The 72,089-nt window shown below is 32.1% G+C and overlaps 2 protein-coding genes across 9 annotated transcripts in view; both read left to right on the top strand.

Annotated features, from left to right (window-relative positions):
* Positions 1–5,797, top strand: part of LOC105144115 (uncharacterized) — a 17,963-nt gene extending 12,166 nt beyond the window's left edge. For 2 of the 3 annotated variants that reach the window (XM_087409724.1, XM_087409733.1), the window contains exons 4-5: positions 909–1,074; positions 1,390–5,797. In XM_087409724.1, coding sequence (XP_087265850.1) covers positions 909–1,074; positions 1,390–1,468 — 245 coding nt within the window. In that variant the 3' untranslated portion in view covers positions 1,469–5,797. Of the gene's footprint in view, positions 1–908; positions 1,153–1,389 lie in introns of those variants that run through there. The other variant, XM_011052812.2, reaches the window with a different exon arrangement.
* Positions 5,798–21,209: 15,412 nt separating this feature from the next.
* KCNQ (KCNQ potassium channel) lies at positions 21,210–67,480 on the top strand. 6 transcript variants are annotated; one of them, XM_087409695.1, is made up of 14 exons: positions 21,210–24,490; positions 27,818–28,403; positions 37,215–37,305; positions 38,802–38,928; positions 40,266–40,441; positions 40,677–40,817; positions 41,903–42,013; positions 42,437–42,643; positions 44,943–44,963; positions 46,932–47,158; positions 50,253–50,363; positions 54,248–54,404; positions 56,409–56,531; positions 58,846–67,480. In XM_087409695.1, the coding sequence occupies exons 1-14, from the start codon at positions 24,178–24,180 to the stop codon at positions 58,945–58,947; spliced, it is 2,493 nt and encodes an 830-aa protein (XP_087265821.1). In that variant the 5' UTR covers positions 21,210–24,177; the 3' UTR covers positions 58,948–67,480. The 6 variants fall into 6 exon arrangements, with proteins under 6 accessions (XP_087265821.1, XP_087265819.1, XP_087265834.1 ...); XM_087409693.1 differs by having other exon boundaries at positions 46,917–47,158; XM_087409707.1 differs by having other exon boundaries at positions 21,211–24,490; positions 27,851–28,403; positions 46,917–47,158.
* Positions 67,481–72,089: the final 4,609 nt, after the last annotated feature.

Below are 72,089 nucleotides of genomic sequence, written 5' to 3'. Positions count from 1 at the left end.
AAAGCAATTCTGATCAGATGAATCAAAATTCCATTGCAGTTATCGTAAATTGAATTTCTGATCAGTTCGACTAAAATATTTTATAGATTTAACTATAAAAGTGTCTGATTTGTATCTTTCTGATTGAATCTATTAGAATTCCAATTAACGCAACAAAATTGTTTTCCAGTGATATACTGTCAGTGATATACTGTCTTCATGAGTTTTATAAATATTTGATTTTAGTGAAATGGTAATTAAGCATTAAACTGACTGAGATTAATGGATAGAAAACTTGATGCCAATTCTATATAACGAAATGAAATATTTTTTTATATTTGATAAATTGCGCAATGTGTATATATATGATGGCAACATTAATTACAACTTTTTGGTGGCCTGTTAGTTATATTTCTTAATATTGACTATCGAACCGCTCCGCGTGACGGTTTTTGTGACGTCATATCCTGTAACCGGAAATCTTTCAGCAGGGAGCTTTCGGTTACAGTCAGTATATACCAAGGATTGATGAAGGAAAACGTGAAACCAGAGTGCACCAAAAATAGACCTATAAAAGATGAGAGAAATGATACATTAATGCGTTGTATTTCAAATATGTTTTCGGTATAAACATTTAGTTATATACAATAAAATTATAATATATGTATTTATTGTGACAAATTTCTATCTTTTGTTAAAATTATAATTTATGTTTATTATATAGCAAATCATAACTTTTATAATAATTCAATCGAGAAGAACATTTTTGTCTTTTTAATTGTTATCAAATACACACAATAATTGTTCTTTGAAGGAAATCAAATTGCACAGTAAATATTATATAATATAATTGATATAATTACGGTTTGTATCGATTTGTTTACAATTTTCACAAATTTAATAAAAATGTAAAACTGACAAATCCTCAGGTGTCGATCCAAGGTTATTGCTGGGAACTGGTGGTGATCGCGCTTGGGAGGGCCGCTACCACGTCAAGGAACATCGACGTGCTGGAAAAGCCACCTTTCAAGGTCAAGTTTACAACTTCTTAGAGCGTCCCACTGGCTGGAAGTGCTTCCTGTACCACTTCTCTGTGTAAGTGCAATGTTTTGTACCTGCATGCAATTTAGTTTTTTTAAAATTTAATAATATAGTTTTTAATATTGGGCAAAATATTACACTATCATCATTAAATGTAATTTTGTAAGGATTATGTGAGGAAAATTGACTAAACGAAATTCTTATAAATGCGTTCTTGTCGAGAAACGTTTTCATATTCCATTTATTTTTATTTTTTTATCTCCCAATGATTATTGTGTCTTCATTCAATATCCTGCAGCTATAATACAAGTAATATAAAATGAAATAAAGAGTTTAAAATGTGTATATTTCATTTTTTCGCATTATCAGCTGTTTCTCACGCTCAATATATCAAAGGAAGATTAACGTATTGGATGGTACTACAGTATTAATCTTTATTGTCACTTAATAAATATTATTAATATAATGCTTCAAGAAAGATTAATAGCTGTTCTAAAATTGCTCCTTTTTTTTTTAATATTTGATATATAAACAGCGTTATATAATATGCGCAACTTAGAAATTAATCTAAGATAAAGTGGATGCTTTTAATTTATAGTCTTCGTCATAATCAGTCACAATAAAAATAATTAAAAAGATTTTCCCTTATAAGATGGATAAGTCAAACCAATAAAAGTTGTAAAAAATTGTACATTTATAAATAAATCAAACGAACCAAGGGAATTTTTCAAGAAAATTTATATCTGCTTTTACAGTATTTTTTTTTTAAATGTTCTTACTGTATAACTTAAATTCACGAAGGCGAAGAAGAAGTAAAAGAAGTTATGACATCGTAATTCGAAATTGGCTTCAATAATAAATCCATACTTACTCGAGCAATATGTTTTCGGATCACGGTTTACGGTAGGTGCTATAGCGAGGAAAGCACAATTGTTTATTAGAAATTTATATGACGAACGAAATATCTCTGTCCGTATGTGAAGCGCTTTATGCTTCCCCAGAGTATTCTTCGGTATACGCCGATAAATAATAAAGCTTTATTGCCATGTGGATGCAATTACCTGTTGGAATTTATCGTAAAAAGTTGAGAGAATTAAATTAACGCAATATATTTTTTATTACACTTTAAATTTAAATAGTATAATAAATATTTTTTTTTATTAATAGCATTTTTTAAGTTATATTTATTACAAGTATATGTACAAAATCATACAAAAAAATGCAATATTATTTAATTTTACTGTGATATACATGTTGCAGTTAATAGTTGTGATATTTACTGATTATATATTTTTCTTACTAGACATTCTTACTAGACAATTGAAAAGAACATATATTTTTCATTAATTAATTTCATGATTTTTAACGAATATTGTATTTTTATTAAGATAAACTTCGTAAGATAAAGATACGCATAATGATGAAGAAAAATACATAAAAAACATAGTATTTTTTTCCATTTTTACTTTCAAGATATCTACAGATTGTTCATACGTAGATGATCGTATAATTCGCATAGCTTATGTTTGATGCGCATAGATGGCGGACCCCATACTGATATTCTCTACTACGTCTGATCAATATTCATTTTTCATCTTTTATCTAAAGCAGGGATCTGCATTAAAGTATATAATTTTTTGATGTTTTATTCTTCAATTTTCAAGTGTATTCTATTCTTAATTCATTTAAGAATTACATTCATCTTAAAATTATAGCTGATTTTTTTTAGCGAAAAATATATTATATTGAGTACAAATTGATTAATTTTTTTATACTATATTATTCAAGCTAAAACTTATCAAATCTTAATCTTATAGGAACTGCTTTTTTCTTTCAAAGGAGAGAGTAACGTTTCATAATTTACTAATGATTTATCCAATATTTTACTGTCAAGTATATTCCTGATGACAAGATGTTCAAAAGATATGCGTTATTAGGATAATAACTACTCTCTCTCTTGTTTTTATATTTCATTTGTGACGGTATATCGAAGGATAGAAAAAGAAGGAATAAATGTTATATCTGGATTATTTTACGACATTATCATCGAGTAAAAGAAAATATGCTAGGGTTGTTGTGCCAGGTGATATTCTCCCATCAATCCTCGACACTAAGTAATACATTGGAGTGCGTAGAACTCCAGAGAGAGGGATAATACATAGTTGAATCCGTACATGTACCTCTGTCAGGTTAAAAAAGCATGTACACTACATTGAAAGAAATTGACCGCTTTATATACAGGATGTTTAATAAATAACGATAAATCTGTCGCATAGGGGTAGAGCGAATTAAACTGAAAAGTTCTCATTTTGCAATTTTCGCAATAATTAACAAGATATCAATTACGAAAAATTATCAAATATTGGTTTTCAATAATTTTTTACTCGAGTACTATCGAGTTTACAGAAAAACAGCAAGAGACAAAAATTATTTATCTTTTTTCATAGAGCTCTAAGAATTTTTTCAGAATTTTTTATCAACTTTTTAGTACTGCATTTTCTTATATTGGCAACTATTTTTAACAACATGAAAAAATGCAGTACTAAAAAATTCTGAAAAATTCTCAGAGCTCTATGAGAAGAAAATAAACAATTTTTATCACTTGCTGTATTTCTATAAAATTTATAGTACTTGAGTAAAAAATTATTGAAAACTAATATTCGGCGATTTTTAGTAATTAATATCTTGTTAAAACTATTGTGAAAATTGTAGAGGACTTTTCGACTTACAAGTAAACCTACGGAAAACATAGATGAAATAAGTTGAAAATTTTAAACCGATCTATGTTGACGATTTCGACTACGTGTCGTATCTACAGTTTTTTCAACTTTGTTGAAAAAACGTAAACATCAGACACTCATATCTACAATATATGTATGTGTTAGTGAAAAAGGAAAACGCTTGTGTGCCCACTGTGTCTACTCATGATCGTACACGAAGAAAACTTTTGAAGAAAACTTTTCATACTTTTGACATAAAATTTAATTTCGACCCCAAAATCTCCCTAACCCATTTTACCTTTTGAAATTTTTAACTTATTTCACCTAATATGTTAAATCTATCCTTACCTTTAATGGGTAGTTTTCAGAGTAGATTCCTTCATAATGGACCTTTGGCGATAAAAAAAAATACATGTCAAATATTTTTCAAAGTTCTATAAATATGCAAAGTTTTATTAAAATCGATGAGTGACACTTCCGTTTACTTGTCAGGTTAGTTCACTCTATCTCTGTGTGAGAGTTTTATTATTATTTATCAAACAACCTGTATACATACATAAGTGAAAATTAATATCACCCATTACGCTCGCATATTTACAAAGAGATCATATTATATGCGAATTTTTATCATCTTTTTATATTCTAAAATAAAATAAAATAAGGTAGTTGAATTATTTACATGTATTAATTGTGTAAACACAAAAAAATACCTTATTTTAAATATTGCGAAGAAATGTAAATGCTGACTAATTATACTTACCGAACGATATTAGTACTTTTATCTATAATTAGAGATCGCTATTTTTCGGGACATTATCACGTACGAAGGGGAAGGTTAATGTGTTCTTTTGATATATTTTCGGGTATTTACATTAACGTTATTAATACAACGATATTCTTTGTCTTTATCTTTACATCATAATAAACTATAAAGATATATAAATTATCATAATTAATAAATCACGATAATTTGTATATAATTTGTATATAATTTGTATATAAAAAAAAATGTATTTTTTTAAATATATCAAATTTAAATATTGCTGTATTTGGTTATTACGGCCTCCAAATTAAAATTCTATAAGTTATTAATATATTTAAAGTCACCAATGTGCAATTAAAATTAATTAAAGATAATCGTTGAATAGGGTCAAAACGTTTAATTAATTGTTATGTACAATAAATTATAATCGCAATGATTTTTAGCGTAGGCCCTCAAAGGCTTTTTATTTTTATTTAATTAAAAACGGATTCGGCGAAATTATTATTATAGTAAAAAATAAAATTTTTATAATATTTAGCATGCCTGATTATTTTATTGATGCAAGATTTCTATTTAAAGAATCTTGACAATGCATATTCTACGAAGCTGACATTTTATCTAAATTTTAAATATTTTTTTTTTTCTGAATTTTAATTTAATTTTTTTTATTTTCTTGATTTAAATTTAATATTTGGTTCTTTTATTTTGATTTTTTCATCTAATATTAAAAAGTTTATAAATTTATCACAATATTAATAAAATTTTTATTTTGTATAATTAAATTTGGAAAATATGAAATTTATGTAACATATAATTATTCGTAGTATTACTCTTACTGATGTAAATTTATTCAAATGATTTCAAATATCTTAAATTGTCATAGGTCTTTTTTACTTATTATAAAATTCTTTTTACATCAATCAGGATGCAATGATAAATATTTTATTATACATATAGAAATTTTTTTATTTACACGCACTTTAAAATAAAGCTATCGCGTTTGTGTATTCCGTAGCAACTCAATTATTGATATAACGAAGCCTACGTCATACTCGCACCACGTGCTGCATATTGAGCAAAAAGGGAACAACTTTGTGAGAAAAATAGGATTGTATATGTGCATATAAAACTGTAACGAGTTAGTTAGTTTCGATATTACTGTTATAATTTTAAGTTATATACATATATGATTAAAATAATAATAAGACATAAATGATCGTAAAGTATAATGTAATATCTTTTTCAAATCGAGTAAGTTTTACGTTACATAAGAAACGACCGAAAAAAATAAAAATTTCTTTTACCATATCCTTGTTATTGAACATGTGACGCCGAAGTAAGAAACGGTGCTGTATAATTTTGTGCCATCCTTCTTTTATGATATCTATTTCCGATTCATGAAACGCAATACGGCAATTGCAATAATTTAACCTAAACATTCTAACAATCATATTTCCCTTTCTCTCTTTTTTTCTTTCTCTTTTTTTTTATTTATTTGTTCATTTTTTTATATTTACATCTTTATTTATTTACATCTTAAAAATGAAATTAGAGTGATTTCCTCGTAATATTCTGTCGTTCATTTATAATGAGTTACGAGTTATTCGCAGTGTGTTTTTAATGCTTAGAGGGGAATGGGAGGTTATCATTATTCTGCAATAAAAAAAAAAGCTTTTATGAGATATCGAATGCGCAGTTGAGGAATGACATAGATTTATGATCACGGGTACTTCAGCAGTATTAAAGATGAGAGCGGAACAAGATCGTTGACGAACTGTTCTAGGGATACACGATGGAAAGAGTGTCTAACGATCAATACCAATTTTTCTCTAGCTTTTATAATTTCGCATATAATATTTAGATAGATGCAAAATTTATATGACAATGAATCACATATTTGAAATAATTTTGTAAATATTCTTATATTTTTGAATCTTATTAATGGTATATTTTTATATATATAAATAAAAGAGCAAAAAAGTCACACTGGATGTCGTTAGCGAAATATTATCATATATTTAAAAATTCCTCAAGTTGACATAAATAAACATAAACGGTTCGGCCAAGATTTGACCATCTTCAATATGTAAAATAATTAAATAAGTAAAATAATAAAGTCAACAAAATTAGTTACATAAATATAATAAATGCAGAACGTAAAATAACTGATTTTCCAACAAGAGTTGAGCCAATGTCGATCAATTAATTCATCAAGTTAATCCTCATGTATTGGTCTAATTAAGATTGCCGTATATCACAAAATTATTAAGTTTTGATACGAAATACCATGAATAAAATTAGATTAAATAAAATTAAATAGCATACCTATGATATCAGACAAAGATGTGCGAAAATAATGAAGTCACAACAATTTTGTGATAAAATAAGTTATATATTATAATTAAACGCAAATTGTAAAATAACAGATTTTTAGCTCATTGTCGATCCTTTATTACATCAAGCTAATCCTCATATTTTTGGTCTAATTATGATTGTCATATGTCACAAATTACCAAGTTCTAACAGGAAATATGATGAATAAGATTAGATTAAAAAATTCAATTAAATAAAATAGAATGGTAGTGCGAACATATCTATGATATCGAGCAAAGTTGTGCGAATTCAATGACGAAGAGAGAAAATATTTTTGTGTAAAAACTTTAATGTCTGTCTGTGTCATAAGTTGTAGTTGTATTTATACTTATGAAGAAGACGGAGAAAAAAGAGTAAAAGAGACGAATTGTCTAAGCGGGGATGGTGGCACAAAATCGGTAAGTAACCGTGTCGCTTTGTTTGTTAATATCGAACGTTTGTTTTTTGATGTGAATCATTTCAGAGATCGATTTTTTAAAAAAGTACGGTTCAGAATCAAGAATCACAATGTTGTCCCAATTCATAATATGATTATTGTCTAATTGGTGCCGTGACACCACTGAACTTGATTCTGTAAGCTTTTTTATATCAGCTTTATGTTCTTTTAAGCGGATCTTAAGTTTTCTTTGTGTTTGACTTACATTTGAGGCCTTGTAATTAAAGTAATTTATTTTATATACTAATTTCGAATTCTTTTCTTTCTTGTTCAGTGCGTCTTTATCAGTTTTAATAAATCTATTTAAATAATTGTTCGGTTGGTAAGCAATTTTAAAGTCAAATTTGTTAGAAACGTTATTTTAAATTTTTCCGAAACACCACTAAAATAAGGAATTGTGAAAAATTTTTTTATATCGTCAAAAGAATTGTTTTTTTGTCGTCATTATTTTTATCCGCTGAAAATCTATGAGACAGCGTTTTGCTCCGATTGTTCATTGTGGCAAAAATCAAGTCAATAGGATATCGATTATTTAGAAATATTTGTATGTTTTTTTTTTAAATTTAGGATGAAATAAGAAAATTATCCGGTCAAACTGTCCTTTGATTACATCTTTCTTGTGCTCGATAGAATGATTCGAATTAAAATTAAGATATCTTCCAAAATCTTGATAGATTTTTTGAAGATATCAAAAATTATTTTTCTCTCCTTTATCATTAATCTCACATCCAGGAAACTAATACCATTTTTATCATAATATTCTACAGTGAACTTGATCTTTTCGTGGTAAGCATTTACAAAGTATTGAATCAATTTTATCTTGATGCTGTAGTACATTGTCATCCACGTAATGATAACAAAACGATATGAAATCAGGAATTGTAGCAAAAATATCATTTTCTAAATCCTGTAAAACTATGTTCGCTAATATAGATGATAACAGTGATCCCATGGGCATACCGAAAATTTGCTTAAATATTTTATTATCAAACACAAAGAAGGTTGAATTTAATATAATTTTAATCGCTTTTATGAGTTCAATTTTAGATATTTCGGTGTTGTTGCTAAAGCTCCATTTTTGTTCTTGCTTTTAATAGCCTGAAGGGATATTAGTGTACATGGAAACGACATCAAAAGAAATACAGGGTGGGCCATCTATTGGTACGTTTTTAAAAATGCGATCAAATGAGCATACATTGATATTTTTTATTAATTTTTTTTTTGTTGTGAAGCTAAAAGTATCCGCGTCAAGAATGAAAAACGATTTCGTTCATGTGGCTCCCTCTACTGGCCTTACAGTATGCCATTCGGTCACCCCAATTATTAATGACATTTTGGACTACCTCGGCGCCAATTTCATTCAAAACAGTCGTAATATAATGTCATCCACTAACATCCCATTCTCACGAACTTTCCTCACCAATTTGCGTATAGCTCCTTCGGTGGGTGCTCTATCACGACCCATATTTCTTTTCAAAATTCGTACAGTTTCGGCGACACAGCACTGACTTTGAAAATAAGTTTTTAAAATTTCAAAACGCTCTTCAAGAGAAAACATGTTGTTTCGTGCCGCGGACGGTATGACTAATAAACTGTCAAAATTTCGGGTCTGTAGCTCGTTCGGTGTTGCCATACGACGAAATTCAAAAACGTACCAATAGATGGCCCACCCTGTAATTTTATAATTAGGTTCAAGTATTAAACTATTTAATTTTTTCACCGAATCATAATTATTTTTAATATAACTAAAGTTTTTCTTGTTACTTTTCTCTATTATGTTTTTTAAAAAGGTTGCCAGAGGATAAAATGGATTATTTATGCAACTTACAATTAGCCTTAAAAGATTACCATCCTTGTGAACTTTTGGCAGTCCGTAGAATCTTGGTGAATCACCGTCAGATACATACAATTTTTTATACGTAGCCTGATCTATGTATTTCCTATTTTCCCACTTTTTTAATAGTGTGCGAATTTATGTTGTAATTGTATTTATAGGATTCTTATTATAAATTGTGTATGTATTGTGTTATCGTCAGACAAAATTTCGTGCATTCTGATCTTATATTCGTTTAAATCTCAAGTATTTCCTTTATCTGCACATGTAATTAAGATTTCAGTATATTCTAAAATGAAACGTTTTGTGATATCTATACTTTCTTTTAATGGAATCTCTTCTTTTAATGTTATTATTATTATTGTTTTTAATGTGATGTTTGTGATTTAATGTCTTCAAAATTGTAATTGACTCGTTTCGAATTAATGTACGTGATTTTTCATCTAGTTCCAAAATATTGTTTTCAATATGTTTAATGAATTCAATCGTCATTTTTTCTTTATTACAATGTTCTGTCTCCTCGTCATTAAATTTCGCACAACTTTATTCGATATCATAGGTACGTTTGAACTATTAGGTGTTGGAATTAATTCGTAGCGTTTTACAAGTGATGGGAAGTACTTTCATTAATGTATTTTTTAATGCTCATGTGAAATAAATAACATTCTTTCATTAAAAACGCTACGAATTAATTCCAACACCTAATACTATTCTATTTTATTTAATTGAATTTTTTAATCTAATCTTATTCATCATGTTTCCTGTTAGAATTTGATAATTTTGTAACATATGGCAACCGTAATTAGACCAAAGATACAAGGATTAGCTTGTAATAAAGGATGTAATAAAGGATCGACATTGGGCTAAAAATCTGTTATTTTACGATTTGCGTTTAATTATATAACTTATTTTATCATATTGAATCAAAATTATTGTGACTTTATTATTTTCGCACATCTTTGTTTGATATCATAGGTATTTAATTTTATTTAATCTAATCTTATTCAAAACTTTGTTAATTTTGTGATACACGGCGATCTTAATTAGACCAAATACATGAGAATTAACTTGACGAATTAATTGATCGACATTGGTTCAACTCTTGTTCGAAAATCGGTTATTTTACGTTCTGCGTTTATTTATATAACTAATTTTGTTGACTTTATTATTTTACTTATTTAATTATTTTACATATTCTGAAGATGGCTACATCTTGGCTGAAATGTTTATGTTTATTTATGCCAACTTGAGGAATTTTTAAATATATGACTGTCACTAACGATATCCAGCGTGGCTTTTTTGCTCTTTATATATTGTATATTTAAGCCATGTTTACAAATTTAATAACTTGTTGGGAAGCATGACAGTGAAGATCTAATAAACGAGTTTCTGCGCTTTGTGATCGCTCGAGATAACGAACAAACCTATACACTGTAATCTTCTGTGCACGAATTCCGCATTGCAGTGGACGTATTGTTATATTTAGTCGGCGTAAAATCGACGAATATCATTAATTGCCACGACCTTTCTCAATTGTTCTATTTTTCAGTAACTTGATTAGATATATTCCACTTCATGAAAATAGCTAGACACACTTCGGAAAGCTGATTCTGGTTATTATTAGATTGATAGAACATTCAACCAAATTTGATTAGGAAACGAACAAAGGTCGCTTTCTTAAAACGAAATTAATAATAAGTGGTGAAAAATTAGACAGAAATTCCTTTGATTATATAGCAAAAACGGATCATCTTTGTGCAATTCTTTTCTTTCGAAATAAAATGTCATTACTTCAATTTTAGTCCTTAAATAGTTTGTAACACAATTGTCAAATGAAGCTGAAAATAAAATTATATAGTTTTGAGAGGTAATTTTTCTCAATTAAAGTTTAATACACTATTGAATTTGCTTCAATCTTTTCATGTAGAATTCTTTAATGTTTTAAAAATGACAATTCAATAACTTTATCTAGAGAAAAATGTCTTATATCGATCCAATGAATTACATCAAATGAATAGAATTCGAAAAATTTAAAATTTGAGTAACACTTTAAGTCATCATGAATGTTTAATGTCGTCGATTTACGTGTTTCAATATGTTCAGCTACTTCTTTGCACGACATTCTACAGGCAAAACTTAAAAGAAAAAAAAACATGATCTGATTGAAAATTCGATAAACTCTTCTATTATCTCACAAGAAATATTTATGCAAATCTCTAATTGGAACGTAGTATGAAATTTTATCGACTTCCCTGGAAGAACAGAAATACTTTATTTGCTATTGAAAAATATTTTGCTATTTGCTATTGTAAAAACTATTACAATATGAGAAAAATATAATTTGTTGATGTTTGTTGGTGCGGAACACTTAAGCCGCCACTTAAGTGTCATTGTCTATCACTATGAATGCACGATATGTTTATCGCTATAAATACAATAATTAGAGGCGAAGAAGTTGCCCCGATCAATGTATTGAGTTACTACAGCTCTGCCAGTGGGAAACATGCGATTTGATTTTTAAATTCTTATATCTAGCGAATGCACAATTTCAATCACAATTTCCAACCTCTTCGTTTTTCGTGTCTATATCACTTCATCGACACGTAGAAACAAATGTGCCGAAAATAACTACTCTACTTTTAAGTCTAACTTTATAGAAACTTAGTGAAACTTCGATTTCACTTCATCTTACTTTATCAAATTATCTTACTTTACTTATTTAAGTGATACTGTGATCCTAACAGAAATACAAAGTTAAGAAGAAAAAAATTTTCTGGATGCCATTTGGCATCAATTTGATTTTTTGTGAGATAGTTACACAATAGCGAAAGTGTATAAAACTCTTTTTAAACGTTGATAAAATCTACATGTATATATGTATGTATGTACATACTTCAAAATTTCTAAGGAATCAAAAAGATTAAAATGCAGAATTTGAAGATATGCATGCTGGAGCATGGTACTGAAAAGGAATTCAATGGTACTGAAAGGGAAGTAGTAAAAAGATGCAGACAGGTTGTCGATAGCAGACAAATTCGTCTGGCGCCCCGTCTGGTGGCCAAAGAAATAAAGTATAAAATTAGCTTTTTCATCATCTTTACGCGCTTCATTTTACGTATTTCACGATGATGAAAAGTGCTTGTCTATCTCGCAACGGGGTGCACTATGAGAAGATACATACCGGTATGAAGAAGAGGAGAGGAGAAGGAAGAAAGAACAAGCAGCGGAAAACATACAGCGAGAGAACTGTCGTGACACCGTCGTCACGCCAAGGCTTGGTGACCCGCAAACAGCGGGACACTCCATTCCACAAAGGCCGTCCGTCAAGCATCAATAATGTAGAAGGGTCGTAGCGTGGCCTTGCAATGAGGTATCGACTCGCTCGCAAATATCGATTCCGCGTGACCCGACAGTTCAAGATGCTGCCGCGTACGCTATACAAAGTCATTTTCATCGTCGCACACGCATATAAGCGCTATGTCGCTGTCATTCTACCAAATGAGCCGTAATCCGTTTCCATAATTGCAAATTTTGTCATAATTGTACGAGGAAGATGCTACTGTTAATTTTATCATAAATTCCACAGCACGAACAATTTTTATACTATTCGATTCTAAACTGAAAAAATTTTTACGCTCTTGTTCGCGCGATATGTTTTTTTTTTTTTATCAAGTATAAAGAAATCGAATTATGAATCGCTGTTATCTAAAAAATTTTAATATAAAAGTTTTGTCACAAAAATGTTACGTTGATACAAGGATTTAAAAATATCTTTTAAATATAAATATTATGCACTTTTGATCAAAATATTTAACAGCTTTATTAAAGAAATTTCATTGTCTTTTATGGAAGCAAAAACGATTGTACGTAATTCTTTTTTATTAAATTAGTATCTATTCAATTGTATAATTCGTATTAAAGCGGAAACTTTAGAAAATTTGCTTTGAACTTTATTTTTTTATAACAAGAAATAAAGTTTATAAGGAATAAAAAAAATTTTAATGGAGAATTCAAAGATGTGCATGTTGAAGCAATTTGCATAAGTTTCTTTACTTAAAAAAGAACGGAATTTGTATATAGAAAAACTAATTTTGAACTTTAAACTTCATGCACTGATTTCCTCTAGTTTCCTTTGGGGTGTACAGTCATGGACTTTAAATGCGAATACAACTTCCGTTTTGAGAATGAAAGATAGCCCGATATATCAAATTAAAATAATATTGGAAATATATACCTAATGAAAATATCGTTATATGATCGTGATTTTGCTTTTTGTCGGTCATCGTTAGATTTGTTATGGAGATTTGAACATGTTAGAATGTGTGTATATATATATATATATATATATATATATATATATATATATATATATAGTTGAGACTGTATTGTACGAAAAATATGAAATCTGTTAATGTCGCCTGATTGATTTAACTTATATTGCAATTGAAGCGTACATATTGTTATTTTTAAACAGACTTTTAATCGATTTTTGTGAGTTTCATGTTTTGAGACTTTATTTATTTAAAGCAGATCTATCCAATTTGAGCTCCGAAGCCAAAACGCTAACTCAACGTAAAAAAGTTCAATGTAAGATTCGTTGCTGAGATGCGTATTAATACCTTATAGTCTCCGAAATCTTATTCATATTGAACTTTTTTGCGTCGATGGGTTTGCGTTTTGGTTCCGGAATTCAAATTGGACAGGCCTCATTTAAAGTATTTCAAAACCACTGAATATGTATCTTTTTATAATTATAAATAAACATAAAGAATAATGCGAAACTATATATATATATATATATAAAATCTTAATATATAAAAAGAGATTATATTATCAAGTCAAGAACGATAAAAATAAAATTCATTTATTATATCATTCGTTGAAGCATCTATGATCGAAAAAACAGGCTGACGTGCAATTTCATTTTTGATAACATCCTCATAAGTTTAAAAATAATTTTTTATTGTTTTGCACTACATGGAATGAGTTGATACTAAATTTAGTTTGATGTGGGGCGTTATTTGGATTGCAGTTTTATGAAATATGTGTATACAATATATACATATGTATATATATATATATATATATATATATATATATATTTCTGATAAATATATATATATCAGAAAAATGGATAATCAAGATAAATAAAAAAGTCATATGTATACAATACATAATTATGTGAAATACAAGGAATATTATATGTTTTATAATTTTTTAACTCTTTTGTTTTTGTGAGAAATTTTTTATTTATTTTAGATCCTTCGATCCTTCTTTAACAATACGTTATAACAGCTATCTATACACTGCTAATTGTTAAGTTACGTGCGAAATTGAAATAAAAGTGTTTTTAAGAAAATAAGTATGCAGATAGAAAAATTACACAGTATCTTCACGTTTTATATTAAAAATTAAGAAATTATCTCTGCTAACAAAAAGTTGGTAACAAATTGGTTAAAGAATCATTAAAAGTAGGACCACAGGTTATGAAACGTTGTGCATGGACACGTCGTCGTATCGCTCGCATTTATGTATGTCATCATATAGAAAACATCCCTTCAAATAAAAAACGCATTCTCCAATCTAGCAATAAAAATCAGACAATAAAAGATCGTCGATGTCGAATCTCAGGAATAAAGAGTAAGCTTGCCAGAGAGATGGTGAATCAAAATTGCCAAAGTACTGAAGCGTGAGAACAGAACATGTTCTACTTCCGTTTTCCCTCGTTCGTCAGCGTTTCACTCTTTTCCATTTCTTTTTTTTTTCTCTCTTTGTTCTCTCTTTTTTCTCTCCCTGTCTTTGCCTCTCTTTTCTTATTCTTCATTCATTTTTTCAATTTCCCTCTTTCTAATATTTTTTTCTCTTTCTCCCTCTCTCTTTAGTCGCTAGCTCTATTCTGTAGCGGGTGTCTATCGATCGTGTCGGCTCTATAAATAGACGCGCGGCACGTCGACGGTATTTAGCATCTCGCAACGAACTACTTGCGGCTGCGTGTAGCCTGCTTGTGACAAGTGGGTGACATGATGTCGGATTTCTCGGCGAGGAAAAGGTGACGGAGCCGCGTGGGACGTCGTCTGAGCACAATACCCTCTTTCGCAGCGCTTATCATCTTTCGTCCACGATCCCTTCTTGAAAATGTATTTCTTCATGATTGACGAATGGCGAACGACGACAATATTATTTCAATGCAAAAAATTATCCTATAATAGGAACGTCAAACTGAGATCCGATGACTTTTCCTACAATATTTATAACGATAAAAATAGTAACGACGATATTAATGATGACAAACAGTTATAAAAATGAGAAAAATACACAACAAAATGCGAAAAAAAAAATTGTATCTATATTCTATAATATTAAATTGTTGCCTTTGGTATATGATTGTTATATCGAAAAGCTTTTCGGAGTCGTCAATAAAAACTCGGTTCGCAATTTAAATGACTCGTTGAGTTTGTGGAAAAAGCGATTCAATTAATTTTAGGCTGACGAGTTTTCGCTTGTAATGAATTATGGATTATGTTTCCAAGAAGACACCAATATTCATAGACAAAGAGCGATTTCGCGCGCTGTGTAATTCAGCTATCGTACCAGCTTTTTTCTCGATATTTGTTTTTTTCTGTATTCTTTTCTATATTCTCTCTATATTTTTTCTCTATATTCGTTTTATTCGCATTTACTTCTCTACCGTCACCCGTAATCTTGTCTGTAATCTTCTTCGTTTTTGAGAGGCCGACCGCTATGCATCTCCGCTTTCATCTACTCACCGCATTACGGATTTTTGGATTACCGATTTATTACTCGGGATCTCGTTACCCAGGAGATCAATTAGGTTGCCTCTATATCATGATCGTATCACCCTCCACTAGACTGCACTATTCATTACTGTGATTTCTCAGTTTTTCGAAAAACTGATTTCCATCGATTTAATTAAAATTAAAGTATCGCGTAAAATGCGATCGTTGTTGCGATATAGTTAAGCTTGCCGAAACTAATAATAAGAGATTCTAGAAAATAAAATTTTTTTAGAGCTAAAATTCTATTCTCGTTCGATTCATTTCTCGATTTTTTGCTTTTTCGTGTTTTGACATTTTCCACACCGACTTACTTATCTGTTCGAAAAGATAAAGCGACGGGGGTTCAACGGATTTACAAGAGATCGCGACCAGACGTGGGTGTCGTCAGGGTGGAAAAGCGTGACAGAAGTGTACAGAAGTCGAGGCAACTTTGTAGAAATGCATACGACTAAGCGAACTTGTCGCGATTAAGGCCGGAACTCTTTTTCGAGGGCATGAGACTGGAAACTTTGCCTCGATAAGGTTCGCCTGCGTTCTCTGAGTAGGACATATTTGATAATGTCAGGCTCAGTTTGCTCGAAATATTGTGACATTAATGACGACAGTGCAAGTTTCGCATAAGGAAGTTAGTTTAGAGTTAGTTTATTTCCGTTAAGTTGCTACTCATAATCGTTAATAGCGATAAATTCTAAAATTAAACGATGAGAAACATAATTGACTATAAATGTTGAAACGATTACTGAAAATTCTTTTAAATGAAATAAGAATATTCTGCTTCCACAATATATCATGAACAATTTCTTGTACATAGATAGGAAGATGGATATATCCTTTTTTTCTCTTCTTCTTTTCTAGTTAAATAAAAGTAATATTAATTTTATTCAAACTCTCTCTCTCTCTCTCTCTCTCTCTCTCTCTCTCTCTCTCTCTCTCTCTCTCTCTCTCTCTCTCTCTCTCTAATTAATTTGAGAAATTCAGACTTGAAAATGTATTATATATTGACATTTTCTAAATTTTATAATTATAATAAAAATTATTTAGAATTTTTTTATGTGTTATTAAATATAATTAAGATTTTTAAGACGTGTACATTTATAATTTGTACATTTTTCCGAAGAATCTAAAGCTGTGTAAAATGAATTATGAAATAATTCTGAAATTACGCATATCATATCTATTATATTTGCATGCAATAATTTTAATTAAGTGTAAAATATTTTTGTTTCTTTCATAAAAAATTACGCGGTATTAAAATACTTTTTCTAGAATGTAAAAAATTGTTCTACATTTTATCCTTTGATATAACATGATCTTCAATTGAGAGCTTACATCTGGCACGTTCGCATATAGGTTTATTCCTGCACCCTCGTACGATCGTGACTTGAATGTTTATACTGAAATTGCCTTCGAAGAATCTTCTTTAAAACCATATCATTTATCATATACATAATAAATGAATTGATCTTGTTATAATAAATATCTCAAAACATTTTGTCTACATATAATTTTTCCACCAAGTGTATTAAAAAAAACAAGACTACCTATGTTGAAAAATAGCTCTTATTAAAATATTCTATAGTGTTATTAATATTTTTATATTTTGACACTTCTACCATTTTTCACAGAAAGATCTCAGACTGTCAGGATTCGATGTTGCGGATGGTCACTTCCGACCGAATCTGACTCCCAGCGATCTTTTGAAGTTCAATACCTAACAAGAAACTATCGGGGAAAGGAGACTAGTAGTAGCCGAAAGACGAGGCTAATGTAATCCTCTTTTCCTATTGATTGGCACACAGCTCGTTGCCATAGTTACCAAAAGGTTGCTACAATCCTTTCATCAGGTGCCATTTATTAGACGAGAATTACTTGCTTGAGCTTGTAAGCTTATAGTGATATTAGGAGAGCGCCGCAAACATCGTTCATAACAGCGAGCGAATTGCTCAAATAGCAGACGAGTTTCAGTTCTACATTCCATCGAATTCTACACACAAAGCTTTTACGCAAATTTAGAGCAAGTTGTGCGTAAAACAAATGCAGAACGTTCCATCGTAGTATGGCATGCCAAAAATGCATTTGTTTACATACAACTCTGCATTTATTCCATGTATCATGATAGTGTCGATGGAATGTGGGATCTATTTTCCCACGGATCTCAAACGTGCGCAACAAAATTTAGTCACTTCGAGAGACTATCTATTCTTGTTGTTGAACGTTGCATTTTGCGTCAACGTGAAACGTTAAATGTTATAAAAGCCTGGCTATTTCACGAGCTATAAAGGCCTCAGGTTGCTCATCGAAAGTAAATACAAGTTAAATGAAAAAAGTTTTCATCTTCTTGCAACATTAAAAATTTAATTCTTAATCTCATTCGCGGTCAACGCGTATGTATAATTATTAACAGAAATATTTATGCTTGTGTCAAAACTATATATCCGCAAACCATTATTGTATTAAATGATTAATATTTGATTGAAAAGAGTTTACGCGAAGTCAAAACTGATAGTATGAATAACTGTATACTTTACTTATCGTACGTGAATTGAATATACGTGTTTGTCGATTTGTAATTTGAATATTCTTGTTTAAGATTGTTTGCAAGCGCACCCTTTTTTCTCCACGCGTACAAAATTGAATTTTATATAACAAAGAATAATTTCTATGAAATAATTATTAGGTGATGGCAAATCGATTTGATTTTTTTAAATAGAGGGTTAACAAAAAGCTAAGAAAATTATAAGATCTTCTTTAATCCTTTCCCTTATTTTAAACATACTGCTCCAATATTATTTTTCTATCAAATATTAATATTATTAATGCAAAAAGGGTGACTTGCGGACTGCCATTGTCGATCGAGCTATGTTGCGGCTGAAATGTTTGTGCAGTTAACTGCAGGTTTGCGCGCAAACATATCCCGCTACCGGACGTGAGTACACAGTAGCGACGTCATGTGTCGGACGAAGTGGGGCGTCGAAATCAATCGAACAAGCGAATTATTGTTCGGATGATGCGTGCATTCACGGACGTTCCACAAACACAGCGTTATCGCGCGCATCAGTTCCGTTCTTGTAAAGGTATGAAAAGAGCTGATTCTTATTCCATATTTTGATAAACATCAATTAATTTTGAACGTATTTCGTAGATTACAATTATATTGCAGTTGTATTTACTTATCCTTCTCGTATATTTTTTATTTTTTTTCTATAAAGCGAATTTTTTCATTAAATTGAAAATTTTACATTTACGTTTGTGTGTATTAATACGATGGAAAATCAATTAAACGTTTTTATAACAGAAGGGAATTTACTTATAAATAATGTTTTATATTTTCTATATATATAAATTGAAATATGAATTAATAAATATTAATATATGAAACATGATATTAATAAAGTCACGTATTAATTTAAAAAGTGGAATAAATATATGAAGTATGATTATTCTTTTACATGATTTACGTTACTATATTTATTATATATAAACGTGTGTACTACATAAATAATTTAAAAGTATGTACACTTTTTATATATTTTTTCTTAATTTCGTAGGACGATTGGAAAAATCAAACAGAAATTATAATATTTTTTTATTAAAAGCGAGACAATTTGAGTAGCGCCTTCAAACTGATTCTCTTTGGTAGATCGCAATTTATTACAACAGTTAAATAAGTTAAATATAATTATGCTAGTCTTCGGTCTGCACTAAATTAAACAGCAGCGTGGGATCTCGGATTGCCTGCAAAATTACTTTTAAAGCTAATTTCATGTTTCAGATGTGTATATATCTTTCTTATTACAACTGTGACTTTCCTTTGAGAGGACAATCTCTGCGATCGATATTTATTTCAGGAGTGACGAAAAATACTCTTACTTTGTGCGAACTTGAAACATTTTATTTGAATGATCACAGTTATTAACATCTTTTTCGATCATTTTCTTGTTTGCTCTTCCCCGTAGCTTAAAATTGATGTTTCCTCTCATTTAAACTATTTTCTTTCGAAATATCCGCTCAAGATTTTGTGCCAATTGATGCAGAAATCATTCACGCACAGGTGCACGCTGTTCGCATTCATCTTCATGTTTCTCTCTGAATTCGTTGTTCAACAAAATGGGCATTTATAACGCAATGTGTTAAATGAGAGAGAGAGAGAGAGAGAGAGAGAGAGAGAGAGAGAGAGAGAGAAGGAGGAAGAACAGAGAGATGCAAGTGCGAGCGGAAATTCAAATAAGAGCAGAAAGCACCGTATGCGAACATGGAATAATGGGAGTAGCTAGCATTACGAGTCGGCACACAGTCGTTAAATTTTGTGTAGAACTGTAATGCTTCAACAATTCAGCATTTCCTGATGAGAATCTGTATTAATATTTAACCAGACTGCTGTTTTTTTCCTTTTAATTCGTATTTTTAATTAGTATTATTACTTTTTAATCCATATTTAGCATCATTTCCATTTTCAGAATTTAAGGATTCAAATCTTTTCGTAAATAATAAGACCTTCATTGAAATAACAGTTAAAAGGCTTTTACAGCCTATTATATTCTTCTTCTTACAATTAATCGAAAAATCGCAAATTTTGCAGCAATCATATTTGGTTATCTTTTTAAACTTTTCAAAATTCATATTTCATCCGCCTGGACACTGTTGTATTTTAGTGAAAGATTATTAATCTTTCCAAGCGAGATTATCCCAACAAGCTGGGTGGGGACAAGATTGCGAGGGTAAAGTGACCTGCTCTCCCGGTCCCGGTCGCGGTCATGAGCAGGTGCGGGCACCTGCCGGGCAAAAAGAGTGAGAGAGTGAGAGAGAGACAGAGAGAGAAGGGAGGGAGGGGGGGAAGAAAGACAGCGATTACGTTTTCCACGGTCGTGGAAACGAGAGAGAAGAACTCACGTCTCGTAATCCGTGTGCTCCAAGCGCGTGCAGAAGCGCCAAGCTACCCCTGCTCGAGGTTGCGGAGGGTGGCGGAACTACAAGGTGGCGGGTAAAGGAGCCACAGTTGGTTGCGGGCTGTCGCCCTGAGAGCAAGCACGCGCTCTTCCGCGTCCGGGTCACGACACGCGACCCTCGTGATCGCGTGATCGCGCGTGTTGCATATCGAATGGATCGTGCCGGCCGCGTGGCAGATCGGCCAAGCGATCGTCGCGTCGCACCGTGCACCAGTGCGACGGTCAGTCCGCCAAGGTCTCATGGACACGCAACAGCACGCCGTGATAGTGACGGTGACTTTTAATATATATATATTATATGTATATATATATATATATATATATATCCCATCTTTAATCAGCTACTGATTTATTTCTGACAACGCGTCGATGATTTTCGTATTTGCGTTTTTCGGGCGCACAGCTCTTTGATGGCGAGGAAATCTCGATGAAACGGATTGTGGGAGGGGCGCGGGTACGTTACGTGATAATTGCTTGTTCCAAATGGGTGCAGTAAATTAAATCGTGCGACCGTGTGTGTATGTGTGTTTAAATATCACACGTTCATTATTCATTATCTCAGCGAAAGAAAGAGAGAGAGAGAGGGGGGGGGGGGAGGAAGAGAAAGAGAGAGATACTTTTTGCGAGTTCATCAGTGAGGAGATTGAGAAAGGTTGTTTCACAGCTGACCTCACGGTGATGATGAACGTGATATATTGTGATTAAAAAAAAATCTTGAAATATATAAAATAATAATCGAAGGCTTACGAATGGTATGAAGAGGGATTTGAGAAACGAATGTCATTCAAAAGAAAATTATTCGTCATACGGCGTGAGGAGTGCTGAAGAAATTGAGCTACTGACACTTTGCGCGCGAAGACTGCAAGCGGAGTAATTTCTTTGAGTCCATGAAAAATTACTTTTTTCTTCAACTCGACAAACTTGACAGTACATATATACACGTGTGTGTACTCGAGGCAGCTTCTGGACAATTTCGTTGAGCGCGTGCAAGTAATCTGTGCCACTTAATCGCTCTTTAGCGTGGAGCTTTAACTCGAGCTAATTGCAAGATAAATTTTGCGAGAAATGATTTCACTGTTAATCGCAACGTGTATGAGCACTGGGTAAGTTTCCGATGAGTGAATCAAGAGGAAAGTGAATCGAGAGGAACCCGAGAAGCTAATCGCGATCAATCGTGTCGCGAAAGGCTGTAGATGCTTCCGCTCGTCATGCGATAACTCCGGAATCTACTGCGATTTGACAAAATCATTGTATTTGCAGCTAGATGCGACGAAACTTAATCAAGACTATACACGTGTTTAAAATGCATCGCGCGTGAATGACATGGTACGGGCATGCCAATATTCGCGTCGGTGTTGTCGGATCTCTCACGGCATTACTGTTGAGGTGTCGGAAAACGTTGTTAAGATAAACATTGTTGATTCTATTTTTGCGGCCGTTAGACAGCTAAAAGTTTTCCCAATGCGGTTTTGGTGGTATTAAGAAGGATTAAGGTTTGTCTACGACGCGCGTCAATTCTCTTGTGCATACACATCAGTGATCCTCTGTGATTTCGCGTTACATCCTAAGAGCAATAAACGAAGCAATCATAAAGTGTATTAAAGCAGCATTATTTTGCGACTAATCGGTTTGTTTCCTTGGAAAGAGAATCGACGATGCGTATTTATGAAGAAATAATTTTGGGATTGAAAAACCATTGATCGTTGAAGGCTTCTATTTTCTGTTAAGAAGAAAATTATCAAAATTTGAATAAATAATAAGAAAGATTAAAAAATAGTAAGGATACGTTTTTTGAGTGATAATCATTGATAAGGAATTACGAGCAGTGCTTGTACAAGTGCTTTCACAAATTTCGTTGTACTATGTGAACGTAAGTAACATTTTAATGGAGACAGTAGGTAGTTTTATCATGGTTGCGCTATTGAGTGGAATATTTTAGAGAAGCATGAAACAAAGTCTTTTTATCACAAGATAAAATTCTCAGTTTTACCCATTGGAAAAGAACGACAAGTGGATGAAAAAAGGAAAAGATCTCAGTGAATGTAATGATGAAACGTCAAGACCATCGGAGATGCTGAGAGGAACGGTGATACGACAAATATATTTTGCGACGTAGCTTAAGCAACGATTATTCGCGTACAGAACGGAGAAAGAGACATGAGGGAATTATGGGACGGAATTTCATTACCGTATTAGTCTGAATAAATACTCGAAGGATTTCCGTAGGTAAGATCGATCGTGAGGTCCCAATAGTCTGCTCGCGTTCGACATCCATCTTCCAGAGAACGAGGAGATTTCCGAGTCTCTCACCCTTCCGTCTGCCTTCCTTCTCAACTTTCTCATACTATCTTTATCTTTCACTTTCTCTCTCTTTCTCTTTTTCCGCTATTGTCTCTTCTTTCCTCTCGCCTATGGCGCACTTCCAAATTCTCCTTTCCGAGTTGCCTGAGAAGTTTCAGTAGCTCACGTCATCTCGCAGACATATTATGCATAACCCAACTGTCGAGTACCCGCATCCACGATCTGACATCCACGATCGTTTCACGTCTCTCGAAAGCAATAACTTTGGCAAATACGGGTGATTCTGTTACAAGAGTTGATTCATCCTGCGAAGTCGAGCAGAACCAACGAGGGAAACGTGATGATCCGTAAGACTTACGGAAGAACCGAGACATTGGTTAAAAGACACGAATTCGTGTGATAGACGCCAATAATGAGAGCGCAAACGTGTGAAAGGCAACTTTGAAGACAATTCAATGTCCGCTGATTGGAAACTTGTCCATATCGTTGTCGAGAACTTTGACGAGCGTTTCCAAGAACAGCAATTAATGATGACGAATACGAAAGTGTATATCGCGCTACGTCTTAGACGCGATCAACGATTTCGTCGACGACGACCAGGTCAGATAATTCTATTGACGATATCCGTGCCGTGAAGGAAATAACCTTTTACGAGAGAAAAGGTGATAGGATCACCTTTAGGACCATCGGTTGAATCTCTCTTTTTCTCTCGTATCGATAGCGATGAAAATTTTAACGCGATAGGATGGGCAAAGCAAATTGTGCCGTCGATGAATAATTCACAAAGAAACAACGTATCGCGAAGATTAGACTATTAAACTTCCGACAGTGTACTACGCAATATTTTACATCCCAGGACGATCTTTACGGTGAACGAGGATTTCGGTGATTCGTGATTTCGGAGACCATGGACAAGTCGCGTGATCGGGCGATCGACCGGCAGACAAGGAGCCGCTCATCGACCATAACCGGAAAGTTGGAGCCGGGATGCTGCACGCCGTTATGCTAGGTAGCGGTCCAGGACGGGGGAGACGCGAGTGGTATCCAGGATTTTATCTCCAACGTCGTCGTCTTGGCTGTAGGATGAATCGCGGCGAGCAGGAGACTCTCTTCCGGCAAAGCCGACAGATCACGCGGATCGTACCTTCCCGCGAGGACCTTGTTTTGAGTGTCCTCAAGTCGCCAATCAATCAACAGCAGCAACAGCAACGACAACAGTGTCGACATCCATATCAGTCGCACACCCAGGGTCACTTTAACTGCCAGGGTCATCCGAATAATAGGAAGTGCAGTCATTTAGGTATACGAGACTGAAGCGTCGTTCTCGTAGTTTTCAGCGTGATTCATGTATTCATTATATGTGTATATTATCGCACAACCCTAAGTAATCTCGCGAAAAAGCGTGACGTGGATAACCACTATTCTGGGTCACGTTGCATTTGTTGCACGTCATGGAATATTTATACCGCGGTTTGTCGGTCGTTTTGTCAATGTGGTTTAGCGAATCGACTGTGATTAACTGAAATTCTCTCTTTCTCTCTCTCTCTCTCTCTCTCTCTCTCTCTCTCTCTCTCTCTCTCTCTTTCTCTCCTTCTCTATAAATTCCAGTTAGTTCTGTGAAGGAAATAAAGAATCTCTCAATTAAAATACGTTTGGAGTTAATATAATATACATATATACATACGGACGCGAGAATAATTAACAAAATTCTATACGTAGATGAAATATAAATCAGTTTTAAATTAAATGTTAAAAAAAAACCGAAAGATTAAATTTATTACGAATAAAAAATGTGTTTGCTACACACATATATATATATATATATATATATATATATATATTCATTTAAATATAATTACTGTTTTACATTTTCTAATATATTACTTTTTTTTCGACTATTTATAGGAGCAATGAGAGCCGTGTAAAATTGTATTAATTAAAAATTACATTTCTTTCAGCGACTTTTCGCTAAAGAGAACTCGTACATATTCCGCGGTGTTAATTTATATATTCTTCTGAATTAATGAAAACGTCGCATATAGCAATATGAACGTCGCAGTAATATGAAACAGACCGTTTGTTGCAAAATGCGTGTAAAAGGAAAGCAACATGACTAAAGCGACGGTAACGATGTATGCAACACGTATGCATATATTTTTGCGCGTGACAGACGAATATTAGATGTATTCTTTTCAGCCGGAAACGAGAATTCACGTAGTTCGTGAATTTTCGCGTAGCTTAACAGAAAAGCGGAATTGCGAAGCCAGACTTTTGCTCGATTAGAGAGAGAGAGAGAGAGAGAGAGAGAGAGAGAGAGAGAGAGGGGGGGGGGAAGGGGAGTATGACAGTGTCTCTTAGCTCGATACTCGAGGCTCGATTTGCGACGCGATTGAATCTGTTCATGTGACGGAGTTTTTAATATCTCGTCGTCTGAAAGGAAGAGAGAAACGACGAAAGATGTGGACGCTTTTATAAATAGAGCTCTACAGACAATTCATTCCCGTTAATGTACAAGCACGCGAGTCGGATTTGTGGTTTCTATTGTTCCGCCTTCCCGATAATTCCACTCTCCTTCGTCCTGTCGTACACAGGATAGATATTATATATACGTTTTTTTTTTTGTAACGCTACATCATACTGCAGTATAATATTTTGTGTGTAATTATTAGTAATCCTCTTTGCAATATGTTAAACTTAATGATTTCATGGAAATCGTATAAATAGTTAATATTTTAATAGACAATTTTTTTCGTAAAAATAAACTCGCGACTTTTTTGTCGAGAAATAAAATTGACGTTTTATTCTGAGTAACTAATAATGTAAATATTTTCTGAATGTAAAAAATTTTTAAGATATTAAAACATTTTAATGTTTATGAGATCGATTAAAGTATGTGCGCGCCATTGACCTTTGTACAGAGGCTGCTTATACAGTCGCTGATACAGCACGACAATCGTAATAGACAATGGAAAGACGTGAGAAAAACGCATATGTACAATATTGATGTTTCGTTATTCCACTATCAATGTTAATCACGACAGGTACTCTTTTAATATTAAATGCATCTCTTCTATAATATTTTTCGTACAAGACATTGCAATCAAATGATTCTTTTTTTTGGCACGATCTTCTCGGTTTTTCAATCTTGCCGTTTGCCATTAGGAATAAGAAACTTTTACGACAAGTCATTCATTTGAAAAAAAGTTGAGTGAAGAACTTGGAACTGCGGTAATTGTGCTTGCTACTTCATTTTTTAAAACGAGCACTCTTTTTGCGGCTATTAAATGTAAAACTTGAAAATGATGACAATTATAATGAAAATATTTTTATTCTATTAATATCTATAGCACTAAATTTATTTAATAAAAAGATACAAAAATATTTTGCTTCATTATATGTAAATTAAATAATATTTTTTTAAGTAAAAGATAAAATATAGAAATCAATATTTTAAACGGTCTAGCTGGATCTTAAATGCTTGTATGATTCTGTGTGAATTTTTTACATACAATGTATGTATGTAGTCCTTTAAAATGCATGCCGAAATGATTTTTCGGTCTTGAAACGCAAACTCTATTAAACTACCGCAGTAATATCACGAGTTAAATTGCAATTTAACAATTAGCAATTTAACAATTTGATACTTTTTTGCATTTTAGAATGATCTTAATAATGCTGAATGATATTAGAATTTGTAAATAATTAATTCTTATTGCGAAAAATATTATCTCGGCTGGGAGTCCGAGAAAAAGCAAATTGTTGAATTGCTATTCAATTTAACTCGTGACATTACTGCGGTAGTTTAGTTTCAAAAAGTTTGCGTTTCAAGAGACCGAAAAATCATTTCGATGCGCATTTTACATACGTAGTATATACGTAGTATATAAATTCACACAGAATCATACACTTCAGATCCAACTAGACCGGATAAGACATTGATTTCTACTGGTTGTATTTCTCACATATATGATCTTATAAGATGTAAAAGACAAAATACAAAATATAAAAGAAATAAAAATTGTCTGACTCAATATAAACACAGAATTAAAGAACTTTAACCAAAGTTCCATTTAAATTACTTTGTTAATTTTCACACCATTCTCTAAAATGTTTTATTCAGAGGAATGCATTTAATAACAGATGTTCTTATCGATCCTATTTCGCAAATAAGCTTCTTGATCGCAGGCGGATTTTCATGCGCATTACAGGATGGAATATTACTCCGTGGTTCTCCAGTGGTTAGAATTGCAAATGCTTCTGGCCGCGTAAATCAAATATTTGATAATCTCCGCACGATGACTGATCTATCTATTTATTGTCGGTGATTCATTCGAGGTTCATCAATTGAATTCTCTCATTGACGATCATCTCGAAAATTATAAAATCAAATTATCCATTTCGTGTAGATTTAGAAATGTGATATATATATATATATATATATATATATATATGTGTCATTGATATTATATTATATACATAACAGTTAAAACTGCTTTTCTGTTTCGCGACGCATGAGCAACAATCCTCAATTTGAATGAGAAAAGCGACACATTTTATCGCGTTAATCTCTCGAGTCTCAAGGATCGAGTAACGAGTCGTAATCGCGGCGCAATCTCTGACTCCCAAGCCTGGCCCCAATGTCAATCCTGGAAATGCCCAGGTGACAACGAGAGTCTTCCACGAAGCAAGGACCAATGCTCTAGGCACGCCGAAAAGCGATGCAGCGCCGCGACCGCCTACGCTGCTCTTCAGGGTAGCGAAGACGAGCTCGTGGCCGAACAGGGTCTTGAGGCGGAAGACATCGCGTTGAAGACGCCCGGCAGTGAGACCGAGGACACCGAAGACAACGGCGCGAACGCGGAGGAATCGCATTCACCCGCGCGTCGTTTCACTTTCTTACGTCGCTTCCGTTCACCACGCTTCGGCGAGGCGCATCATAAGCGGGTGCCGACGCCCATGAAACGGAAATACCGTCGCAAAAAGAGCAAGGAGGACATCATTGATGATGACGTTGCTGGCGCCGAGGAGGAACCGCCGAGTCCTGATCAGACCGGCATGCCCGATCCTTACTACCCGATCTATCTGCCGATCGATCAAGCCTTCAAGGCCAAGTACGTGTTCCATCATAAGAGGGGCAAGACTTTTCAGGAGCGCCTCTACGTATTCCTCGAACATCCTGGTGGTTGGCTGTGTTTTGTCTACCATTTCGCTGTGTGAGTATTCTGCACTTCCGTTCGAGCAGAACGACGATTATTTCTTACATTCTGCGATTAACACATTTTTCGATACTTCTTACAAATTTGTAAAAACATAAATTTACATACATTTGTTCACTGTCAAGAACTAAACATTAATTAGAAGACACGAATATAAAATGCTGCGTCAGAGACTCCTCCTGTTTCCGTTCTTCGCGCAGCATCGATTTTGGCGTCGCATCGTGGCCTTTGACACCTGGCGTGCCCCAAATCCTCGATAACGTCGAGGACTTCCCCCGTCTGCAATCGAACACTTGCTCGAATCAGTCTGTCTATCGGGCGCAATCTTTGATTTTTGATCAGAAAACAGATACCTCGTCTGGGACTTTATTGCTCATCATTTTGGCCTGATTCGAAAAACGATATAACAAACGATATAACGTCGACAGTCGAATATATCTTGAGAATATTCGACTTTGAGAATGTCATTGTAAAATATATTCTCCCAAGATAACTGATGTCAACTTTTATATTTCCATCGTCGATACGAGGAATTTGCATTTTAACTAACTAAGCGACAAGATCTTATAACTTGAAATATTAACGGTTTCTTTTGCATCTTATAGAAGTTGGTTGAAATGTTATACGTGTAGCATTTAATTTTTATCACTGAAAAAACTGTTATAATTTTTAAATTTTTACATATTATACTGATTTCTTATAATTTTACAGGTATACTTTAATTTTTGTAATATTCTTAACTTATTACACACTATATCTTTATTAAACAATTGCTAATTTAATCTTTGCGGAAGTAATAGTTTATAAGGTATTATTTATATGAGGTCAATAGGCTTACTGTTACGAGAGAAAACTCTTAGAATTTAATAACTTTATTCTTTTACATTCTTTAAAAATATGGGTTCATTCGAGATACGCATAGTTTTATGAATTTAATATATTATAATTAATATATCATATTTAATATATTATAATATATTCTATTGAAAAATGCGGACAAGTTTGAAACTTCTTGGAAAGCAGAATATGAAAGAAAGAATCCTACATAATATTTCACTTTTTTGCATTTGAATATTCTGAGAACGTATGTACATGTATGAATAACTTTACAGGAATACCTAAATGTATTTGTGATATGAAAATTTTCATTGTGACGATGCGATAAGACGATAAAACCGATTAATTTTGTCAGAAAGTTTTCTTTTTGAAAATAATATTTATTCTTCTATTTCTGTACGTTAAAAATATTTACAATGCCTCGAAAACATCCTCATTATATATCTTTGTTTATTTATTTTTGCCCCATCATTGTCTCAGAAAATTATCAATTGTTAGGGAGTTTGTGTAACATGATATCTTACAGGAAGTGGAAAGAATCTTTTTCATATAAAAACTTGATAAAGGCAGAAAGATCAATCAAAGTCAGTTGCAGTTATTTATTATAATGTTGCATATTGTATTCCGTCGTATCATATCCTATCCAAGTTATCTTTATTCATAAATTTCGTAGATTTTCTTCGACTTTTATATATTTTTTTACATTACATGAGTGTGTATTCATATATAAGAAAATTAGAATAGTCTTAGGATATTAATAAACAACATTGCATGTACATTCATTGTGCTTCGGTTTCATGCAAACGTATACATTGGCCGACGAAGTACATCTATTGCTCCGGCAGGCATCATCCACTGAAAAATTTCGCGGATTCGTGCATTATTCAATAGCCTGTTTTTCATTTCTTTCAAACTGTCGCCAAGCACCGCAGCCTTTTAAATAATTCATTATCAAAACAAAACGCGGCAACGTATCCACGAAACAAATCGATCGTCGAATATACCTAAGTTTTCTCACTTTTTTTCTTCATCTTGCCGACACTTTCCGTCTATTTTCGTTTAAGTTTGGACGCGAATGATATAGAGTGTGAGAAATTGAAGCTATTAACATTTTATTTAGTCCTTTATTTTGTTTTATGTCTTATACATAATATTGTACAGTACTCTCTCATTAATACTTTAACACTATATGGACTTCTCGTATATTATTTTTTTTAATGTCAAAGCGTTTCGTCTTCATTTGGACTTAATTCTTTTTTTAATAAGAGTATATAAAAGATAATAATAATTAAAGATACTTATAATGTGCAAAAAGTACGACACTTTATATGTTTATAAATAAATTAGAACATTTTTATCAGAGTAATTATATTTTTTATGTATTCAAAATCGAATCCAAGATATCTTCGCGTTGTGAAATAACCGTACGTATGATAAGACTATTTACTTAAAGTTATGGCTAATTTACGAATTCGCACAATTTTCTCGAAATATTATAATCGAGTTTACTGGAAATAAATGTGTTAATAATAGATAATATGCTAAAATTCTTTTGCGCATCTTATTGCAACACGCGGGATTTCTTGATAATATGTCGCTATTTTTGACGACGTAAAAGTCAAAACGCTACACTCGGAAATTGCCACGGAAGCATCTTTCATTTTGTACCCGAGATACTACTATTATGTCGAACACGCCATTCATTTCTGGAAATATATATTCATTTTTCCTGTATACTGAAAATATCCATATAATTTGTTTTTACAACTATTTCTTGGAGTATATTTTTTGCGTTTGTATGTTTTAATATCTTAATTTAAAAGCAACAATCTAAAAGCATGATTAAGTTTATTAAAACAGTTATCTGACAATTACTCAATACAAAAATTTTTTTTAACCATACTACTATTTTTACGTTATAAAAAATTTTTTTACGATCAGCTTTGAAGTACGTATGCTTATATAGATTCCATTCCATCCATTCGGTATTTAAAAATAATTTTACAAAGTATCGCTGCATTTTTCACACTAACGTTTTTATGAAATAAACCTAAAGCTTATAATCCTTTCTCTCTAAAATCTAGCGATATGAAGAAATAAATTTTCAAATTTTTCGTAAACTCGTCGACCGTATTCGATTGTTACATGATTATAGCGAATAGTCTTCGTGCGGCTTTAATACAGCGTCGTTTATACAATCGTTAGATAGCCGACTAATGAAGTTGCGCTGCACGAAACGCTGCAGTAAATATTTAATTGCTTGAGTAATCCTATCGATTGACTTTACGGTACCTGTTATTATCTATTATCGTACTATTACTAACCTGATATTAATGTGATCGAGGAGGGAGGATAACAGCAAAAGGGATAAGAGTCATTCAATCTTGAGAATGAGTGAGAGAGAGAAAGAGAGAGAGAGAGACTCTGCTGCAATGAGGAACTTACCCATTAGTTCTATATTGAGTTGAAGTTGAAAATATAATAAATAGATTACACTCAGTTATTGAATTCACAATTTTTACTCTATTAATATCAATTATTGTATAATAAAACAAGATTAAATTTTCAGAAAAATATTAAATCAAGAAAGATTTAAGAAATCTGTCATTTCTTTATATCACGTTTTTTAAAACGGTTTTATATTAATTTAATTTAAATCTTTAATCTTAGCTCTCATTATTGCAGAGTTTAAAATTATAAGTAATTTTTTTCTAAAAAATATAATTATCAGTTTGAGTTTCAAAACGTCAGTTAAATGTGATGTAAGCGTATTATCTTATGCATGGTGATGTTAAACGGATAAAAGAAATTTGCCCTGTTAATAGAGGTAATTCTAATTCGACTGGCCTACTTTCAAACGGGCGTAAATGGCAGCATGTTGTTAGGCCCAATGCATATGCAAACTATTTGCGTGTAGCCTGTTATTTTTAGATGAGAATCGCACGCGCGCGCGAACTGATATATCGATATCGCATATAATGATGCCCATGGAGCATATCGTGCCTTGTGTGGTCGTTATTAAATTTTTCAGTAATTTAAACGCGATCAGAAAGCGCGAATCTTGACAATGAAATCAAACGATCAGAAAATCACAATCAATTTGCTTAAATATCGATGTAAATCGATAAATGAAACATCGGACATGCGCGACATGCGCAATTTATTTACAATAATTTAAAGTCCATAATAACAGGGCATAATTTTAGAAAATTGCATAATCGGCCAAGCAAGAATTGATTTTCAGCGAAAAAGGATCTTATCTTCTCAGCGAAATATTACCTTTGACCTTTCCATTTTTTTTTAATTTGCCGGAAACGACAGGAGAATTACGCCGCATATATCCATCACGCGTGATAATATTATATTATTTAGTCTCTTCATTAATGAATTACATTCTTTTTGAATTAATTTGTTTTATTAGAGGTACAATGTACCACACGCGTAAATGTAAATTCAATTTTCGTAAGAATGATTAATAGATACTTAGCATAGATACTTATCTGCGCATATCGAGCGGTTCGCGCGATCAGAGAAATTTACGTTATTCCGAGCCCTCGGAGGTCCATTTGTAATTAAACCGCAAGTATGAATAAATGATGCGACATAACGTGACACTATTGCTGTAGGAGTCATACACGCACGTTCTATCTTCCTTCGATCGCATGTAGGTTAATTGATATACACACTCAATCATTTTATATATGTTTAGCCGTTAATAACGTGCCGTCCATTGACATGTGTAAGTGTTAATTATTGATAATTATAGATTTTGTCACAGCTTTTCAATTCAATTCATACAAAGTATCCTATAATAAATTCTGTTTTTTTCCGAGATATTGTTTCTTCATATGGAGTTTTCCCAAACGATCAAATGTACGATGATTTATCTTTTATAAAAATCTAGAATTAGAGAATCTCTTTCTATTTGAAGAATTCAAGATATTTTCATTCGGGAATTTTGTTGTAATTCAAAGATTTTTATCTTCAAATTATCTCTCAAAATGTTTTTTTTTCACAAATAGTAGTAAGTCTTGCTTGAAATTTTTTTTAGATCTTCAGATAAGATTGACTTAGATTTAGGAATAAGTTTTGTTTCATTTTAAAAGATTTTCTTTAATCTGTTCTCTTCTGTTGTATTTATTCTGTTTTCTCTCTGTATTTTTTGGAAGTTAAAAAATGAATTTTTTATGCATTATTACTTATTTTATTAAAGTTCTTTTCTTTCTTCAATTCTTCTTCAATTCTTCGTCTGACTGAATAAATAACTTTTAATTTTTTCTTCATAATCATATAAATAAAAAGAAGACCAAAAATCAAGATGATAATTACATCTATTTTAAATTTGCATTTAAAAATACTCATACACATAATGTATGTTTAAATATTTGAACCGAAAATATCTGAAAAATTAAGAAATTTTCAGATATTTTTTTCAGATATAAAAATATATCTGTTTTATTACGTACAAAACAATTCAACGACAAAATTAAAAAAATTAATTGCATATAAAACAAATAAGGAATTCTTTAAAGTTCAGCGATAGGCTGAATTGTTACTTTGCGTTTTATTCAACGGACATTCCCGTGACTTTGGCATTTCCACAGCCAAACAAAAAGCATGCTATCCGCGAGTAGCGAGATGTCCGACGCTCGACGGAAGATGGATGAGTTCCTAGCGATGCCCGGGGAAAAAAGGAGGAATATGTTAGACAATTATCATAGTAGGTCGATGAAGGTGACCCGTGTAGCCACGAAGTGCTGTACATACGTCGGAATTATAGGCCCTCGACACGCCATCTTAAAGAGTTACCGGAGGCCGCATGCTTTCGTTAATGCCGCGCACTCGTCTCGTTGCTCAACGAGCTAACGCTCAATAATAAATTACTTGTACAAATAACGAAAGTACCAATCGATCGTGAGATCGTATAGCAATTATCGGTCCCGTTCATGCCCTCGCATATGCGGGGTTTGTTTTGCTGTTTCACATCGTTTTTTTTTTTCTACATCATTATGGTTCGTGCGATGCACAGCATCGATAAGCAGCTGATTAAGATTCACAATAAGGATTTAAAAAATTGGCCGAGAAGATAAAAAGCGAATTTTTCCACGCTAACAAGTAAATTTTCAGAAATGTCAGACGCCGATTTTTGTCAAAATTTTTACAGTTGTTTCTTATGGCAAAATAAGAAGAAATCTGTCATTAATTTTAGCTTAAATTGCGTCTATCTATTAAAAAGTTTTTTTTTTATTTTTTACAAATATCCGATTTTTATATGTTTAAATCAATATTTCTTATAAATAAATATAAATTCGATATTTCGAAGCTCGATACACATTTAGATTGTGTAATAGCGCTTTAGTTAGTGATTTTTTTATTTTATGAGTTAGGATAATCCGAGGTTAATTCAAATCAGCTCCCAGCTATGTTTCTGTAAAAAGTTTTTTTCATGAATATCTTAACTATTTTTAATTATTTTGGTGTTCTATATGTGTACCGAGTAAGAAATATTGCTTTAAACATATAAAAATATATAAAAATTTGTAAAAAAATTTTTTTTTAATAGACAGACACAATTTGCGCTAAAATTAATGACAGATTTCTTTTTATTTTGTCATAAGAAACAACTGTAAAAATTTCGAGAAAAATTGGCGTCTGACATTTCTGAACGTTTACTTGCAAGAGTTAGCGTGCAGGTGAATCTTGATACACATACGGATATCGCGATTCTTCTCACGAACACATTTGCGAAACTACATTTGCAATCGGAATTCGATATTATGTGCGACCTCAAATCTTGTTGTACGGCGATTATATTTTATTATTAAACATACGAAAGTACGCAACATAATTAATGCATGTTTGAGTATATGCAACTAAAACATCAAAGAGCATTTGTTATTTAAAAACATGATCCTCTAGAAATTTATAGTTAAAATTCGTAAAAAATTTTAAAAGATGTAGAATTTTTTGTTCACATAAACTGTTTATCGAAATTATTTTTTGACGTTGAATTGAATCTTTTTATTAAACTGTCTAGTATTATATATACTTGTAATATGTACTTTTATGAAATTATCTTTTACGTTTATTCATAACGCAAAGTTTTTTTTATACAAGATTTATTAATTTGTAATTGTATATACAATACATAATAATCAATGAATTTATATTATAATATATTAGAAAATAGATGTGCCAAAATAATATTGGAAAATCTCGGATGTAATTTTTCTCTCTTTCTATACATATGTATAGCACTTTAATATTAAATTTTTGATCAATTTCACTATTTTGTCAAAAAAATGGTGGTTTTCGCAATTTTTACAATGATTTTTCTTATTAGACACGATAATAGCAAAGTAATCGCGGATACATTGTCTATGAATATTTTTATATTCAATCGTCGCGGAATATAAGCGACCTTGATCGATCGGTTGTGTGTGTGTGTGTGTGTGTGTGTATGTGTGTATATACAGTACATATATATATATACATATATATGTGTGTGTATATGCATATATATATATATATATATATATATATCTATACTTGATAACGTTCTTTTACAAGTTTAAATATAAAGTTATACTTTGCAACCAGTAATCAGTAAAGTATATGTCCAGTATCATGTCTATGTCAAGTTTATCAAGTAATTTGTCAGTTTGATTAGACTCAGTAGTTTAAAACGAATAGTTTATTCTAGTGGAAGAATTTAAGTAAGCTTAGCAGCACTTTTATTATTCAGAGTTGGAATTAACAATAAAGCAAAGTTTCAGTTCTGCTGATGCAAAAACTGAAACATCATACATAGTCAATTTGTAATATACGTAATATATAGTTAAGAAATATAATAATGTAATTTATGTCGCATTTTAATCACTGAATGTTTGTTACATTATAATATGTTAGATTTATATATATTGTATAATATCGATAGTTTAAGCGTATTATAATTACTAATGGTATTATAATTATCACAAAAGTTTAATACTGATCTGGATTATCATTAATGAAGGTTTATTAATATAAATTTTATGCAACATAGTATATTATGTATATATAATATGTTTTAATTGTAATTTAAAACGTAATAATGATATGGAATTTCAATTCTTAAAAGGTATAACAAATGAAGGAATTTAATGCTAATAGTAGAGTAGAAATTAGATAAGCGCAAGTTGTAATGCGATAAACTTTTTTTACTTTACGAGAAGATTGACTCTAAAATTATTGTATCTTTTTTCAGTTTATTTTGTTTATTTTGTAAGATTATTTCTAATATATGTTTATGTTGCTTCTCATGTATTCGTATGAGAAATTAGATTCCATGGCCCGTATTCAGAACGTGCCATGACATGTTATATTATACTTTACGTTATGTATATTATAGAAATTCGGAGATAAAAGCGCGCTTTTATCGATAAAAACGCGTTCTGAATACAGACCTATATTTATAAAGTTTTAAAACTGAAAAAGTATTGGTTTAGGAACATCTACTTTTTTAATGATCTACTTTTTTAGTGATTAAGCGCGTAATCATCAAGCAAACACATCAACAAATCATCCAGCAGTTTTATATTATTTTTAATAGTACGAAAATTATCAGTCGAAAGCTGAAAAAAGAAAATGGCAGTTGAATTTAATAAGAATCTAAAGAATTATATTTTATAAATGTGTATTTAATTGTAACATACGATAGTCCACGCTTTTAATAAATCAAATCGCTACTCCAGATGAAACTTTATGATAGAATCAAGTTTTGATTCTGTATTTGTTACATGATAGAGAGTTAGATCAAGATCCTGAAGTCGCTTTAGATGCAAATCTGATTTTAATGTACATATATGACACGCCCACGCTTCTAATGAATCAATCTAATCAATCATTTATCTGATTAGAATTTTATAACTGTACTAGATTCTAATTAAAGTTTGCTTTGCCATATACGTCATTATATATTTTTATTTTCAGGTTCATGGTGGTATTGGTGTGCCTCATATTTAGCGTTTTGTCAACGATAGATCAATACAGTAACTTCGCAAACGAAACTCTGTTTTGGATGGTGAGTAGCTCGTATTCATTATTAAGTACAATAATATATAACGTATAACTGGATAGGATATTAAAAGCATCTCTGCATCAAATAATGTCAATAACACTATTTAAAGAAATACTGCAGAACTGCTAAATTGAAAGTATTCTATCGCAATCACATTGATTGTACTTTCCTTTGCATCAGTGCAAAAAACATACGTTTGACGTACACTCGTACAAAGTATGCGTATAGATTTAACGAACCATTTTTTATCTAAAAGTTTTTTTTTTTTATTAATGTGGAATTTTTTTTTTAATATTGAAACAATTAAACCATCCATTTGTTGCAATTGAGAATATTTTCTATACTTAATATTTCTATAGTGCTATATATTTCTATCTTAGTGCATATATATTGGAATTAAAACTCGATAAAAATATCGATTCTGCAAGCGTTCTGCAAATTATCTTTTTTTTATTTTTGTAATAGAATTTTAATTATTGTATCTCTATTATTTTGGGTGCGTGTATTTCTATTCTATATACTTTTCTATTCAAGTTTAAAATCCAACTTAATGTTTCGTCTCGAGGGAAAAATTAGGTGCATCTGATAGAATATCACCATCTATCTGTCATTGTACTTTTCAAGTGCGAAACGTTAAATACTGACAGTGATTCTGACAGGAATTCATAAATAAGGGTTTGTAACGTTCCGTAAGAAAGTTAAAGCAAACCTCATTTAATTAGTCTTCGAAAAGAATACTTGAAATTTGTTGGTTCGCCCGAGAATAGACTTTACAACAGTTCTCGACAAACTTTTTCTCTTCTTTTATCACCGTTGGTTGCATAAATGAAATTAATCCTCCCTCTCATCTTTTATCATTTAAAGAGGGAAAACTTTGTAAAGGTTTACACGTCAAATTACGATTATCTTCGGTACAAATGTCGTTCATAAATCGGTATTCAATATTGTAAAAATCTTCGCTCGCGATTCTTTTTCATCTTTTTCCACGCGAAGAAAATAAGCGTACATAAAGCACGAAGCTCGTCAATGTTCTGTATCATAAAAGAATATAGTATAAGCCAATTCTCAAGGATCTCGCCCACTTTGTTGCAGTTCTAACGTCGACATCCTCGTTTTTCTAGGGCATCCCGTTCATACAACAGCGTTAGTACAATCGATACAGCCAACTCTATTCAAGTGTTACTTTGTATATTTATTTTAGAGATGAATTAGCCAACGTCTATATTAATCTATAGATATTTTTCCATTATATTTTCTCATCGACGTTGGATATATAATTGTCGATTTGTCACGATTGCTATGAATTCAATTAAATCAATATATTCATAGTCTATTCTTATATTTAAAACCATCTTAAGTATAGTCTTGAGATGTCATAAGTCGATAATAGAGCCGTATTAGCATCTTAAGACTTTACATAAGATAATTTTAAAATAAAAACCGATTATGAGTATCAAGTTCAAGGTTGAGAGATCACTTACACTTCATTACTTATTCAGGAAATATGTCTCGTGGTGTTCTTCGGAGTTGAATATTTGGTTCGATTATGGAGCGCGGGCTGCAGATCGAAGTATATGGGCTGCTGTGGACGGCTACGATTCATACGGAAACCGATTTGTATCATAGGTGAGTTGTTGCTCGTTTTCTCCTAACAATGAATCACGACACGATCAAACTTTAATACAACCAAAATTAATCTGATATTTGCATTGTTCGATCGACAAAATAGGATCTTGATAATCGTCCCTTTGTTTCGTATTGTTTGTAGTATAGGATCGTTTGTGATCGTTGCTATTGACCAACTTTGCGATATTAAACTGTGGCCTTAATATCGAATCCATTTTACTAAAATCAAGATTGCGGGCGCTTTGTATCGCAATCATCGTTCTGTCAGACGCGTTTTACAAATGAAACACATGCGAACATCGAAATTCCTCCCTTAATTGAAGACTCGCCTGTTGAAAATTGATTACCTAGCCTCTATTTCGTAAACTTTGTTATTACGTTGACGACAAATGCATGATTGAAAGCTTCACAATAAAAATAGAAACAATAAAACAAACGAGTTTATTTTTTTTCCAATGTTATCTGAAAAGCAAACTGCTGATCAAATCAATTTCCATATGTATTTAATTATCTATATGTTTGTAGATATTATCAGAATTATTAAAGATTATATCAGCACAACAAGATTCTCGCCATCTAAATTTTCTTATTATTCTAATAATACATATCTAATAATACATATTCGTGTATCTGCAATTTGCGGTAAATCAATTTGAGTTATGCTTTTTCAAAACTGAAGATACGGTAGTGTCTCGGTGCTAAGTTTATTTTACGTCGTTTATTGTTGTCTGCGTGGTAAATAGTACCTGCTGAAGTATTTATGTTTTTTTTTTATCTCGCGCGTATCTTTTCTCCAACAGTTATCTCAAATAATTGAGAATGTACCGTATTTTACTTTATTTCGTCTGTAAGTGCAGAATAGTAAATGTCCGCAATGTAGAAAATGGAACATTATTATTAACAGGCCAGCCGCGGAATTGCTGAGATTACATCTATTCCAGCAATTTCATAACGCATGATGGAAAGAGAATTGTTTTTAATCGTTAACAATGTACATTGTCGACGTATCTTGCAGATAGTAACGCCGGATAAGACATTAATCGGATTACACGCTTTACATATATCAATTGCTGCCGATTATGTGCAGTTTAATCGATATCCAAAAATATATATATATTATACATATTAGAATAAATATGTGTATTTTGTAAATGAGGATGTATTAAAATAAATAAATATTGCGTGTGCATATGTGTTATACTATATTTAATCGACATAACAGTATAAAAATTACCCTATCTATAATGATATACATATATTAGATATGTTCGAATTTATCGCGATTATGTTTTTTTTTGTATTTATCATAAGATACTTTTCTCATTTTTTCTTTTCAGATTTAATTGTCGTAGTAGCGTCCATGGTAGTCTTGTCAGTAGGAAGCAATGGTCAAGTATTCGCCACTTCTGCCATCAGAGGCATTCGGTTTTTGCAGATTCTGCGAATGCTTCACGTCGATCGTCAAGGTGGTACGTGGCGGCTTCTGGGTTCGGTGGTTTTCATACATCGTCAGGTATGCCACCAATTATTGCGAAAATATCTCGAAAATATCAAAATACACAAGTTGATCTTAACAATGACTTTAATTTAACTATTGTAAGGAAGTATTTGTGTGAATACCTTTATGAGGTTTAGAAATATATAAAAATTTCTACATTTATGTACATTTTACAAAAAAATATATACATACTCACATGAAATTTTGGTATTAATAGTTGCAAGACATTTTTATTTTTTTTATTTAACAGGAGTTGATTACAACACTGTACATTGGGTTCCTAGGCCTCATTTTCAGCAGCTATTTCGTATATCTTGCCGAAAAAGATGCAGTTGGACCGGACGGCAAAACAGACTTCGCGAGTTATGCCGATGCGCTTTGGTGGGGAGTGGTGAGTTCGTCTTTTGTTACTGATTATTTTAACGATTTTTGTATTTTCTGTAATATCTCTCTATATTATATGTTTTATTTATTTGTAATTTTAATATTATATATTAATATAATAATATATATTATATATTTAATATAAAATGTAGAAAGAAATGTAGAAAGGTTTCTAAATAACTTGTACGAATTAATTATACGTTTTATTTCTGTTTTTTTTTTAGTTATAAATATTGTATTTTTAAATTATATATCTTTCCCTTTGTACACTAACGCTATTGTTATCTTGTTGCACTTCATTATCTAATTGCAAATCTATGTATTTTTACTTGATAATAAAAAAAATCGATATGAATAGATTTTGGATTAATTCCTGCCATTAAAAGTGCAATTTAAATGTAAGAACGAAATGTAATAAATCAATTCTATGAAAAAAATGATGTAAAAACGAATGTGTGATTGATTAGTCATGTAAAAATTGTAGAAATAATTCAAGAACGATAATGTGATGACGGATTATTTTTTTAAAACAATTTTAACGATTCGCAATTTATTGATGATAGAGAACGAGAACATAACTGTCATAGTTATAGAATTATAGATGTAAGGTAAGGCAGAGAAAAACATAATACCGTAACACAATAGCTTTTTTATGCTTACATATAAGTTTTTCTCTGCTTAACCTTATAACTACGACAGTTACGTGTCGTTCTCTGCCATCGGTTTAATGATAACCATAATAGAAGTATATTTTCACCATGATGATAATGATACATTTCAACGAACAAAACGATATGAATTGATGTTGATGTCGATATTGATATCAATGCTCGCATTGCGTCGCAATGCAAATTGCACTATTTATACAGGCAGCACAAATTGCTTATTGGAACGTAATATATGCTAATTAATAGGTATAATTAATTATATTTTGCGAGTTAAATGGTTTACAAATTATGTTAACGGTGTGTCATGCGGACATAAAACTCTTCACATTAAATTCATTGTCAATATCATTATGAATGCGACGTTGTGTGTACAGTGTAATTCCATGTACATTAGGAGTATTTGATGTTTTTCGATGTATTACAGATCACAGTAACAACGATAGGTTACGGTGATACAGTCCCGCAAACATGGATGGGAAAAATAGTGGCCTCATGTTTCAGCGTGTTTGCTATATCCTTTTTCGCACTTCCAGCAGTAAGTACATTACTGTAAAGAATTGTTCTCCTTTTCTTTTATAATACACAGAATGTCTTGCACTTATAGTTACTTGTTGTTTATAGATTCTTTAATATATCGAAATCAATCTCTCGTAATTAATATCTTTGCAATCAAATCATGAATTTGAACTCGATCCAAATTTATTTAAAATTAAGAAATACGAATCTTTCATGCTGTATTTGTTTTTTTTTTTTTTGGAATATGAATTCTCAAGAATTCTATCTTGCATTGCTTGTAACTCACAAGCTACAACTTTTACAATATTTTTGGAAAGGAAATATTGACTGAAGAACTCAAACTTTAATTTTTTGTCTACCTCTGTAGAAATCTATACAATTGAATGCGATCAGACTGTTATATTGTGTCTCGTGAGTTGGTGTTTTCGCATTTCTTTTTCAGGGTATTCTAGGTTCTGGCTTCGCACTGAAGGTACAACAAAAGCAACGACAAAAGCACTTCAATCGGCAAATACCGGCTGCTGCGATGTTGATACAGTGCCTATGGAGATGTTACGCCGCCGATAAGGCCATCAACAGCGTCGCTACGTGGAATATCTACATCAAGGACCCGTCGCCGGCCGGTCAGCCATCGACGCCCTTGGGCAAGGTAAAGTTTCCCATTTGCTTTGCCCATTTGTTTAGCGAAAATCGAAGCGCAATAGCCGTATTTAGCTGTTGACTGTTGATGTTCTTAGCTGCTTACACAATGTTCTTGAACGTTCTAACTAATCGTGCCGCGAGCGATTACTACGTCATGTCAAGACAGACGCTAATCCGTTGCGACTCTCGTAATCACCTTATTGAAACAGGCGCGAAAAATGTTCTTTCCCCAGCCTCTTCTCCCTCGTCTAATCTCGTTCGCGATTCGGTCGATGCGCGCGCGCAGCCGAGGACGCTAATGGATCTGGAATTACCCGTGATATCGTATCCACGTTAATTGCTGCCACGATCTCTCGACTTTTATCGCGATTGCGTTTCCACGCGCGAATGGATTGTCAGCTAATATCGTTGAGTCGCAGGGGACTTGGTCGTTATGCTCTAAGCGGATTGCGAGAAATCAAATTTGCCTTGTGTCGATTTATCGCGTAAATAAACGTGAAACAACTTGGGTGTGTGAAAGTATAATAGTACATGAGATGAAAAAGATTTGTTCTTTAAAATTAATAACTTATATAAATTATTGAATGTTTCGTTAAAAGTGAATGAGTTATTATTATATTGGACCTTACGCTATATAATCGAATCCAAATTCAATAATTAGGCAAGTCCTAGTGAGATAAAGATTTTTTTATTCTTTGTTAAAAGTAATGAAATATTTTTAATTATCGTTATAATTGGTATTTAAGTAAATTATACTAATCAATATTTATGAATTATCAAATTTTAAATGTACACAGAAATATCAGATTGTTAAGAAAATGAGATTGTCATATTTGCTGAATTAAAAATTAAGATTAAATTAAATAAATAATTAAGATTAAATTAAATAAATTTTTCACGTTCAGACCCGAAAAATTTTTGAATTTAACGCATAAGAATGGGATTTGCGAAGGAGTTTCGCTAATTATTTATCACTCTAATAAATCCCAGTATTGTAATAGCGACAACTATGTGTGACGGCCGTGTACTTTTACATTATTACTTGTCCAATGATAATTTGGCAGTGGATGGATGCAAGCGGAGAATGCGAATTTTTTGCTCGATGTTTTCAATGTGCCGTTATTTACCGCTGAAATCCGAATGATTTTGTTTTCTCCTTCTGTTGCTAGTCACATACGTGTGTTTATGTAATTAAAGATGCTAGAGGCTTCTGTACATTATCCCTCCTTACGTATGAAATAATGAAAGTTGTGCTTTTGTTATTCATTAGTTTAATTTGTTTGTTTAATTTTATTATGTAGTACATATCATGGACACAATCTGTCTTCAACGAAATGTTTGTTAATAGACCGGTTTTATATATATCTTACAGTTTTAATAATAACGTCGTTTATTAGTTGGAATGCTGAGCACATAAAATATATGCAGATATCCATTACTTTAACGTTTATTTTACATTCGTTTTCGAACGTAGTTTTTTTCATATAAAATTGTCAGTTCATTTCATAAAATGCCAGTCAGCAAACTTTTAAAATTCACATAGTCATACATTCGGATTCTATAACTTTATATCTTTATTTTTTTAGTTACTATATAAATTGCAAATGTCATTGCTTCAACAATACATCGACTGACTCGCCGTGTTACGTAGATACAAATTTCATAAAAAAAAATCAGTCAACGAATTTTATCGTCAGCGAATTTTATCATCCATCTTCGTAACATTCCTTTTTTTAATTAAATTTGTATTTTAAACGTAATCGCTTGAAAACTGCAGTAGTTGTCACCCTCAGATAAATTGCTTTTAAACGTGAATCAAATAACGGATGCGGTATTTTTAGAATTGCATTTGATTTTTCCGTACAAAGCTATTTGATTTCCATTTTACTCGCAATTATTATGGCTAGTTCCATTTTTGTATCTGTGTATAAAGTTAGAAAAACTTGCCATAAAAATTGCTTATTCAATGGGAAATGTACATATACATATTTTTGAGACATACGTTTACAGCATTAATTTAATGATGTATTTAAATCTTTAACAAGAAGGTTCGCAAAAAATCGAATGGAATAAAACAGTCTATCGGCACATTTCAAGTATATGTTCAATTAATATGAAACGGTTAATTTTTAGGAACGGTATCTCCATTTTGCATCTGCTGCCAAAATTTTCAAACTCCGTTTTTCTCTCAAAATTGCGCAGATATTATACGTACGCGCGCGAGCATCGATTTTACATATTTGAAATAGAAAGAACGCTCAGTGATGATTTAATAAATGATAAAATATACCTTAAATATATTTCAGTTGATTTGTGTAAAGAAGATGGTATGTAAATGGTTTATATTTATTTTCATTCTTACTCTCTTTTGCATGTTTATTTTTTTCTGAACTTTTGATCACATTTCTTTACACGTTTCTGTTACACGACGTGAAATGTCTTATTTTTTTATATTATGTAAGTCGGGATCACTGTACTCACCTGCTGAATGTAGAATATAGTATATTAAAAAATATATATTTCATATTCCTATCACGGGAACCGTACTTTCTTTCTTGCTGCACGCTTAATTGTTATAAAGACAGTCAAGTCTGCGCAAATGTGCCATCGTGGTCGCATTTAGTATTTAATCCTCAGAACGTAATATTGATTTACGGAACTATTACGACTATATGAGCTTCTCCAAATAATATCCGATAATAATTATCATTTTCTTTATTTTAACAAATTATTTTCCTATTGAAAGGTATTTTTATTTTTATTTGCTGCATTATCCCGAATAATTTAGAATTAAAATCGAGATTTTTTACTTTTACTTTTTTATTAACGATAACTGAAAGGGAATTGTCGCGGCAATTAAATTATTATTACTTAAAATTCAGTACAATAAGAAGTTCACGTCATATCCTGAGATTTTTGCATGTTCATTTTTTCCTAAACTTTTTATCACATTTCTTTACACGTTTCTATTACAAGACATGAAATGTCTTATTTTTTTATATTATGTAAATCGAGATCACTGTATTCACCTGCTGAATGTAAAATATAGCATATTAAAAAATACATATTTCACATTGCTATCACAAGAATCGAATTTTCAAGTGAAAAAGGAAATAAGAATAACTTTTACGAAATCATTACGCTTATTAGATTTAACGTTGTATGAACTGTCCATTTATCTAAAATATCATTACATTTTCTTTTTAATGTCGAAACTACAAATTCCAACTAAGATGAGATACTGAATTTTTTGTTTTTTTTTTAATGAGGCAATCTACCTGCGCATTCGTTACTTTCGAACGAGGTTTTGCGTAAGCTTCTTAAAGTTTTTGCTTATAAAGAAACAATAATCGTGTTTGCATATTCCCAGCTTATATGTATGTGTATTCTTATATTATATATATTCTTTTTCTCTAAAGATAGTGATCAGTGTCTTCTGGAAAGCAACTTCACGTTACTTAGAGATATTTTGTAACATGCATGAGCCTGAATTATGTACAATGTTTCTAGCTGTATATATATATGTATATATATATATATATGTATGTATGTATGTATATATATGTGTATGTCTACACATTACTTCTTGTCTCCGCATCGTAATCTTCAGAGGACTTGAAATCTTGCTCGCGAATTCACGACATAAAAATGGAAATTTACGTCGGTCGTGTGGCTTAACAATTCTCTGTACGAAAATATACAGTATTACGGAGAGATTTCGAATACTTAAAAATGTGTTTAATGTCAAGAAACTACTCTTAGAACGTTTACGCAAATGTATTTCAAAAAGAATAGGTTTCCTGAATAAAAGACGCATATCCGCATAGAACATTTTCATCGATACTATTAGTATGATTTATCCAAGTATTTTAGGAATTAAAATGAATTCTGAATTAAAATAAAGTCCTGAGAAAAAAAATTTATTTTATGTAACATGCTCGGCATATCTGTGCGCTGGAAATTTTGCTATAGATGTATTAAGTTGTTTTTTGAAGCTGAAAGGATGTTACAAACGAGATAGACTCGCGATTGACGTAATTTTCCATAGATTGCTTTCTGAGCATACCATGGAAGGAATTGTTGCTGTTGTACGTATTTTCCGCAAAATAACGACGATGACGTTGATGATGACGACAATGATGGACTCGTCAATTTGAGAAAGATAAATAAAAAAAACAAAAAAGAAAGAAAGAGAGAGAAAGGGGCCGAATGTCTGGCCAGTAGGGATAGTGCATGCTGTGTTCGATGTGTGTTGTAATGGGAGGGCACCGGGGGTTCAGTCTCTGATGATCCAGGTGGCAAAGAAGGCGAATGTGCTGAAGAGGCGGAAATCGCGGAACCGAATGGACGTCCAGCAGCAACAACAGCCGGCTTTGCCGCCCGTCACGATATCGGGTGGCATATCAGCTGGTGCCGGGACTGGCCAGAACGACAATCAACGTCTTGAGAACGAGGGCGATGTGGTTTTTTACATGGAGGAGCCCAAGGTGGGCACGCCGAATCGTGCCAGACGTGACAATCGGTGAGAGACATCTAACAAATTTTTATGTTGAAGAGAGAGAGAGAGAGAGAGAGAGAGATGCGTTGGGATATTATCCATAATAAAGAAGAAAATTATTTCAATCCTGATCAGTCTTGTTTACGTTACATTGCACTGTATTGCATACAATGTATTAATTTCAAGTACAAAATTTGTCATAACCGCTCGAATTTCACATCGTCACCTTTAACATATCTAAGTCCGTTTCTTCGAGCGGAAGAGTCGCTTGGAAGACTTGCCTTTCAGCTCAGTAAATACGACGGTGAGAAGACGAAGCTGATACCATGAAATTGGCGAACTTATTTCCGAATCTCACTGACGCCGTCGTGTGACATCGAGTGAAAAGTGTACCGAGATGTTCTGGGACTTCTTGAATGCGAGTAATTGCGCGCTGATCCTCAAAAGCGAGAATATATCGTTGATGTACTAAGTCTTCTTACAATTATCGCTTTAAATTAAAAATTTCTCAAGTGATGCATCATTTTAATCAAACAGTATAATAATTTTTTTTATAAATCGCTTACTTTTTCCGATAATTTAGAAATTAATCGGTCTTCCACTAAAATCAAAATTTATTTGGATGCTTTGGCAAAAAGTGTTAAGAATCTAATGTAGTTAAATTTCGAGGAAAATAAATTTAGTTTGCATTATATGTTACGTTGTTTCATAATATATTATACTACTACTACTTTTGGTATGTTGAAAATTCTAATTCACACTATACTCGCGGAATAAATATTTGGAGTACAGTTACATAATATAAATCGTTCACAAATTAAAAATTGCAATATCCACAAATTATCTACAAATATCACTTTATGTTTGTATATCAATATTGATGTTTTTCAGCAATGTACATAGACAACACTGTATAACAGTATACGATTCCGTGTTTTCTAAGTATGACACATATACAGTTAAAATGTTGTGTTCGACTGTTGTTTTTTTATATCACTTTGCAAATATCAAATTCTTACATTTCATTATCATTTATTTTTCTAAGAGTAATGAAAAATTTCAAGATTACATTTGACATATTCGGATATAGATGTATTATATGAAACCATTTTCCTTATTTAAGTAAAATAAAAAAACTAAGCAATATTTTAACTACAAGTCGATACTATGTTGTATTACTGTATCATACAGTGTATGATTACTTTGTTGCTAAAAAGCATCTATTATTTGATGTTTATATTAATTATTGATATGTTCGAGAATTAATTGAAAATATCAGATATATTTATCGATAAAGAATTATAAATTTCCAAATAATACTGACAATAATGGTAATTTGACGAGGCATCATCGATATATTACGATATATTACGTACAAACGTCATTAGATATCTTTCATCAGTTTTCGAACGCATCAATTAATTGATGTGTCCGAAGTTGGAAGATATCAGATGGTATTCATACGTAATTTGTTTATGAAGAATCGTGAATTACTGAAGCATATAAATCGGCAATATATCAGAGAAATTATTGAAACTATTGACTGCTGTATTATCTGTCCTATTAGAGTAACTCCGACAAATATGCTGCGCTAGGATTTATATCGTCAGAAGTCAGAAAAAATAGAAGGAGTGAGGGTAATTTTCCCGCAACTACTCTATTACAGATTTTATGTTATATTTATGTTATATTTATATTTTCAGTTTCTTACTGTTAATATTAATGAAATTATTGTGAGTTGAATCGATTTATCACTAATAAGTAATGCCGTCATAAATTATAATTTATATAAAATGATTACTGTAGGGCGTGTAAAAGACTTAGTGGTTATTTTGTGATACATACGAGGAATAGTAAAGCATGTTGTGTAGCAAAATACAAGTGCTTTGTTCTCATTATTCTTTGTTTAATTTGTTGTCTTGTATATCCCACCTGTATATCCCCCTATTTGGGATATACGGCATTTTTAGCGAGCGGGATTTATGCCCAAAGCATACAAAGTGCGCAGATTGAATTCAGTGCACTAAATGCAATAAACGCATTATACGTATCTCATGTCATAACACTTGTAATATACGTAGGAAGATTGTAATTATTATATTTATTACTTCATATACATATTTACCATTCTTATTCTTTAATAAAATTTTATAAACACATTTTTTAAGTTATTGTGTCGTGATACGTCTTATTTATATGCAAATTTTATTATTTGTAAATTTTTCATGAGTTGTACATATCCCCTCTTTCCTCTATGAATAGCCATATATCCCACTTCTATGGGATATACGATAAAAATGCAAGGGTTTCAAAAAGTTAATTTTTTAATATGAAAAATAAATATTCCGGATTTCTAATATTTTTTTCATAGTAATAGACAGTACAAAGTGTTTGCTAATACAGTTCGTTTACTAAACATAGTAAATAATACTTAATAAATTAAGTTTTTGATAGGTGCGGCATATGTACCGGAATTACCCTATATAAATTAAACATAACTTATATATAATCTTCAACTTATATATAATCTTGAAACGCAACGCTGCATTGTATAAAACAAAATGTTTTCTGCAATCCGTATTTGTTCAACGTGAGTTCAGAATATCTATGTATGTCTATTGTCTTAATGCACCGCTTCGAAACAAAATGTAAACTTTCTATTTAACTGTTTCTTATTAGTGCCTACTAATAGTTTCTCCCAACGGTATTTCTCTCTACTGTCAAGAGACGCATATTTAGCAAATTGCTTTGGAGAAAGATTTCTCAGAAATCATGCGCTGTATAGAAGAAGGAAATTCCGATACCAAGATGCATTAAACATAAAGTACTAAATATTTACTAGATGCATTTAATAATAATTTTGTGGAAAATACGTGTGCAAGCACCATGCCTAAATATTTCTATAATATTACAACTAAAAAAATTAGATAAAAGTTCAGCAAAGTTCGTGATGTATAAAATATACGATAGATATTATTACGTAAAGTAATTCGTGAAATCATACAGCGATTTGCGAAAGTTGCTCTAACTTGCGTCAGCCTGTGTCTAAAGAGTATCTTCTCCAGAGCTATTTTGCCACATAGAAAGAACGAGATCCGTGAGCCCGTAGTTTAACTAGCGTATTTCCGGTTGGCAGGGGAAGTCTCTTCACCTCGCAGACGAGTTCGGTGACGGAGGCGACGAGCGACGAAATTGATATCGACATCGAAGAACCCCAGAGAGTAACCACGTAAGTATCTATTGATACTTTTTACTCATCCTTTCTGCGTGCATTGAAATATATGTGTATTAATCATAAAACTTATGATTTATTTTGTAACTTCTAAAGCAACTCTCGAATCCACTACCGTCTCCGTGGTCGATCGTAAAGTTATTAAACGCCCGTTTCGCGTCTACATACATCGAGTTAGATCGCGCCGACCGAAATCAGAGTATAGGAAGCCGAGGAACGTATATCTCCATGCAAATTACTTCTACTTTGCATGCGGAATCGATAGTACCGAGGAATTTTCCTACCTCGTGCATACCTCGTATCATAATATACAGATAAATATCGCACAGATCGTTACGAATGTGCTAGCACTAGAATAGAATGTGCTTTCTATTCTCCAACGAAATTTAATTTTGTGAAAATCTTGTAGTTTCACTTCATGCATCCGTTTGATGCTCGTAACTATTAAAGCTCGAGTTCTGCTCCTTTAAAGGGAGAATGCGCGAAGGTTTGATGTAGTAGTGTCGGAGTAATGTTTTGCAATTTCGTAATAGTGTAATCTGATCCTCATTTTCATCACACTTCTGCATTTGTATTCACATTTTTCAATTTCCATCGTCTATTACCAATCACTTCCAACTGAATGATCCATCCAAGAGAGAAATGAAAATAGAAGAGTGTTGAATATTACTTACGCATATATGTATATACGGTTTAACTTTAATGCACTCTTAAACGCGAGTAATTGTATGAAAAAATATTTAAATATTTAATTTATAATATTTAAATTACAATTTATTTCAACAGCGACTGCATCTTTGTGTATTTATTATCTATATTATTATAGAATATAATTATCTATTAGGTGTTGGAATTAATTCGTAGCGTTTTTTAATGAAAGAATGTTATTTATTTCACATGAGCATTAAAAAATACATTAATGAAAGTACTTCCCATCACTTGTAAAAAGCTACGAATTAATTCCAACACCTAATATATTTTCATAGAATATAATTTTTAGATAATTTTAACTAACTTTTTACATAGAATTCCTATGAAATTTTTGTTAAGAAAATATCTCTCTCTTTGTACAGAGAATATTTTATTCTAGATTTTTTATATAAATAAATATATATATTATATATTTTTTAAACGTTGAGAATTTTTTATATATATTTAATATATTGTATATTTAATCTCAGATTTTTAATTTTGGTGTTTAATATAATACATATTTAGCTATGATATACAGTTTAACTCTAATTCAATTTGAACCGATGCAATCTATTTGTCTTTTAATATTGCGAAGCATTTTTCAATAAATCTGCTTGATTTCCATTCGTTAAGAATTAAGAACATCTATGAAAATTAGGCGTATATAGAGATTTATGTACATACAATATATAATCGCAGGCCAAAAATATACACATTTTCATCATACATCACACTCAAATTCATGAAAGAGAGGTGATAAGGTATGAGGGAGGCCTTTCTCGGCGGCTTTTCGCACCATTGACATTTTAAAGAGGTCGGTTCTGCGGGCGCGAATGAAACGCACGGTATTTCGCACAAAAGGCCCTTTTCGTACACTCGCACGGACTCGTGAGTGCTTTTTCCACCTCACCATTACTTCACGCCGGTATGAATGACCCAGATTTCACGGCGTCGAACGAATGTGCACGTGTATACTCGAAATTTGTATATAAAGACACTTGCTAGATTTTTCTGTTCCATCTTCACTTAACTTCTTTCGCCTCTCATTCACTTCGGCCCGAGGCTTTCTTATGTTTGCTAACCAAAAAGCATCTCGTTTGGATATTTTTCATTGCTGACTACATTCGTTTCAATTTTGTTTAAAAATATTATCTTACGTATCTCGTGAAATCAAACTTTCTTCCATGTGTTCTCACTCTTCTGTTTTTCATCCTGTTATTTACTGTGTCGTTTTTCTTACTATGATTATTGTACGAGTTATGCTACTCTCTTGTTGTATAGTAAAATTTGGTACCTATATTGAATTTTAATGATATATTTTTATTTTCCCGCAATTCTCTTTCGTTAATTAAAAAAAAAAAAATAAATAAATAAATAATACAATTTTATTATCCAATTTTTTATCTCAAGAGGATTAAGTACAAATTGGACCACAAGAGCTTTTGGTTATTGCTTTTGTTAATTCTGAAAATAAACATACATGCAAAGTTTGTTTTAATTATGCAGCAATATTTGCACTGAATATAACAATGTGTTTGTGTGTAAGCAGTGTTATATACATATACTCACAGAAAAGATATCTATATTCAATGCTATTACTCCTCGATGTAGAATAAAATAAGTTCAATATAGAGCCAATCATATTTATTTTTCAGAAAAGAATATTTTCTTCTTAAATGAAAAATTCTAAAATTTAGAATAAAATATTCTTAATGTTATTTCATTAATTTTCTTAACAGAAAAATTTAGGTTACATTTTTCGACAACGAAAAACTGGGCTCGGCCAGGACTTAAATTCAGGATCTCTCGTTTCGCGTGTTTCTCACCTAGCTTCGTTATCATAATGTTATAGCATCACGTACATAACACTAGATAGACTTATTCTAAACGTAAGAATATACAAACCTAAATTTATGTATTATACTCGTCTCAAGACAAAATGTCGATCTTATTTTATGCGAGGAAGTAGAATAAAAATTATTGATTTAATTTTAATACAGTTATAATTTTATATTGTATAGAGTTGAGCTAAGTACGTCAAGAATATTGTTTTTCTTAATATTAAAAATCCTTTCTGAGAGAGTGTACACATATGATATGATAATTATTAAGAAATGAAGTGATTTACATCCCAGACTTATTTATTTATATCTCGAAGTAAAATAAATGTATTTACTACCCGTTTATTTCTTATTAGCTCTTTTTACGATTAGTCGAATTCTCCATTGTAATACTTGGTAAACGTTCCTCTGACGTTTTACCAGTGCATAAAGTGACGTTTTACCAGTGCACTCTCACATTTATACTCACAAAAGCATTTGCCAAGAAGCTAAGCGTTCTTGGAGACGTAAACACCTGAAGAATAGACGCTCTTCTCGAGAGCATATTCCTCCGTTCTTTGGCCTCGTGGGGACCTCGAGACCTCGAGAGCTAACATGTGAGAGTAGCACAAAGTCGAAAGAGAAGAAAACCATTATTTTGGTCAATATATGGGTCAACTGGTAATCCGAAATGAATATTGACATGTAATATTACGTTTGACACGAATCAATTTTCCAACTCGGTATATCACAATTATTTTGCGATCTATGAATAGTGTACGAATTACGAAAAGGTAGCTTTATCGATATTACGTCATTGCTTTATCTCAAAAGTAAGCTTACTCATTTTCAATGTACACGATTATCCTAACAGATAGAAAGAGACTGTTAAAATGTTAGCGCTTTTAGAAGTATCTACCTTTGAACGTGCAGCGCAGCTTTATATTTTATGCAATTTACATTAACGGAGTTCAGCGTTGCACTTTACCGGTTATTTCTAACGACGAAAGGGAAACGAGCTGTATCAAGTTGCGTCTTGCTGCGTCATGATATCGACTAGGAAAATTAAGTTAGCGAAGATCGCAACTCCAGGAGAAATCGATTTCTCTTCTAAAGTGAATCAAGCGAATTTGAAACCGCTACAACAAAGATGATTGAATGTTATAATGTGACATTTCAATGGCGATTAGATTCAAAATTAACATTTTCATCCCAGATCATATTTTTATTCTACGATATTTTTAATGATGATTTTGCATTTGGACATGTAAATTTGGCAAATAAGAAAGAAGAGATGATCGTATATAAATGTATCTTTTCCCTGTTGCAATTTTGCTAGTCTAAATTTCGCATTTTCTTATTTTTTAGGTTGACAGAGGCACACCGGAATGCTATTCGAGCAATCAGGAAGATCAAGTACTTCGTGGCTCGCAGAAAGTTTCAACAAGCTCGGAAACCGTACGACGTTCGTGACGTCATCGAACAATACAGCCAAGGTCATCTAAACATGATGGTGCGAATTAAGGTGAGTCGATCCTTCATTCTTAAAATACATCTATAATACCATAACTCGAAGATTATCATTTAATACAGACACAGTAGGTTATTTTAAAGAAACACCGTTTCGTTCACAAGACCAATCGCCAATTATTCGTCGTGTAATCTAATGAGCGAATGACACACGACAAGATAAACCTGTTTATCGCGTGATAAACAGTAATTGCTCTTATTTGACAGATTAGTGAGCGATCGTCGCTCAGCAATTCTGGTTCCGTATTTAATCAACCATACGCGATCGCCAACGATTAGTTCGACACGTAATATCGAAGGGCATGTATTATACAAAGTCCGTGTCGGTTCACGGGATGTTACAATGTAACCATCGGTACACGACGCAAAATAGAGCCATCAATTAATCGACAAATGGTTGTCGCGGCTCACATCTACACTCACCGGATATCTAAAGATCGATCGCGCGTACATATTAACATCTTAACACATGAATTTTAAGCTTCAAATCATACTCTAGTGCGAATTCGTACCACAAAAATGTTCAATTTGCTGGTAGTTGCGCACGAACAGTCGTCGCGGCTTATCCCTACTACATTAAATATGCTTTTTCTTTAAATCTGAGTGATACCATTGGATTTGTGAGAAAATTATACCTCAGAAAAGAGTTTTAAAGAAATTTCTGTTTTAATCCTCAAGAGAGACTTGCAATTAAAAATGTCAAATCTCAATTCGCACCTGTGTACTATTGGTAGGTGCTCGAGGGAGGTGTACGGTTTGAAAGTTAAGACACTTTCAGAACATATATATGAGAAATATATATATATATACATATGCTATAATCTGCTATATGTACATTAAGAGGTGCAGTTGTCAAACTTATCTTTCTAAAATAAAATAAACTTAAATTATGATAAATCATTTTTTTTTGTCGATATTTCGTTGTGTTTTCATGGTACTCGTTTACAAATTAATTTTCACTGATATCTTTTTGTCGTCTTTCGTTTTATATGCATAACGATTTAACATAAAACTTCAAACAAAAATTTGTGATTTTAAATACAATTCGGTATATATCATATATTGACAATTTTATCTGTTTATTTAATGTGACATATTTATTAATTAATATTAAATTACATCAAGTGATGTTTATCGTTGATATTTATTTGCAAAAACGTTTTCAAATATCGTTCAACAATTGCTGCAGGAAAAAAAATGATGACTTTAAAAAGCCTGCAAAAACAAAACGTCAATCACGGTAGACTCAACTTCTATGAGCGTACGGTCTTTTGTTTGCCGAAGAAACTTCAGTACTTTGCGACGAGCGAATATAAAGTTCCATTATATGTATATCGAGGAGATCGATAATATCCTCTGGTGTTTCGCAGCGAGTTTCCTGCTGACGAAATTTTTAACTGCTGATTTAATTGCAAGCGCAACCGATGCTCGTTTGCGCATTATTTAATTACAGCATCGCGTTAATTTCGATCTTGAAACGCCGCCTTTTACGTCTCATTTTCAGCTATATCGCTATGTCTGTTTCGTGTTGCAAGAATTGCGGTAATTCACGAATTCGCTCTTAATCACAGAATTGCATTAAATTACAGAAACACAGAAAAAAAAAAATTAATTAGGTGATACAGCAAACCTATAACTTACTGCTCGAATTCAACATCTATAACTAAGAAGATTCGATGGTTTAGCAAATCGTTAATGTTATTCAGCTGTCAACTTTACTACTTTAACATAGAAAATTGACTGTCTGTATATCACGATGTACGATGACTATAGATTTGCTGAATCAATGAAGCTGTTTTCAGCTGTTTTTTTTTTTCCGTGAACAGGAAACAAGAGGCTAAAGGACGAAGGTGTAAGGCAATATTAATTAACAATATGAAATATTAATAGCGAATAACAATTTCTTTTTTCACGTGTGCGCTGCTCGATCACCGCATTTTTCGGCGTAGCCTGGGAGTAAAATTATGGGCGGTTGATTGCACGTTCGATTTGTCCGCAGGAGTTGCAGAGGAGATTGGATCAGACCCTGGGTAAACCGGGGAGCTACCTGGCGGGAATCGACCGGGCAGGCAACGTAAAACCCATGACGATTGGCGCGCGTTTATATCGAGTGGAGCAGCAGGTGCGTCTTTCGCTTTAATTACCGTAATGTTTCTTTTATGAATATTTAACTGTCCTACTTCCTCAACGCATAGCTTAACGCGCGTGTGAATCTATCTTCATATTTGTGGAGAGAATGTATAATTGAATAACCTACTTTCAAATCCATATTTTCCAAAAATTACATTTACGAGTTTATTACGAGCTTTCCACGGCTTTATGAGCATAAAAACATGCAGGTAATACAATTAAAAAAAAGTTTCAAAGAAAAAAGAATTACAATTTACAGTTTCTTTAATGTTTAATATAAATTGATAATCGTTGAAACATCGCAATTTTCAAGAAGTTTGTAATCAAAACTGTAAGAAAGAAACAAAACCTTTTCTTAACATAATTTTTTATACTAAAGCAAGCGACATGCCAGAAAAGATTTATTGCTTTCGAAATTAAGTATGTTATTAAAACTTTCAATCTTCGAAAGAAGTCCATTGTGAAGATTAGAATTTGATAAAAAATTTTCGCGATCAATATTGTGTTTATCACACGAAGATTTTGAATGAAGCCATTTTATGACCATGGACAATTTATTGAATTCCATTCCAAAATTTATTTGATTCCATTATGTGATATCGTTAATCTCTAATTTTGAACCTGTATTTAATAACTTGAATTTTTTAAAAATTGTTCTTCGTATTAATTTTATCGTATTAAAATTATTGAGTTTACATTAAATATGTAAAAAATATTCAGCGACTTGAAAATTCTTCTTAAGTTTGAATAAATGAAAAGTGGGAAAATGTTCGTATCTATATTTCTCAATAGTTTAATTGTCATTTTGAGAATCGAAAAATTTTCTAATAATATATTGTATTTAACTTTGTTAAAATAAAATAAAATCTTTCCAACACGTCATAATTGTAACATAATGAAATATACTAAAATGGTCTTTTTCAACTTCAATTTTAAACTTTTTAAAACTGAAATGCAATTTTGAAGACTAAAATTATATTTTGTTAAATAGTACAGAAAGTAATTAATCTCTTTCTTGAATTTCGAAATTAGTTATTTTTTGTTAAAACTACCGTGTAATGTTTGAACTACAGATTTAAAATTGCAAATCAGCTTATTAATTTTCACGAGGTCACAATAGAATTATATTCACATTTGCGTAATTTTTATCAAATCATTTTTTTAATTTTTAATTGGTCCTTATTCTCTTATAGAAAATTTGCATATGATACGTATTTTACCTTATTAATTATTCTGTTAATTCACAGATTTCCCTAATTTAAAAGCAAAAAATGCACAAATGATGAAGAATACGAATGAGATAACGTTCACTATGCTAACTCTCGTACAAGAAAACTGAACTAACGGAATTAATCACTTCAAAAATATCATATAAGATCATTATGATTTTATTGAAAGTATGTTAATAGAAATTATGTTATATATTTATTAAGTAATTCGTAATTTTTCTCCACAATTATGTGTTGAAAATAGATATATTCAGAATTCTTTTTTTGAGTTGTAAGGGGGAGGGAGATGAGGATTTATCAATTTTGTTATTATATATATAAATAGAAATTTGTTGCGCCGAATGAATTGTTTTTGAATACTTTAGAACTTTGTATGTCTTCTTCTTCTGATTTTGAATGAGAAGGTAAATTTTGTAAATCATAACCTTTACTTTTTTTTTTTAAGAAATTATAGGCAAAATATAATTATTAAAAACGAAATATGTACTTGTAAATGAAGTACTCATTAATATCTTAGCACATATTTTCTTTTTTTTATTTAAAAACCTTGCGATAATTTTCTTTATACATATATCGGATTCTATTACAACTAACAGAAGTTCCAGAAATTATTTACTATTTTAATTAAATTATTTTTTATTTTATAGTTGAAATAATGTTGAATAGGGAGAAAAATATTTGTATTAGAAAGAAAAACATTATAATGACAACAAAAAATTTACTCTGAGTTAAAAATTAAGTTGTATTTTTTTGTGATAAAAAATGAAAAAACACAAAAATTTCGGTGGAGGGATTGCAATTCTTCTTTCTTTGAAGGAATTGCCTCTCTTCTTTCCTAATGATATCTCTATGATAGATGAGAAGACATGAAAAATTCTTTCTCTTATGATTAGATAATAATTAAATTTATTTCAAATTTGTATCTTAAAACGTTCTGATTTGCCTGAATAAAAATATCTGGAAGTCAAAGATTTTTTTCATTATTTTTTAATAGACATTTCGCATAAATCGAAGCGTAAATTTTCTTTCGACGTGAACTTTCGAATGAACTATCGGTATGAAATTTTCTGTTTGCAGCTATCTGTGATGGACAAAAAGCTGGATCAGTTGGTGCATGTGTTAAATGCGGTAGCGCAGAAGCAGCAGATACCCCTGCGGAGTATAGAGGATGATGTGTAACAGAGAGCCCCCGGTGAACTCGTGCAATCAGTTTTACGATTACCCGCGATACCACGGATCCTGCCTCGCGTTACTATAACTACAGTGACGCCAAATATGTTCAGCGAGGGCTCTTAACAAGGGAGATGGCACGCGCTCGATAATGCTGTCCCGAGCATGTCTGGAAAGTACAAATATTATAGCGAACGCTATTCGATTCCATTTGATTCTCGAGAGACTACAATCGGAAGACTGTGACATCGAAGAGATCGCTATTAGTATTGGCAACTCTGGCGATCTTTGTAATTCCATCGTGGCCACAGAGGTTCATTCTTTGCTTATTCTCGATCTTATAACTCGATGGAATTATGATCGTCGTCATCACTGCCATCGCTATCATGTCATTAGGGGGAGAACGATATCTTCTTCGGAGTAATACGTTGAAATACGTCAGAATTGAGGCTGAGAGGAGTCCTCAAGTGTAAACGCAAACGACGAAGTCAAACGCACAGGATGGATAATCGAATTAATGATGAACGAATCAGGCGCTGAGCTAAGGTATAGAAACCGTAGATTGCGGTTGCTGTACGCATGATGATATTTCTTTAAACGGAAACGAAAGTATCACGAGGTAATCGTGCGATTATCAAAGAAAGAGGGCGAAGAAATATATTATTCAATAACGATATAAAAATTGATTTTGTCAAAAAGAACAAAAAAAAAAAATCTCGATTCTGTTCCACCTTTTCAGTTCGCCGAAAGAATGGGTAAACGCCAATGGGAACATCACTCGGGCCAATTAGAAGTAATAAGGAGAAACAATAAGCAACCTTGAACTTCCTAGAACAAATTTTAATTAAACTCGTAGACTGTCGATCGTTCTGCCGATCGGCTGACCGTCAAGCGGTGGAACCACTTATCGGTCCCAAAGCGATTCCAACGGTTCTACAGGGTTTACAATTTTGAATTGTGGTTCCATTTTGTTTTCAATTCCCGACATGGAAGTCCCGCAAAAATAGAGAACCGTGGCTCGCGGAGTGTTTCCAGTTTCGATTCCGCGAGCGCGAGCTCTCTCGATTCGTATCTCGATTTAATTCTTTGGCCTAGCACAAATATAGATATTTCGAGATATAAGCCCGCTTCAAATACGCATGTACGAATTTTCCATCTTCTTTTCTTTTTTTTATGACATTTCCCGATCGCACTTGCCTACAGCGCTTGTTCCTGAAGAGCAATACATCTACGTAGAATTTAGATGCTCCGTACTAGAGAATTCGCGATATGCAATATATATCTGTAATATTAGTCTTCGATACACGCGCGAGTTCTGCGAAAAATATTTTAAACAAATTTAATTATTAAGGCTTACGCCATGAGAAGAAATGATGAGTGAAAAGGAAGTGTATATATCGTGTGGAGACGTGTCATTCTTGTATACAAATACAATTTATATTTTGTACGTACGTTACTTAGGGAATATTTTAAGATCGGAGACGGTGCATTACGATCTTGAATCCCGCGCGCGACTTGCAACGTTACAAAACTTTCTTATTTAGGATCAAAGCCGCGGATTGCGATGCGGCGCGGAACTTTCATAGCCGTTTCCTCTAATGTAGATTAATTTTAATCTCGGTTCAATTTAATTTCCTTCTTTTCCTAATTTTTAAAACTAGAAAAAAATGTAGAGTAAGTTGAATCGAGATTGAAGTTAATTTATAATGTTCGAAACAGGCAATTAGACGAGCAATCTAACAACTTTTCATTAAATTAGATTAATCGAACGATTCGAGAAAGTACGATTGAACTATACATTGAAGGATAGTCACAGTTCTTATGATTTCCCGACTGCCAAAATTAGATCTAAATGAGACGAGCAATACAACATTAATAAGTTCAGATAGGTGGATTCGTGTCGCCTCGCGATTCGCAGTTTTGGATCGATCGATTATATCGGTCAGTCTTTCGTGGGTGGAAAATCGTTCTTTACCAGGCGGATCTATCGCACTTTATATATCTATCATTTCTTATATACATATTATTGTGTGTGTGTATATATATATATATATATATATATATATATACACACACAGTGAAGATAGATTTAGCAACTTTCTTAAATTAAGCGGCTTCTAAGAGTATTTTTAATCACACAGAGAGACATATTATATGTATACATATACATTATATATATATATACATTATACATACATATATAAATATAAATATATATTATATATATATATATAGGTGTAGGGTCCAAAATTATACACATTTTACAAGACTTTCTCGTGAACCAAAACACCACACTTTACTGCTGCAATGGATGTGGTGCTTGATTCGAGCCGATCAATTCGTTGCATCAGCGGTCTATATACATATATCGCCGATCGAGCACACTCGATATTACATGTATTGTGTGTCTACTTCGTTTTACGCGCATGAACAAAGTTACAACTGCAGGTCTCTACACTTATTTTTTATACCGTAATATTTTTTTGTATCGTACCAATTTTCTTCGTATTTTTTCATGTTGAATATACATATATATATGTGTACATAAGAATTGTATAAAATAATTTATTGTTTATTCGTACGTCAAATGCTCAATTGTTCTTGAATCAAGCACAACCTCTATCGATTATGATAAAATGGTAGTCAAGAGTCAGTAGTTTGAGAAAATGAAATTTAACGATTATCCTCGGGAACAGGTATCTCTTAAAAAATAAACAATATTTTTAAACTTTCTCTTTTCTCGACCAAATCACGCGTTGCTGACTTCTAGTTTTCGACAAGCATAATGAATACCCTCCGATTTTGATAATACCATTAAATAATGAGCACACTTTTGACAATTTTACATGGCGTTCTGTGCAACCCGATCATTTTTTACGAACTGAATCCCGCGATGAGTGGCTTGACTATCAGTTTATTATAAGTGTGTATTTCATCGAAATATATGAAGAAAGTGCACTGGAAGAACGTAAACAAAATACTCTGTAAAACACGCTTTAGCCTATATGTGCGTACGAGCACACTCTACGGTGCCTCTCACTTAACTTACTCCACTTTAACACGATCGAGTAATAAAATTACGATAACGTATAAATCATAAATGATAAATTATACAGATCACGGCAATGTATAACTCTCGAGGTACGTGATGGTGCAGCGCGACGAAGAATTTTTCATTTATCTGACAATTGTTATAAGCATGTCGAGTAGTTTCAATCTTGTCATCTTCGAATCTCGTAGAGTTGTAAGCTTCTCAATTTCCGTTTTCATTCTTCGTCACAAGTTCATCTTTTTAAACGGCTTAAATAGATAATGGGGAATTCTTTGCACAGCGCGAGTTTAAAAAGATCTGGCGAGTACCAAGAAAAAAAGCACGTGCACGATAAACGAAATTTAGAGATACTATACAATCATGAGTAGATAGAGATTATTATTATAGAAGTAGAGACAATCAATAAACGTCATTAATATGGCGCTATATAAAAATCAAATTTCCTTTTGTGACTTACTGAAAGACATTCTTAATGTATAATAAATTTAGTCAACGAAGTAAAATAAGTTGATGAATTCCGTTTATAGATATGTAGAGAGATCGGTGATATTCAATGACCTCGCGCTCTAAGCACATAATTATTTTATTATATAAAATTATCATTCCGGCAATATTATTGTGCTGGGTTCGTTGTTGCTCATACAACTGGGAAAACGATGATGTATGTATAAATAGAAAATGTAGACAAACTTTTTTTTTTATAAAATTATATTTTTCAGATTTATTTTTGTATGCGCGCGCGCGCGCAGAATGTCTCTCTCTCTTTCCAGTTGTAATAGCAATAACTCTCTAATCACTTTGTATAAAATATATTTTTGTTGAAGATGCTCAAATATATTAATTAAGTATTTTATTTTTTATTTTAAACTTAGAGGAAGATTATTAATTTTTTATTTTATGAAAGTTATAATTAAAGCTTTTGCCTTTTTAAAAATTTTTGTGATTTATTTAAATATGATTGTGTGAATTATGATTGACCAAAGACATTAATTGTATCCTTTCTTCTTCGGAAATTGTGATAATTTATTATTGAAAAATAATTGAAAGGGAATATATAATTGTAGAAACAAATAGATATCTATAAATATTATATCGTAAAATATATACTCTAAAGGATCTCAAAATGCAAGTAGTGAATCGGCCAAAAAAAGTATGTAATATAATTTTTATCATTAAACGCATGTATACATTATATATAATAAAAAATATACGCAAATCGTGTACACACAATCGGGTTTAGTAGAGATATACGTATGTAGAAATTGTTTGAGGCGACAAATTAGATTTATCGCGTATAAATAAGCTCTCTTTTCTTACAATAAATTTAATTAACACGAATATCAGCATTGAATTAGTAATAACGTAGAGAGTTATATGGTCGAACGAGAAGTTCATTACTCTCTCGTGGCTTAAAATGTGATAACACGCAATCTACTCTAGTGGAAAGTTAGAAAATCGTGTCCGAGGGATCGCTTCTCTCCTTCTGCCTAAAAACTTCAGTGAAAAACTTTGTAAAACTTCAGTAAAAAAAAACTTCAGATACCTCCGCTCTAGTTTAAACCGACAGGTCGATATATTCTCTTATCGCCGACGTCCAACGGATTAGTCTAATTCAGTCGACACACACACACACACACACACACACACACACACACACACATTGCGCTTAATGGTATAAATAAAACATATAAAGCAGCACCGCTAACTTCTGCAAACCTCGTTTAGAGTTCGAAACGATAGCGAACGGATCTGAACGATCGGCGAATCTTTTCTAAACGCGCGCGTTTTCGTGGATCATGTGCCTACATATTAGTATACGCTAGGGCAAAAATGAATTTAGGAGATACATCATCTTCGTTGTACTCCTTTCTTTTTTGATGAAATATTCTCACGGATTTTTTCCTCTCGAGTTCCGCTAATCAGCGCTGGATATCTACATACTTATTCTTCTACGTGTAAAATATCTATGCTATGATTTTGCGACAATTATCGGGAAACCTATTAATGCATAAAATAAAAGACTCGGCACACGTTTGAAACTGCACTATTTTGGCAAGCTCTCGGTTAATAAAATCCGTGAATGGGCGAAGAATAAAATAATAATCGTCGTTTCTTAGCTTAGGCTATAATATAATCGGAGAAAAAAAACGTGTTAGAAATACTTCGGATATTCTATGCGTAGTTTATTGAAAATTGACGTTTTACACGTAGACGCCCAGCCTGCCGATGCTAGATCGTATAAACGTGTAAAAAGTGGGACCGTATATCTGAAGTTCTGTAGCCGAAGTTCTGTCTATTGTATACAATTTTCTATGCCTCCTTCTAATCGAGCCCGGCCATCATTACGCCGATATTAGACATAAGAATGATCCATAATATAATCTGTAGAGCGCGATCGTGCTTTTGACAATTAGAATTTACAATCTCGTGTATATTCACCATACATATTATATAGAATTTAGCGATTTAAGCGGAATAACTACAGTGAAGATAAATCGTACACGCTCTCGTACGCAGGACGACAACGTCGAATTCTCGTCCACACGTGCGATGCGCACTTCTTCATTTCAGACGAAATTTTTTCTTTTACTTTCCTGCGATTCGAATGCGAATAACATACAGATAAATAACGATAGCGTTACAACTCGAGTATTGTAAGATATTGTTATTGGTTATTAAGGTATTTAGTTTAAGCTTCTATATTTAATAAAATATAATTCTCTCGCGCGCGGAGGATATGCTGATTTCTAAAGAATACAGTACCTATGGTACTATATGTATGAGCGGTTTGCGCAAGAAGTTATTTGGAAGTGTGCGACGCGTTTCTTTTGCGAATGGCAATCTAAAGTCACTCTCAAAATTGTCTTGGAGGCTTTTTACAATAAGCCATTAGTAACAGTGACGGATTAAGCATTTTGCCGCCCCTAACCAGCAACATCTAGCCGCCCCCAGGTGGCTTCATTAATTTATAAATTTGATAAAAAAGAAAATGCATTAAAAAAATGATTTACACTCCTCCCCCCCCCATTAGCTGGTAAAAACATTCAATAATCCTTAATAAGTAATATAAATATATAATACATTTTTAATTGTATATTTAAAATATCGATAAAATTCTGATGAAATATGCTTGGTGTAATTCGTGTAAAAAGAGTTAGATTAAACAAATTAAAAATTTATCTCAACTGTGTGAAAATTATCTGTTTTGAAAAATTTGCCGCCCCCTCAAATTTGTCGCTCTAAGCAAGTACCTTGTTTGCTTATGCGTTAATCCGTCACTGATTAGTAATAAATTGGAAGTCCAATAGGAACTGATCAATCACAGTTGAAAAAAAATAATCGACTATGATTGGTTAATTTCTAGCTTCTAATTCTGATTTATTACTAATTGCTTATTGTAAAAAGCCTCTGAAAATTTCGCAACGAAATAATGAGAACGCGTTACCCACTCACTTTTGTATGCATCCATTCTAAATGTATAGAAACTCTTCGCGCAGTAACGATCAAATTTTCAAATTTGCAACATTAACGACTTGCTTAATAAATAAATTCAGTATGAGATTAACATTCATGATTTATTCTTAAATTCTTAATTTTTACTTAAGAAGATAAATTTGCTATTGAATAAAAATAATTCTTTGCTGACAAGTGCATTCTATTATTGCACACACAATAAATCTATTATACCATTTTGGTAGCATAATAATTTGTAAATATCCATCAAAATTATCTCCAAATAAAATTCAATATTCTCGTATTTGCTGTTCAATAACTGACAAAACTTATTACATGATTTATTACTTAAAATATGAATATACAACATCGCTAGTAAACTTCTTTTTCGATATTTATGTAGTATTCTGAATGTAAAATCCGCAATGGATCTTTTTTTTTTTAATTTAAATGATTAAAAACAAAAAATATATTGTTTGCTTATTTTATTAACAAAATTTATTAAAAATAACGTAACACTGTATGTAGATACAATAATCGCGTATGTAAATACTTGTAAAAATGAAGACGATTGCACATATTATATACAATTAAGAATTTAAATGATAACATCGATTAAGACTAATACAATATTTTCCTTCTTTCTTGGAAATTTAAAAATTAAAAATTAATTTGCACTTGCAGGCTTCCTATGCGCTTGTAAAATCCTTCAATACAACAATCAATTTTCTGTCTGAGAAATGAATGAGAAACAGAAAGAATAATACTCTCTTTAACATTTAATACGTATTCTCATAACATTAATGCTGGCGCAAGATGTATATCATGATGTACCTAAATACAAAATATTAAAAGAAAAATGTATGCGACAGAGTCCCATATGTTATAATATTTTTACAATTAGATTAATATCCGACACAATCAATAGCAACTCTTGTAACTATATGAAAATCTTGCATATATTGTTTTATTAATCGTCCTTACAGCAAAAATAGATAATGGCGAAAATGAGTCGATCTTGATCCACTATATTTTTTTGATGCTCTTTGAATTTTGCAAGTAAAAACTCTGGTGTTTTTTAATAAACTTATCTTTTAATAAAATTTATTTTGGAATCACTTAAAAAAGTAATTAACAATAATACTTATCATAACTAATATAAATAAGAAAAGTATTAACGATTTCCAAATATTTCTTAATCATGTTTCTCAATCTTAAATAAAAAAAAAACAGATTAAAATCTGATTCAATTTCCAATGTGCGAGGATTAACGAAAGATAGATAATATTTTGTGAACATTATCACTGAGACTTGTTAACTTATCACTTCAGTGATTTCGACTGCAATGCACTTTTTTATAAATTACCTTCTTCGATGTAAGATTTGCAATACTATATCGATTTTTCTTCTTTTTTTAACATTACAAAAATATCACGCGTCCAAAAATAACATGTGAGACATCAGCGCGCAATGCAACAACGGATGAGATTATGATGGCTCTGATAATATATATACGCGTACAACTTTCTGTGGCAAAAATGTTTTGCAAGTGTCCTTCCAATTGTGAATATGGGTAGTGCGCTCTCAAGAGTCTACGACAGTTTTAGATTTAGGCGAACTTATATACCATTGTACATTACAATAGCCCATTCATGCGACATCGACGGACACGTTTCTACACGAGTAGAAACGTATGTAAAAATGTATAACAGAAACGCAATGAAATGATTTATAGGTGATGCAAGTATCTGAATGGACTAAATGTGTCATACATTGTACTGTATACACGCATAGGCGTATACGTACATAGGCGTACCTAAATCTATATGTATATGTATAATATGAAACAAGATGCGTACACGCATGTAGATAAATGCTGATAATATTTTTAAGAATCGCGCGTAATATCCGATCTGTCAAATATTGTACATTTGCGACAGCATTATCTAATTATAAGTATAAAGATATACATAATTATTATTATTATCAAATATTAGTAAAAGTTGAATATATCATATCTATCTATTCTCTTGAAAATATTTGATTGTCTTTTAACATCCCAGTTTAACATCCCATTTTATTTTATAAATTTAGTTTACTTGTATTATCCAATTTTTCAAGTTTTTCTCATCCTTCTTTCTTCGGAATGCTCTGTTGCACTCAACACTCGCGAAATAAGTTTAATTATGATCGCATTAGTTACTAAAATACGATGATAATTCAGTCTATATATTACTTCATTTTATATACTTTGAAAACTATGCGGAAAGCGTAAAATACTATGTTGAATTTATCTTGACGTATAAAGAAATTAATTTTGCATACTCGATTACTTAATAATTTTATTTATTTTTCATGCCATTAAATTGATTGATAATTTTTTATTTTTTTTATAATAAATTTGTTACGCAATTACACTTTGTAAATATTGAAATAGAACGAAACAATCGTACATAATATGAAGTAAAATCGAAGACTGTGGATACAGTGCCTTACCCGCTGGAAGTATCCATAACTACGTAGTTCAATGTGCACGTTTAAAGGCGCCAGTGAACAGATTTCATCCAAAATACAGATACGTCCCAGACTCCCTAATAAAGAGTTGGATAAATAAAAAAAAAATGATAATTTTAACAAAATCATGTAAAAGAGAAGGACATATATTCAATATTTTTCCTCTTTCTTTTTGCGTTTCAAGAGGAATAAAATTGTTGTTTTAAATAAATAAATCGAAAAAGTCCAATTTTGAATTTTAAACATTTAATTATTCAAACACTTGATAATCGCGGTAATTTTGAAGTGAGACAGTTCGAGAGACCAAAATGAGTACTCGAATAGAAACATGTAAAAATGGTCATCAAAAAAATTCGGAAATATATATTTTTTTATCGCTTCTCAAGACAGAAAACGGTAATATCCCATACAGCACAGAATTTGCAGCAATATCGCTGCAAAATCTCTGCAATATTGCTGTAACAATGTTGCTGCAAGTTTTTTATGCAATTTTGTGTTGTAGGGGATTAAAGTGGAAAATTAAATTTTTATTATAACAAAAAATAGAACTGAATTTATTATATTATTACATTGTAAGTAAATATAATTAAAAACAAAAAAAGTAAAATAATAATGACATAATGGCTAATTCATATAACCGCAGTATAACATGATGGCATATGATCACGTTCTCATTTCTAATTAGAAATGTATGTTCAAGAGTACAGCTGAGTTCCTTCCACCATGTGGATAGTTATGCGTTTCTTACGTCTAACATCCGGTCAACTGCTCGTCCACTCGCGATCTCTCTTCCCTCTCTTTTATCTTTCATCCTTCCAACGCGCCGCCCTTTTGCGCTTGCGGGTTCTTTTCTCGTCCATTCCAAATCAGATTTTTCGTTTTCGTCACAGCTGTCGACGGTGGATAAGAAATTTGGACCCAGCTGCTGCCAAGCACAATTCAATAAAAATATATCGAGACCGATCAGATTCACGATATTAAATTAATATTGGATGTTTTCATTCGATTCGGATTTCATGTTCAAACATTTAATGGACTTTAAGATATTTCGAACATTTCGTGTTTACGTTTTTTATTTCTTAACATTGAGTTGCTATAGTTTTGATAAATGTAGCCATAAAATCTAGACATTAAAATTAGAAATATATTTTTTGTTTTTTCATCAGATGTATATACAGAATATACAACTCAAAACAGTCCAATGTTTTTAATCATGATTTCTTCAACTAATTTAAGATAATTTTTTCATTTTTAGTAAAAGTATTCCAAAAAATCGTGCTTATTTTAATATTTAAATGTGCGCGCATTATCACGGATAGTTGTTAGTTGTTTTACACATAAGTAACATTTCAATTTTCTTTGAATTATTTCCATTGAGAATAATGATTTCCGGTGGCGTTCCTTTTTATCTCTGACACTGAAAACGGTCACGGTTTGCTTAGAAACAATCGAGTATTCCGTCTGCATTGTCCAGTCTGTGCAAGATAAATGGCGGTAAAACGGGAAAGAAAGAGAAGATCTTGCCGGAATCGCGTCGCGGTTCATTCATGAAGTCGTTCTTGCGCGAAATTGCACGTCTGATGAAAGAACCGCTTTACCTGCGGTCGAATAGAAGGCAATGAACGAATAGGAATGTCATTAATTATTCCAATTGCGCAATTACTCCTTAAGTGGATAATTCCTATACGAGGGGAATCAAGTACTTGTCTCAGTTGTTCTAATGATTGTTCCATGAAATATAATTCTCATCGTGTACAAGTTTATTGTACGCAGCGTGTATTATCCGATGCAAGCAAATCCTGGCGCGATACAGACCCGCGCGAGACAAATTGAAGTTTTTCGCGAACAAACCTGTCCGTAGACCACCGCGAACCTGTCTTCCTTCGCTTTAACTGGCTCCTCTAGAAACGACAGAAACTCTACTCGATCCTGTTTACTCACCTCGCGCTTTACAGCAGTCGCAATTTTTAATCCTTTACATAAAAAAAATTGTAAACCGATAAGAAACGGGATCTTTCCGTCATTCTTAATCTTTTTAGTTATCAATCGTTTTTTCTTGCTCGCAGAAAAGTATCTCTTACATTAACAAAGGACCCAAAAAAAAGAGCAGAGCTTGGCAGAGATTAAGTCTGCAATGTTATTATAAAAAGTGCGTTATCTTTAGATCTAAAGCACGGTGAGAAGAAGTAAATAAGATGTGTTTATTCCAAACAATGTCCATAGACATTGTGGCGTTAACAGAAATCATATGACAGTACCACACAATATCTTTGAAAAGGAATCATTTCTTAGATATAAAGTTTATTTTTCTAAGATTATCATATTTTTTCTCCTTGCAGCAAAGTAATGAATTTTTCACAGAGATAATACTTGTAATACCAACATATTTGAATGAATTTTCTTTCCTCGAGGTATTAGCGTTTTCTTCGAAGATTGCCAGTGTCCTCGCGATTTTAACATTACACCCGTAGTTCGCCTGTCTTTTCCGGATACGAGATGGCAACCAGTTTGCTGGACGCTCAGTGGTTAACAACATCGTCTTTTTTCATCGAAGCATATGCCGCGGCTCTCTATATTAGGAAACTTGAAGTCACGTGTAAGAGGAGATAGAGCGCGTAGGCGCGCAGGAGAGCAAAAAATAAAACCGAAATTCGATACGAACCTCAAGTGGAGGTTCAAATTGTACTGATTGTGAAATATATATTTTTAAGCGCATTCGCAAACGAACGTAATTATTCTTTCCTAAATTCAATTTGCAATTAATTTCATTGTATGCCGTTATTAAATGTTTGCATGGCATCGAGTCTAACTATATCCTTCCCAGGCTTCTCCGCGCGCTTGCCAAAATTCTTTTTTTTTTTTTTTTTTTTTTTTTTTCAGCATACATTGCGTCCGTGCCCGTATTAGGAAACTTGCAGACATTGTGTCTGACTGACTCTCCCAATACGAACGACCAACGATGACGACGAAGCAATGAGCCGCTCTGTTTCTCCCTCCCCTTTTGTTTTGCAATTAATAATTGCGGTGGAAATTTTAATTTTGCATGATTTCTTTTTGCTGAATATATATATTTTGTTATTTTAAAGCGTACAAATGATTGATAAATCAAATATAATTTCATGTAAAATATCAAATATACAGGATGCAAATTTCATATGTTAAAATCGCGATAAAAAGGAAGATTTTAAAAAAAAAAATATAAGCGCAAATTAATCAGTGAATTTTTCGATTTTGCCAATTGTGCTTGTGACAATCGTCTCCGCGAAGAACGCGAGTAATTTTTTCACGAACACGCGAATGCAGGCACGCGTGTAAATGCGTATGCGTGTGAGTGCATCGCACGAATACATCGATGATAAAAAGCTTTCAAGGTAAGCCGGACCGACATATGAATGGCCGTATGCATGAATGGGTGGCTGTACGCACTCCGGAGGGACTAACCGGTGGATGCTGTGCTTGTTATGTGTCCGGCTAGTGCATACACATATAGGGTGTCTCTTAATAACTTAATTAAATTAACTTTCTCTTCGATTGTTAGTACAAACTGCTAATGGACTAGCGTATCTCATAACAAAATTAAGTGAAAAATGTTTCCAACAATCATTTGAATCAGAAATTTGCACAGAAATTCAATTATTAATGTCAAACTGTTTTAGTTTGCTTGTTCGAATTATATAAATATACATCTTGTTTAACATTTCCATTAAGGAAAGGTTGATTATTATCTGAAAGACAAGGCATCTGTTATTTTAATTATAGTCATCAATTGCGCGACACCGTGTATACGTCGTACGTATGTGTGTATGTGTGTGTGTCGTCTCGTGTGGCCTACGCACATCTCTTTCTCCTCTTCATGCGGCGAACTCACAAATGTGATCCGCGATCGCAACATCCTGCCGCTGGCGTCGCATCAATGAAGCCGATATGAGAAGAAGTATCTCGAAGAGTTCAATTAAGATTCCTCATAAAACGGCTTTTTTTAATGAAACGCGAATTTGGTAAAAAATCACGAATGCAATATTCATGAGTATGGAGCTGATCAATAAACTCGTCTTGCGCATATTGAATTTCATTTTGATGACGCGTTTGTATTATCTCGTACAATCTTTTATAACTGGTTTATGATTTTCTG

The sequence above is a fragment of the Acromyrmex echinatior genome, chromosome 1 (genome assembly GCF_024713525.1).
Source record: "Acromyrmex echinatior isolate Ae372 chromosome 1, ASM2471352v2, whole genome shotgun sequence".
Lineage (NCBI taxonomy): Eukaryota > Metazoa > Arthropoda > Insecta > Hymenoptera > Formicidae > Acromyrmex > Acromyrmex echinatior.
The sequence above is the reverse complement of the archived record's forward strand: the minus strand, read 5'-3'. Positions and strand labels throughout refer to the sequence as shown.

Bases quoted from the DNA above. Each gene is read 5' to 3' on its own strand.
- KCNQ (XM_087409693.1), top strand. From the start codon at position 24,178: ATGCTGCACGCCGTTATGCTAGGTAGCGGTCCAGGACGGGGGAGACGC. The intron at 37,306-38,801 runs GTGAGTAGCTCG...TTACTTATTCAG, and splicing joins ACGAAACTCTGTTTTGGATG to GAAATATGTCTCGTGGTGTT. The intron at 40,442-40,676 runs GTATGCCACCAA...TTTATTTAACAG, and splicing joins TGGTTTTCATACATCGTCAG to GAGTTGATTACAACACTGTA.